The sequence below is a fragment of the Vicia villosa genome, linkage group LG2 (genome assembly GCF_029867415.1).
Source record: "Vicia villosa cultivar HV-30 ecotype Madison, WI linkage group LG2, Vvil1.0, whole genome shotgun sequence".
NCBI classification, from domain to species: Eukaryota; Viridiplantae; Streptophyta; class Magnoliopsida; order Fabales; family Fabaceae; genus Vicia; species Vicia villosa.
Window position 1 is genome coordinate 63,385,961 of NC_081181.1, and position 72,089 is coordinate 63,458,049.

At 35.9% G+C, this 72,089-nt stretch overlaps 1 protein-coding gene, 2 long non-coding RNA genes and 1 pseudogene across 4 annotated transcripts; 2 read left to right on the forward strand and 2 right to left on the reverse strand.

Moving 5' to 3' along the window:
* Nucleotides 1–8,031: 8,031 nt before the first annotated feature.
* Nucleotides 8,032–10,559, reverse strand: LOC131646220 (uncharacterized). Of its 2 annotated transcripts, none has more exons than XR_009297346.1 (3): nt 10,062–10,559; nt 9,052–9,291; nt 8,032–8,873 (listed from the first exon to the last, which is right to left on the reverse strand). It is a non-coding gene; the product is annotated as an uncharacterized LOC131646220 (long non-coding RNA). The 2 variants fall into 2 exon arrangements; XR_009297345.1 differs by having other exon boundaries at nt 8,042–8,873; nt 9,153–9,291; nt 10,062–10,558.
* Nucleotides 10,560–18,418: 7,859 nt separating this feature from the next.
* On the forward strand, nt 18,419–25,356 carry LOC131649238 (xyloglucan O-acetyltransferase 1-like; annotated as a pseudogene).
* An 18,442-nt stretch (nt 25,357–43,798) lies between these two features.
* LOC131646221 (uncharacterized) lies at nt 43,799–44,546 on the forward strand. The gene is made up of 2 exons (XR_009297347.1): nt 43,799–44,015; nt 44,213–44,546. It is a non-coding gene; the product is annotated as an uncharacterized LOC131646221 (long non-coding RNA).
* A 719-nt stretch (nt 44,547–45,265) lies between these two features.
* LOC131649239 (protein FAR1-RELATED SEQUENCE 12-like) lies at nt 45,266–47,147 on the reverse strand. The gene is made up of 3 exons (XM_058919001.1): nt 45,981–47,147; nt 45,747–45,827; nt 45,266–45,304 (listed from the first exon to the last, which is right to left on the reverse strand). Exons 1-3 carry the CDS (start codon nt 47,145–47,147, stop codon nt 45,266–45,268), a joined length of 1,287 nt encoding a protein of 428 aa, XP_058774984.1.
* Nucleotides 47,148–72,089: the final 24,942 nt, after the last annotated feature.

Here is a 72,089-nt window from a genome sequence, read left to right on the forward strand (position 1 = left end):
GTTTGTTCAGTGGTTTTCACACGTATTTTTAACGTTGTTTTTAGTTATCTTTAAGTTATTTTATTTAGTGTTTTATTTCATTATTCGTCATTTTATGCTTTGGTTGTGTGTTATAGTGTTTGTAGGCTCAGGTAAATGAAATGGGAAAAATCGGGGCGGAAAAGTGCAAAATTGAAGAAAAGTGAATAAACTGGAAAAACGCGTTCCCAGACGCGTGTGGAAGAAGAAAAATGCAATCAACTGCCAAATCGCGTCCCCACACGCGTTTCGAAGTGAAAAGTGCCATCTACTGCCCAGACGCGTCCCGGGACGCGTCCTGTTGTCCTAAATGCGTCCCCACACGCGCCCTGTATGCCCAAACGCGTCCCGGGACGTGTCCCGTCTGCCCTAACGCGTTCCGGGACGCGTCCCCACACGCGTGTGCACGTACGGTCTCAGGCCTTTTGGTCTGAAAAGCACATAAACGCTGGAATAAAAGGAGGAAACGCGTTGAGACAAAGGGTGAACAGTTTTGGGTGCGAAAATACATTGGAGAAGCTGGAGAATTCAGATTCTAAGAAAGGATTAAAGATTTCCATGAGCATTCGCGATTGAATATCTGATTCCCCTCCTTTATCTGTAATGTCTACAATTCAAACTATGATTTTTGTTATTGTTATGAGTAGCTAAACCCCTCATTGCTATGGGGGTGACCCTGATTTTGATCTGTAATGAATAAATTTATATTTTTGCAACGATAATTTGGTTTGTTCTACATTGATTTGTTCTGTAACTGCTCTATTTATTTTTCTGTCGGACAAACGGAAATTGGTTTTGTGTGATACAATTAAGCCGGACAAGCTGTTGTTCATGATCTGTCTGAGAACATATTTTAGTAGATAATGCCTAGGACTAGGAATATCTTTCAATAATAAAAATAATGTTGGTATTGGAAAGCTTAATGTCAACCGTAATTTTCTATGGACATAGTGATTAGGTTGAGGGATTAAAGAATTATTACCTGAGGACTTGGGAATAATAAACCTTAAGAACTGATAGTCAATTGGACAAACCATTGTTGCGAGATATAGTTATAATTGTTGCATGATCAAATCATTCTTCATCCCTACCATCCTACTCATATCTGTCTAATTCATCCGTACTTTAATTATTTACTGTAATTTCTTTTTATTCAAAACAAATCAAAACCCAATTTTATCTTTTGTTTAATTGAAATATTGATAAAACTCTTATTCATCAAGCAGTCTTTGAGATTCGACATTCGGGGCATTTTCCCTTATTATTACAAAAGGCAAAATAGTACACTTGCTATTTTACCGATCATTATTTCATAAGGTTCGTCATACTCAAAACGGCACTCAAAACAGGCCAACGGTTCAAAATTTATGTCATTTTCAAGTTTGGACAATTTTCTGCACAGCAAGGTCTGCTCAGCGGACCACTAGCGACTCGTGACACAAGCGAACTTCCTTCAGACCTCCGCTTAGCGGACACTAGCGACCTTGGACATAAGCTAACTAGGTTGGGTCCTCCGCTTAGCGGACCCCCCCTCCGCTTAGAGGACCTACGATTTTACAAATTCTCAAGTCTGCGACAGACCCTACGATCTCACCCATTCTAAGTCCAAAATCGATTCTAAACATCATTTACAGACAGTTAATCATCAATTGCATCATTATTCATCATCACACATCAAAAAACACATTATTAACCAATAACCTATGCAATTTCATCAATTATAACCTCCCTAAACCTAACATATAATCCAATTGATCTAGGGGATATCCCTAATCAATGTTACCATCCAAAACATGATAAGAAATGCTAACCGGAGAGTCCCCCCTTACCTTAGCTAAATTCTTGATTTTGGTCTCTTCCTCTTCCGTTCCTCTTTACGTTCCTCAGTTATTCCCTTCAACTTTTTCTTTTTCACGTTCTGCTCTTTCTTTCCCAATTCCTTAATATTTTATGAAAAATAATATTTTAATTTAGTAAAGGGCTTTACTAGACAACACCCCCTCACTTGCTAACCCCTCACATGGCCCAAATGCCATAAATCATTCTTTTCCAATTATTTTCATAAAATCTATAATAATTCTAATTATTATTTCAATTTCCAAATTAAATTAAAATTAAAAATATACGGGTGTTACAACTCTCCCCCACTAAAAGAGTTTTCGTTATCGTAAATATACCTCGGGTAAAGAGTTCCGGATATGAATCCTTCATCTAACTTTCCAGCTCCCAGGTAACATTCCCATCAGCCGGTCCTCCCCAAGCTACTCTGACCAAAGCTATCTCTTTGTCATGTAATTGCTTTAGCCTTCGATCTTCAATCCTCATAGGTAAAGCCTCAACGGTTAAGTTATCTTTCACCTGTACATCATCTATCTGGATCACATGAGACGCATCCGCGACGTATTTCCTCAACCGAGACACATGAAATACATCATGCAAATTCGCAAGCATCGGCGGTAAAGCAATACGATAGACAACTCTGCCTACTCATTCTGAAATCTGAAACGGTCCAATAAAATGTAAACTCAACTTCTTTGACTTCAAAGCCCGACCAATAACTGTCATAGGAGTAACTCTCATAAACACATGATATCCCTCTTAAAACTCAAGTGTCTTCCTCCTCTTGTCATGGTAACTCTCCTGACGACTCTGAGAAGCTTTCATCTTCTCCTCAATCATCTTAATCTTTTCCGTAGTTTGTTGCACGATTTCTAGCCCGAACACCACACTCTCACCAGATTAGTACCAGCACAACGGTGTTCTACATCTCCTTCCATACAAAGCCTCAAACGGAGCCATACCAATGCTTGAATGAAAACTGTTGTTGTAAGTAAACTCAATCAAAGGCAGATAACTATCCCAAGCACCTCCTTTTTCTAACACACAAGCACGCAACAAATCCTCCAACGACTGAATCGTCCTCTCAGTCTGTCCACCCGTCTGCAGATGATAAGCATAACTCAATCTCAGCTTAGTACCCAAAGCCTTCTGCAAACCTTCCCAGAACTTAGACGTAAATCTCGGATCTTTGTCAGACACGATACTCGAAGGAATACCATGTAGACTAACTATCTTCTCAATATACAACTGAGCCAACTTCTCCATTGGATAATCCATGTTACTGGTATAAAGTGTGCAGACTTCGTCAACCTGTCCACAACAACCCATATAGCTTCACAATTCTTAACAGTTCTCGGCAACCCAGAAACAAAATCCATTGATATGCTATCCCACTTCCACTTAGGAATAAACATCGGTTGCATATACCCAGATGGTTTCTGATGCTCAATTTTTTATTCCTGACACGTCAAACAAGAATACACAAACTCAGCAATTTCTTTCTTCATTCCAGGCCACCAAAACAGCTTTTTCAAATCATGATACATCTTGGTAGCACCAGGATGAATACTTAATCCACTATGGTGTCCTTCTTCTAGAATACTCTTTCGAAGCGCAACAACATCAGGAACACAAACTCGATTGCCAAACCTCAATATACCATTCTTGTCGGTTCTGAATTCACCGCCTTTACCTTGGTTAATCAAAGTCATCTTATCAATCAACTCAACATCAGTTTTCTGACCTTCTCTAATCTCTTCAAGAATACCATTAGTCAACTTTAACATACCCAATTTAACACTATTAGGAGTATCTTCACACACCAAACTCAAGTCTCTGAATTGTTCAATCAAATCCAATTCCTTCACCATTATCATAGACATGTGCAAAGACTTTCTACTTAACGCATCAACAACAACGTTTTCCTTACCAGGATGATAATTCAAACCAAAATCATAATCCTTAAGAAATTCCAAGCACCTCCTCTGTCTCATATTAAGCTCTTTCTGATCAAAGAGATACTTCAGACTCTTATGATCACTGAACACTTCGAACCTAGAACCATACAAGTAATGTCGCCACAATTTCAAAACGAAAACCACAACTGCTAACTCTAAATCATGAGTCGGATAATTCCTTTCATGCACTTTGAGTTGTCTCGACGCATAAGCTACCACTTGCTGATTTTGCATCAATACACCGCCTAAACCCATCAGTGACGCATCACAATAAACCACAAACGATTCTGTCGGATTCAGTAGAATCAAGATAGGAGCACTAGTCAACCTCCTCTTCAGCTCTTGGAATCCTTCTTCACATTTCGAATCCCAAATAAACGCTTGACTCTTTCTTGTCAACATAGTTAACGGAAACACTAACCTTGAAAATCCTTCAATGAACTTCCTGTAGTACCCTGCAAGACCAAGAAAACTACGAATCTCTGACACTAATTTTGGAGCTTCCCATTGAGATACCGCTTCTATCTTTGTAGGATCAGCAGCAATACCATTCTTAGAAATCACATGTCCAAGAAAACTAACTTCTTCCAACCAAAATTCACACTTCGACAATTTAGCAAAAAGTTTCTTCTCTCTTAACAGCTCTAACACAGTTCTGAGATGTCTCGCATGTTCTTCCTTATTCTTAGAATATATCAGAGTATCATCTATAAACACCACCACAAACTTATCGAGATAAGGATGGAAGATCCTATTCATATACTCCATAAAAACACTAGGTGCATTAGTAACTCCAAACAGAAATACCGAATACTCGTAATGTCCATACCTCGTTCTAAAGGAAGTCTTCTGAATATCGTCATCTTTCACACGAATTTGGTGATACCCAGATCTCATATCAATCTTACTAAATACACACGCTCCAGCCAGCATCCATCAAATCATCAATCCTCGGCAGTGGATACCGATTCTTGATAGTAACCTTGTTCAATTGTCTGTAATCCACACACAGCCTCATCGAACCCTCTTTCTTCTTTACTAGCAACACAGACGCACCCCACGGAGAAACACTCGGACGGATGAATTTTTTCTCAAGCAATTCTTCCAATTGTTTCTTCAGTTTAGCCAACTCAGACGGCGACATACGATACGGTGCCATCGACACTGGACTAGTTCCCCAAATCAAATCAATAGCAAATTCCACTTCTCATTCTAGTGGCAATTTGTTCACATCTTCCGGAAAAACTTCTGGAAAATCACATACCACTGGTAGTTCACTACTTGCCGCTTTCTCCTTCAAGTCCATCAGCGCAAATAACATAAACACTGTTGCACCATCTTCGATAGCCTCATTCACCTGTCTAGCAGTCATGTTCAGATCATCAGCACTAACAGCTTCAAGAAATAACACCGTCTTCGAAAAATAGTTGATATGAACACGGTTGAACTCTAACCAGTTCATTCCCATGATTACATCAAGTTGTTTCAACGGAAGGCACACTAAGTCCATTCCGAATTCCCTACCAAAAATATCAACCGGACAATTCAAACAAGCACATGAAGTAGTTATTGAACCCGACGTAGGAGTATCAATAACCATACTTCCATTAATATCAGATATTTCTAATCCCAATCTTTTACTACAATCCAACGAAATAAATGAATGTCTTGCTCCAGTATCAATAATTGAAATTAAAGGTGTGCCATGGATAAAACACGCACCTTTAATCAATCGATCTTTTGGAGTAGTCTCTGATCCAGACAAGGCAAAGACCTTCCCACCAGACGGATTCTTCTTTGGCTTAGGACATTGTGGGCTAATGTGACCTTCTTCACCACAGTTCTAGCAAGTCACAACCTTCTTATTACAACAGCAACAACATGGCCCACTTTATCACACTTGAAACACTTCTTTTGATCAAGCTTGCAGTCATTCTTACGATGTCCAATTTTGCCACAATTGTAGCACCTAAAAAAAGCACTGGAGTCTCCCCCACTAGGCTTCTTCCAATCACCAACTTTAGGATTTCCCCTACCATATGGCTTACCTCTATCCATAGGCTTCTTACTTTTCTTGTCAACCAACTCGCGAGAGTGGGATGACTTCAGCTTAAGGTTATCCTCTTTGAAGATCCTGCTACAGTCCACCAAATCGAAAAATCGTCGAATCCTCTGATACCTGATACCTTGCTTGATCTCATCACGAAGGCCATTCTCAAATTTGATACACTTTGAGAATTCACTAGCTTCATCATTGTTTTAGTGAATGTAGTACTTCGCCAACTCGACAAACTTTGAAGCATACTCTGGTACCATCATATTACCTTGAATCAGCTCCAAAAATTCGATCTCTTTCCTGCCCCAAACATCTTCAGGGAAGTACCTTCTCAAGAATTCTGTCTTGAACACAGCCCAAGTAATTGCTACACCAGCAGCTTCAAGTTCATCTCTACTAGCCATCCACCAGTCATTAGCTTCTTCGGACAACATATGTGTACCATACCTCACCTTCAGATATTCAACACAATCAATGACTCTGAAAATCCTTTCGATCTCCTTTAACCACTTCTGAGCACCTTCGGGATCATGTGTGCCCTTGAACAACGGAGGATTGTTCCTCTGAAAGTCCCCCAATTTCCTGTCAGCACCAATCTCAGCCCCATTTGCGTTCCCTCCAAGCAGACCAGCAATCATTCCCAGAGCCTTAGCGATAGCATCATCGTTTCTTCCACCTCTTCCAGCCATTGCTCTGCTTAAATCACAAACAATTTAGTCAAAAAGCACCGACAGTGTTTATCCCGCACTAGTCGCATACACAAGGAAGACTGGCACAAGACTGTGGTGACAACGACCGACTATGCTCTGATACCACTATTATAACACCCTTCTAAACCCCCGCAGCAATTAATAATTAAATCAGAGTACATGCAACCAAGGGTTCCACAATTGATAATAAAATAAACAATTATCTGTCACTGTCATGCATTTACTAGGGAATAATCCTTCAAAACTCATCAACCTAATGTTTACACAGCAGAATAATTTATCAAAATAGCATTTCATCATCAAATACCACCAATCCTCAATATTAATTCAAAACAAAACAGAGTTATTAAATTAATTTCAAAACATAACGTTCCCCCGTGTTACATCTATCAGAGCATGACACCTGACGCTAACTAAACGAAGACTCATGAGCTAATCCTCACCAAGTCGAAGCCGCTATCCTCAATCTGAAAAATATAGTGTAAGGGTGAGTCTCGTCGCAATTAACAAATATTATTGCATCATAAACAATAACACATCATAGTTATATTAATCACCCAATTGTATTATATTCAGACAATTTCGCAAATACACAACCAACAAATCATCACTTCATAACACTGAAACACATTCAATTATGTTATGAAAATCATGCATATGAATGAACTGACACTATGCATGTGGTACCAAACATCATCAATGGGAATAACCCACCGACCAATCCAACATCATCAAGATACAGCTCTGCCAGCACAAATTCCACACAATGGAAATTATTCCCTTCACTGAATCCACAACATCATTTGGATTCAGCCCTCAACATATGATTATGAATGAATGCAACATATATATAACATCGTCGATCCGATGAAAATCATCGTCTCATCTCTTACCATCATCATCATCATCAAGCATGTTTACATATATATTAGCATCATTCAAATACCATCCAATCATCATTATCATACAACCAATAAATCATCACATGATTATTGCTTCAAACGTAACATGTATTATCACATCTCATCACATATATGCACAATACATCATTCATCAAGCAATAGAATCATGATTAAAAAATAATTTAAAGTCAAGCAATAGAATCATGATTAAAAAATAATTTAAAGTTACACCTGTTACACCCCAAAATTTGCCCACATATTTATTCCTAACTGGCTTAAGCTTCACGTTTCATATGCATCTCTCCATTAAGGCATCAACATAACATCATGCATCATTAATCAATAACTTTGCATTGGATCAAGGATCTTGGAAGCTAGGGTTTTATATGGTCATTCATTGTGTGCTTTTTCTCCTAAAGCTACAAAGTTTTCCTCTATGAAGATTCACCAAGGGCAAGAGGAATATGGGTTTTATATGTGGCGTCTGTGATCGTTAATCCGGCTGAGATTCATTGGATTTCATGTCGATATGTTCTTATGCGCTTCAATTCTTATCTTCTTCAAGAATTCCTCAAGGCATTACTGTTGTGGTGGTTTGAAATACAAGAGCAATGGTAGGAGAGGTTGACTTGTTCATTTATTCTTGATCAACACAACTTTTGGCTCGCATCATGTACTTAGTACTTCAATTGCGGGTTAATTGAGATTTCGAGAAATAATGATTCGAGACTTGTCGTTGAAATTTGAAAGTGAAGATTTATTAAGTGGACTTGAGTTTATTCATTAAAACTTGAAGTGGAGTTGCGTAAATAAATAAAAAAAAGAGAGTAATCGGAAGTGTTTGGTATTCCCGTTACAAGACTAAGGCGTGCATGATTATTCATCAAAAAGATTTGTTAGGTGTTGGTGCAATTCTATTCAAATTCATTCAACCATTCGTTCAAGATCCATACATCTTTCCGCTCATTATCATCCAAATTTCAAGCCTAAGTCATGTGAACACCAATCATCATTCAAGTGTTCGAATCATCCTATCAAATTCCAATTCAAAGTAACTATGTCAAATTTCATTATACAAGTCCAAGTGTTCTACATCGTTCAAATTCAAGAGTCAATATCATTCATTCACCATTCAAATATCCAAAGAAAATATCCAATTCCAAAGTTCATCACAAAGTGTCCATGCCCATTACAAATTCAAAATCTTTACAAAATTACAACACAAAAATCATAAACTAATCCCAAGCCGATGCCTAAAAGCTTCAATATTCGTCTTCGAAGCTTCTTCAACATTTCTTCACGCCAACTTCATGCTCAATCCTTTTGCTTCTATTTTCCTCCAAGTAAACCCCATGCCAAGAGCCTTGCACCAAAAGAACAAAGCCATATCCTGCACATATACAGCCAAACAAAATCATCATAATACTATTCAAAACAGCCTGTTACTCAAATGTCACCTATTTCAAACTATATAACACTTTTCCATTAACCCACTAATTAACCTCCTAATTCACCTAACTGTCAGCTAACATTTCATACATACCAAATTAAAATCAATCCAATCTAACCTGCACCATACGGTTATAGTTCATCAATACATATCTCAAACCCAAACAGAATCCATAAAGATACCATGCGTTTGCTAGTCAAAACCGTAACTAATACCAACCCTTCAAAACTAGTTTCGACAGTTAGCTGCAGCTGCATCAGTTCAAAAAAGAAAGAGAGCGAAGCCTTCTGTCTCCATATTTCTAACTCCCAAGTTGTAAACTTCATGCACTCCTAGCTTTATCAAACTTGTACCGGCCCTGTACGTATATTAGCGACCATCTCAGTTCACAAAAAAAACAACATCGATCCGTAAACATAATAAACTGAACCACAATTAAAAGAAACTTCCTGCATAATAAAAGAAACTTTCAGCCAACAGTTCTACTAACCTTTCATAACCAGCTTCACTAACTACATAACTACCTTCCTAATTGTCCTAACAGCCCACTTAACTACCCAACAGATTCCATAACAGTTTGAAACCAACTTCTCCAACCCTTAACTAATTTCCAACCCCTAACTGATTCCGTAACTAACTAGCTAACAGATTTGTAACTAACAAAACAGAATTAAAACCGAATCCAATTGACTCAATCTCCACCCTCAGTTTCATAACTACCTCACTCAATCTAACAACTCTCAGTTCTTCTCTCTAAATGCCACTCTTCAATCTCCTCAACCCATATAATCATCTTCACTTCTAAGTTTCAAAGGTTCACGCCATTTTCACACAGATTCATCTTCATCACTCTCTCCCAATTCTCAGCAATCCTTGAATCATCTTCACCCTACACTCAAAGCTCTCACCTTCAACCTCCATTAAAGCTTCTCGTTGAAGCTTTAATGGAGTGAGCTTAACCACATTCTCCCACTCAATCTCTCAGCCTCACCCTCGTATTGCTCTTCAATTCGTACAACAATGGCGATTCGCACATAAAGAAAATCACAAAAAGAAGAAGAAGAGGATCGAAGGAATTAGAGGACGGAGAAGAATCGAGAACAAGTAAGAGCTCAGGGTGTACGTTACCTAAGGTTTATCGTCGCCGTCTTCGTATGTGCTCCAAGCTGAGGCTCCTCTTCAAGACTCCGCGTTTATTTCGCGTCGAGCCACTGGTTTTCTGTTACCGTCATCGCCGTTGAAGAGTCACCGGAACTGCTCCGGTAGGTAAGCCTAAACTTTCCTCTGATTACAGAAATCATTGTATGTATCTCGCATTCTTGTGCTTTGATTCACTTCCATTAACGTTTAATTTCGGTTATGGCTAGATCTAGGGTTTCTATTGTGGATCAGATTAGGGAAAATTGAGAGAAAATCTGAGGCTTTAAGTTTGAGGTTGGGATAGAGGGCGAAGAGAGGAGTAGAATGAGGGCGCTATCGCGAGGTTAGGGGAGCTCCGCCGTCTCCGGCGCGGCGGAGCGATTTCCGGCGAAAGAGGATACGATATGAAACGAGAGTGAGAAAGGGATGAGTGTCGTTGGGTTTGGAGTGAAGCTGAACCGTCACAACTTAAAAAAAAAGCTTTAATTCCTTTTTTTCCTTTTAATTTTTGTTATATTCTTTTAATAAAATCTGGAATAAAATGTCATAAAATCTAAAAATGGATCCATCCCATAGTCTTTGGGCCTACGAAATCGTTGCTCACCACACCCCACCTGGCCCATCACACCTCCGTTTTTGACAGAAAAAAACTGAAAGAACAAAAAACAAGATATTGGGCTTCATCCCTTGGGCCTCTGCGCCTTACTGCTTTTCACACCACCATTTCTGATTTCAACCCCCCTGACTCACATGTTAATTGTTAGATTTAGGTTTTTTTTACATAGTTTGTTCCCTTTTTTTTAGTAATAAAAGACGTAGAAAATCGCTTTAAAATGCACGATTAGAATTAGGATTTAGTATAAAGGCATAAAATCAAACATAAAATTTGTTAGTTTTAATTAGGTGATTTTAGGACTATTTTAGTTTAGAGTTCTCCATTAAAAACCCATAAAAATATTAGTTTTAGACTTAATAGATTTTTAACATAGTTAGGCTTGAGTTAGAATCCCCTTTATACATTAAAAAACTCATAAAAATAGTAGTATTTTTAGGTTAATTTTTGAATTGCTTCTTTTTATGCTTTTGTGTCATTTCCATGCTATTTTTTTGTATAATTGTTGTGTGATTTTGTTACTTGTTTTTGCCATATTTTTGGCCTACTTTGTTAATACCATTTTAATGCTCCTTCTAGAATTTAGTATGTTAACATTAGACTTAGATTAGAATAACAATTAGGCTAGAAAATAGGATAGTCTCCCCTTATTCATTTATTTTTCTTTTTCAACATTAAAACACTAATAAATAGAGATGCGAATCACACCTTACTAAAAGTGGGAGAGAAATGAGTGGGATTTATTCCCTAATCTGTTTCTCAAATCACTTGGTGGGAGAGAAATGAGTGGGATTCATTCCCTAATCTGTTTCTCGATCACTACCTAATGAGAGAGAAATGAGTGGGATTCATTCCCTAATCTGTTTCTCTACCATTATACATTTTTATGTGATTCAAATCGCAAGTGAATTCCCTTAAAAAAATACCCAACCAAAAACATTTAAAACACTTAATAAAGGCTCAAATTAAAACAAAGTGACGAAGTGGTGCGAAACCTTGTATTGGGTTTTGTTCATCATGTAGTTACATAAAAAACACAAACCCAAGATTCTTTTCTTTTGCCTTGTTAGGCACTTAAGAACAAGTTAAGTCCTTTCCAAAAGTAGGCGTATAAGTCTCCAAAGTCGAGCATCGTGGATTGTGACCTTAACCGCTGTTCAACTAAAAAACACAAAACAAATGGAAACTATTGAGCCGAACTACGGTCGCTCTGATTCCTGAAAAGGATACGTAGGCATTGGGTCGAAGGGCCTAAGCGAGCACACTTGTAAATAATTCCTTCTTTTCCCCGTATTTCTTTTGCATGCATTCACATTTAGACTTAGACACCCTTTAGATAGAAACAAACATAGGTGGATACCATCGAGTACGATGGGCGTGAGGGGTGCTAGCACCTTCCCCTTGCGTAACTGACTCCCGTACCCTAGATTCTCTGGTCGAAAGACCTTGTTCTTATTCTGAGTTAGGTTATCTGGTATTCCTTTCCCGCGATGGGATAAATATATTAGTGTCGACTCTGATTCCATTTTTCGTGGTAGCGACAACACCTCATTTCATCCTTTAATCACACATGTTATTTCGTAAGGTTCGTCATACTCAATACGACACTAAAAACAGGCCAACGGTTCAAAAGTTGTGTCATTTTCAAGTTTGGACAATTTTCTACATAGCAAGGTCCGCTTAGCGGACCATTAGAGACTCGTGACAGAAGCGAGCTTCCTTCAGACCTCCGCTCAGCGGACCACTGGCGACCTTGGACAGAAGCTAACTAGGTTAGGTCCTCCGCTTAGCGGACCTGCGATTTTACAAATTCTCGGGTCTGTGACAGACCCTGCGATCTTACCCATTCTATGTCCAAAATCTATTCTAAACATCATTTACAGACAGTTAATCATCAATTGCATCATTATTCATCATCACACATCAAAACAACACATTATTAACCAATAACCTATGCAATTTCGTCAATTATAACCTCCCTAAACCTAACATATAATCCAATTGATCTAGACAATATCCCTAATCAATGTTACCATCCAAAACACGATAAGAAATGCTAACCGGAGATTCCCCCCTTAACTTAGCCAAATTCTTGATTTTGGTCTCTTCCTCTTCTGTTCCTCTTTACGTTCCTCAGCGCTTCCCTTCAACCTCTTCTTTTTCAGGTTCTGCTCTTTCTTTCCCAATTACTTATTATTTTATGAAAAATAATATTTTAATTTAGTAACGGGCTTTACTATACAACACCCCCTCACTTGCTAACCCCTCACATGGCCCAAATGCCATAAACCATTATTCTTTCAATTATTTTCATAAAATATATAATAATTCTAATTATTAATTCAATTTCCAAATTAAATTAAAATTAAAAATATACAGGTATTACAGCTTGCGCAATTTATACGATTTTGAGAAAATCCATGAAGTGCATAGTGAAGAATTTTGATCTTTCGAGCCCATGGGCCTAAATCTTGGTTTTGGAACATGATCTTAAGCTTATCTTACGTCCATATGCCCATTCCATTATTTTTATTATTATTATTTCTTTTAATTTTGGATTTTACTCATTTAAAACAAAATTAAATCAAATAAAATAGTGAAATAATGAAATAAATGAAAGGGATTTGTTTTCCAATCATATGGAGTGACTAAAATATCAAATATTTGATTGAAAATTCTTGGAGAGAGAAAGGAGAAAGATTGGTTTCAAAATTAGAAAGTTTCATGTGATTTTTGAATCAAATCTTTTTATTCCCAATCAAGGATCTTCTTGCATTTTTGTTGATCTAATCACTCTCCTATATATACTTAGTAATCCCAAACCTAAAGGGGGACGAAAAAAGAGGTAGAGGACAAGGGTTTCAAAGAAAAATTTCAAAGAGAAGGCACAATTTTATACCCCAAGTTCCAGACTAATTCAACCACGTTAAAGCATCCATCCATACTCCTTAAGATCCCATGAGCCTGTTCATAACATCTTGGGAGCATGCAGCATCGTGAACCATCTCCTCTAACTCATGGTTTGCTTTCAGCTTCTTTAAAACTCAAACTTTTGACTCACGCTATTTTAATTAATTATATGCACTTATACATGTTCATAACGTTCTTGAGAGTCAGTTTGACGTGTTTCTTTTGAGGTTTAACGCAGGAATGGCGAAACGCCATTGTTAGGGCTTTAAGGTGTGAAGCTTTCGTTTTCTATGCTCGAGGCCGTATTAGTCCAAAACGATGGAACCATTAAATTCCTAACTTGTTAATTAATAGATCTGGGTCGCTATGTGTGGGTGTTTGAATTGATTTTGCAGGTTTTGAATTTCGAAGGATTTTTCGCAACAAAATCCACAGCAAAATTCGTGACTAATTCCGCAGGTAAGCTAGATGAAGAAGATGAAGTGCATGGACCATGTGTGGCGCAATGGTGTTGGACGGTCAGAGTGTATTCTCTCTCTCTCCTCATGCGCGGACAATCACTATTGGCCAGTTAGCGTTGCTGGCTTCTCTTTCTGTCTCCTATTGGTTCATACTCCGGCACTGGGCCCCACTTTGACCGTTGGTTTGAAATTCCCATTAATCTCCTTGTTTCATATTTATTTTATTCAAGGTATACTACTAACAACTAACCAACCGCAACGCATCTGGCAGAGAGTGTTGTTTGAATCCTTAATGACCTGGGTTCGAACCCACGCGTTTTCCACTTTTTTCCTTGAATTTACTTGTTTCAGATCCAACGCATCATCCCACGTGCGACTACGATGTACTAGCACACTTCTTTACCCTTGGATCTCCTGTAAGCCTAGATCTGAAGGTCAGGAAGCACAGCTCTACCATGGACCTTCAAGATTCAACCACACAGGATTCCAGCGTCCAGGTTTTTTTATTTATTTATTAGTTTCTTAGTTTAATTTCCTTTTTTAATTGTTTTAGCCACTAACCTTTTATTAACCACCAAATTAATTTAGGATTAGGATAATTAACCATTTATCTCTTATTTTTCCCTTTTAATTAGGATTGGTTTTTGTTAATAAATTAACAAAAAACTTAATTTAGGGTTTTTGTAATAATTTTAATTTAATTTTTTAAATCAATTAACTTTTTTTAGGTTTAACCAATAATTAATTTTTTTAGACTTAGGCTAATTTAATCGAATTAGGATTTTCAGGCTAATTAGATCTATTTAGTCAATTGACTTTCCTTATCATTTCACTTTAGTGCAGTTAGGCTTAGTAATTACTCGTAGGTGTTGCCCATTAGCCATAGGCTAAGGTTTTTACCCTTAGGTTTTTTAGCCATAATGTTTTTTAACCCTGATTTTTCTGGACTCATATTTTATTCGCGATTTCTCTTCTCATCTCCACTCTATGATTGTCACATGTGTGTTTTAATATTTTATTTTAATCTCTGCCATTTAAATTCTGCCTTTATTTAAATATGTCATTTATTTAATTATTTAATTTTCGTCATTTAAAATTCTAGAAACTATGTATAGGTCCCTCAATTGGTTTATTTATGTAATAGTAATTAGGACCTTTTATTTTCCGCATTTATTTTCTGCACAATATAACTGTTATTTAACTGCGTGGTTAGTAAATAGGGAGTGACAAAATTAAAATTAGTTCACTAATTACAAGATAAAATATCCGAATATAATCACTTGATTGTTGCACACACACACCTTTAATGGTAACCTTCCTCTTATGCTGCCTTTTCGATCAAAATAGTCAAGTCTCTCGAATACGAGGATACCTTAGCCAGTTGCCTACAAATGAAATCATCATATGAGATCTAGTCCCTCTATGTTGCCTCGAATAAAATGATGATCGTCCCTTCGAATGCTAAGGTATCCTCATTGGTTGCCTTAATGACTATTATATCTTTCCCTAAAGACTACCTGCCCTCTTTATGGTTGGCACAGTTTTATTGCGAACGATAAGCCTTGATGACCCTTTTCAAATTCAATGAAAGGACTATCTCCCCTCTTTATGGTATGGATAGCCTTTCCCACTAAAGTCTTGAAGAACAGAAAATTTTAACTTAAGGGAAATTGCTTTTAATTGCTTGCTCTATTCAAATTCAAAACAAAGATACTTTTCACACCTCTTTACAATTACTTTCAAAAAGGGTACGCTTATTTTACAAGCTAAAGTCCTTATTCAAATTCTTTTTCTATTCACACTATACTTCAAACATTTTGAAAACAAAAGTGAGCTCAGCAATTAAGAACCCATGAATAACCATGGATACAAAGGGTGCTTACGCCTTCCCTTTGTATAACTTACCCCCCGAACTCAAAACCTTTCAAAGGTCTTTCCTAATCTTTTTGCATTTCCAATTGGATAAAATAAAAGTCGGTGGCAACTCTTGCTATCCGCAACATTATTAAAAGTCAGTTCTCCCACCGTGTTACAATGTGTTATATATCCAAGAAAATATGATCTAAATAAATAACACGTGTCCTATAATTAACTAGTTGGTCCTACAAATTAACCATTACGTTAGAGACCATAGGTTATTTACCAATTTTCACGGTAAACACCTTGTATTATTTGGTTGAAAATCAACCATCATTCCTTGTATAAAGGAGTTCGTGAGACTTTCCTGCTAAAAGCTCTCAACTACTATTGGAAATTTCAAGATCAATTCTTGGGGGAGAGAAGTATGTTCTTTTGATTCGATCGAACCTCTATATTTCTTGGCGTTCTTCCTCTCCCTTAAGTCTTTAAATTCTGCAACTTATTTTTCTACTATTTACAAACTCTGATTTTAATTTGAAAAAGTTTTTAAAACCAAATTTTCCAAACCACCCAATTCATTCCCTCTCTTGTGTGTAAAGTTTCAAGCCCAACAATATATTCGAAGCTTGTTCTAGTATGCAATTGTATAAGTTAGCTTATTTTTTAAGTTAGCTTAGTGTTTAAGTTTGCTCTGAATGTCATGTATGTATATGTGTTATCATCATACATTCATACATATTATACATAGCTAGTAGTCTATAAATATGTTGATTTTTTAGGTGTTGAGATAGGTTGAGATTGAAGTTGATTGTTATTCTATAATACTTGTATTCATAAACCCTAATAAAAAAGTAACGCATAACAATTTTAATCAAACCTGTCTTCTTCTTCTCCCCTCTCCTTTATTAATTGAATTGCTTCCTAATCAATAAAAAAATTCTCTCTTTCTCGTAGAATTACACCATTATTGATATCAATTGTTACTAACACATTCTATATATTTCACTTCTACACTAACATATGATTGTTTAAGATTATTATTTTAATAAATATTTTTTATAAAATTAATTATTAAATTAATTCTAACAATCTTAACTTATAATTTAGAGAGAAATTCATATGCATCCATGTGTTTTTGAGTTGTCTATTCTTGTAGTTTAATCTTACCCATGTGTGAATGATGAATAAAAAAATAAACAACTTTTCAGTTTATATATTTAATTTTTTTGAAATGTGTATTATAAAGATGTGATTTTTTTAAACTTTTAAGTTTATTTAAATAGGGTATCCATCCTATAGAAAAAACTCACACAAAAACTAATTTGATTTTAACATAAATTAGTACATATATACGAGATGATTTTGAATAATTGTATTATTTGTATTCTCCTCAATCAAACTCTAAGATATCAAGATGATTGCCTTTTAATAAATCAAAATTATATTAATTTTAAAATGTTTTTAATAATATTTTCATTTTAAATATTTTATTTAAATTACTAGAAGTTAGGATTTCAACTTAGCTGGATTTTTTTTTGAATGTCATTTATAGATAAGGATCAAGAATATATTGGTTTCTCTGCCAAGTCTTTCATTACTCCTACGTTTGAAAATGAGAGAGCATCAAACCCAAAAAAAAAAAATAAATAAAAAATATAGGTTGTGCTCTGATTGGTGAAGACAAATTGGTAAACCCAATATATACTTTCTTAATATCAGAAAGTAAACCCAATATATACTATTGCTTACGATTGTGTGCAAATTACAAAAGTTGACTAACTTTAGAATTATGAATAAAAATACACACTTGTGTAACAAAGTAAATATATTATTGATTACGATTTGTTTACAAATTGAAAAGAAAACTCAAGAAACGTTTCTTTCGTTTATTAGTATGAGATAGTGTACTATTTCTGTATATATTACGTCTCCTATTTCTTTCCAATTGTATTGTCGAAGAAATATTATTATACAGAAGAAATATTATTATACAGATGGCTGGATTTTTTTAAACCCTTTTAAAAATATATAATTTTATCATGTCATAGTTGAATAGAAATATATGTCTTAAAAGCTTAAGTGATTATATTTATTATATAAAAATATATATTTTAAAAGCTTAAGTGATTAATAGAAGAAAATTTAATTTTGAGGTTTTTAGAAATAAAATCCTAAAAAAAAAGTAGTTAAAGCCACTACTTAAGGCCATCGGTTAAATAAATATGAGGGACCTCTAAAGGCTTTGAATAAGATAGTAAAGATTCAAAGAAGGTTTGTATGGAGATGAGTGAAGGAAGATGCAATTAGTTTTTGGGTCAAGTGGGAGACCGTATGTCAACTTAAGAGTAAATAGGTCAAGTTGTTACCTTATCATTGTTGGCCGAATGGAGATGAAGATTGATCATGAGTGTTTCTCGTCTTTGGTGTGATATACTAGTAGCTTGATATGATGCTTTAGTTATTTCTTCTCTTTGGGGAGGGGGATTACACACTTTTGAAAAATGTCTACTTGGTTGGAAGATGTGTCTCATATTTGGTTTAAAGAGGATGACCCTTCTAATTGGTTCATAAATGTTATCTTAAAGAAAGTGGGATCAGAGGTCCGGACTTTTTTGTCGAAATATCTTAGTGCTGGATCTATTTCATTTGAGACTGAGTTTCCTATGTTGTTTACTATCTCTAATCAACCAGATGGGATGGTGGGAGAGATCAGTCAATGGTGGAGGAGAACTTAATATGGGATCTAAGGTGGAGAAGGCGTTTCTTTCTACGCAGCTGTTGGCTGGAGATTTCGTTTAGAGAAAATATTCTTTGAAGAGTTAGAATTCGAAGAAGGATGGTTAGTGATGACCATTTCTGAGATTAAAAATGGCTATTGATGGCCATGTTTCGAGGATGTTGTTTAAGTTGAAGTGAATATGATTAGAATTGGAGCTAATTCGAAGTGAATTATCTTTAAAACTTAAACGTTTTGCGAAATACGAAGGGTACTGAAGCTTGACGTGTTTTTGTGGCATTCTCGGTTCTGATCACGTTGCCACGTATCGAAAGAGGATTCAGGCGGGAGGATTTGAATTTCGAAATAGTCTGTGTAACCGAACAAGGACAGATGGCATCCCAGGGATTCATGTGAGCAACGTGGCATCAGATTAGTGTAGGACCGTTAGGGTCGAAGTTAGTATAAATAAGGGCCTTAATGTTAGGATTCCGGGTGTTCATTTTGTACAAATCACTCACAAATTACTCAAGTATCAAGTGTTAAGAGAACGAGTTCGCTGAGAAATGTACGTATGACACCAACACCATTTTAAATACATTTGTATCTTTCTTTATTCAAGTATCTTTTCAATTCCTTTATCTTTTCGTTTAAACTTTCATTTCGAAGCATTTTACGTTTCTGCATTTAACATTCTTGCACGTTATATTCTTGCACTTTATATTTCTGCAGTTTACACATTTTTTTTTTATGTTTTCTCTGTCGAAGTTATATTAACATGTATAACAAGTGTTGTTTCACATGAATAGTCATATGATCATATCACAAACGAGTTTTCGAAGCAAGAACAAACAAATATGAACCAAATCATATCAAAAGACAATTGTTTGACTATGTCCTAGGATCAATCTAGTCGATCATGCGAGTAACCAAAGTACATTTTATAGTTTGGAGGACTAGCGGTTGTTTACCGGAAATCACCGTAAACAGCAGCTTACCAATTCTAGATAATCTTCACTCTGTTATTAGAAGCTTTACTCTCTTTATGGATGTATATAAGTGGTCTTGGGTCCATTCAAAAAATGGTATATCTTTGTTATTCGTGCTTATCATGCTTAGTTGGACCTTAACAATTATTTTTCTTTTACCTCTCAGTTGGTTGAGAATCTAACCCTTCTCCACATCTCAATTACATGATCTTCTTCTAAGAATGTGGTCTTTTCCTTGCAGTTTTTACAAGATAGGTCTCCATCTAGAAAAAGTATGTTTAAATAGGGTGATTATAGATCTAAATGGGATCTCTTGTCACCTGTATGGGGGTTCGTTGAGTTAGTGCCTCATCTTTTTGTCACCTGTGAGTTAGCTCTACTAGTGTGGTATAGGATATTTTGGTGGTTAGGTTGGCAGGTGGTTCTCCCTAGAGATATTCAAATTATTTTTTAATTTTTTCCTCTCTTCAGATGGTAGGGCTAAGTCTATGGGTGATCATACTATGATTCGGCATGTAATTGTGTAGTCTATTTGGATGGTCTGTAATGATGAGATTTTTATTGGTGTGTCAACAATAGCGAAAGAGGTTGATTTCGATTTTATAAATGGTGTTCTGGTTTAGTGGAGCTTTTTGGTTCTCTTGGTTGCACCAGTATTTTTTATTTTGATGATCGGCTTAACACATCTTGTGTGATCTAAAAACATTTCTTTTGTACTTTGATGATTTTAAACTTTTATATATTATATATTTTTTATCATTAAAAAATTAATAATTTATTAGAATGAATCATTAGTATTATATATATTTTTTGAAAATACCAGTTATATTTATGACCAAAAAGTTTCACAGTTTATCAATATCAAAAACATAATCTTTAAGATATAAAATTATGATAGACTGCATTTACCTGAAACGAATGCCATAACAAAAATGAAGAATTGAATTGTTAAAAAAAATCATAATAAAAAGCGAGTAAAAAAATCATAATAAAAGAAATTCAATAAATTTTAAAAAAATGGAATAAAATGACATTTTTATGTGAGAATATGAGAATGAATTTGAACGATTAGATTTTAAAATAAATGATGGATATTAAGTATCAATATTTTTTCTCTCTTCCATCATTTATTTTAATAATGGAGGAGAGAAAAAAAATTGATGATTAATCTCCACCATTTATTTTAAAATCTAATGGTTCAGATTCATTCTCACATTCTCATATAAATTACCGATTCTCACTAGATATGTCCTCATATATATATATATATATATATATATATATATATATATATATATATATATATATATATATATATATATATATATATATATATATATATATATATATATATATATATATATATATATATATATATATATATATATATATATATATATATATGATTTTAGAATAAATTTTGAACAAAATTTTGACATAATGAATTATCATTTTTTTTTACGTATATTGTAAACTTATTATTCAACATTTTGATTCGACCATAGATAAAAATAAAAAATGATTGTGTGATTTAGTTATTTATATACTCCTTATGAACAATTTATTTAGTATGATTGAAATTTTAAAGAAGAACTCGTGCATCGCACGGGTCAAGGATCTAGTAAATTTAAAAATTGGGAAAGGACCGGCCATGTTGAGTATTTAACCAAAATGTATAATAGTTTTACATAAAAATATATTTCAATTAAAAGTTTAACCTTAAACACAAGGTTGCTTCTAGGGCCAGGGTGCAAGTAAATTCCTTATATATCCATGTATCACTATTAATCATTCTTGGATCAAATAATTCTATTAGATTTTATGATACTACCTTTGCATCAAATAATTTCTTCGTTTTTTCTCCAACCCTAATTATTGTTGCAGCAGTGCCGCCTTAGAATTTAGTAATATGATGAATTTAGTAACGCCAATAAATTTAACACCTTAGAATTCATCTCAAAACAAAAATAAATTTTACTTAGAAAGATTTACCTAAACAAAAAAAAATTCAATTAAAAACATTTACCTGCAAAAATAAATTTCAATCAAAAAGTTTTGCTTCAAAAATTAATAGTTTCAACTAATGTCTACAAATTAAAGAAATCTTACAAAAATGATTTCAAATATGGTTTTGCTTCAAAACAAAGTTTTCAAAACCGGTTTCCAAAATGATATAAATCATAAGCATTTGGTTTGTAACGAACATAAAAATGAGAAAGGAATAGGCTTTGAAAAAAGATGATGACACTTACAAACACTTTCAAGAAAAAACTCAACAAAATAATTTTTCACTTTGTTGTCTATGGTCTCCCACTCATAGCTCTAATTTACCTATACTTTTTCTTCAATTCCAATGTCTCATTTTTCATTCCTATTATCTCCATCACTCACAACACTTCACTTTCAGCTTCCACTCATCCGACAAAAGGTAAATGCTCTAACTTACTAATATTTTGAGTTGAAATTTTGTTAGCGATCTTTGATATTCCATTGAATTGCAATTAAAAATTACTATTAATTAGAAGTGTCATTGGATTGTCTTGCTGTCTTATAAAACTGTTGGATAAAGAATGAAGCAGTCAACGGATTAAGTATCTAAGATTCAAGATGGTTCAGGAGAATTTAACTTAAAATCTCCAATCAGATCATATATATATATATATATATATATATATATATATATATATATATATATATATATATATATATATAATGACATAAATGTGTCAAATTTAGTATCATGACACCTCTGACAACTCTTTAAGCATAAAAACTAACGTTTTACAAAACTTCAACAAAACTGTTAATTTTGATCATTCTCTTTAATATATTAAATGATTTTCGATTGACGTTAAATTTTATGGACATGATCTATATGATATTAGCTTTCAATCCAACGGTATATTTTGTGATACGGATATATATGCAGCAAACAATTATCGGATATGTCATATTACTAAGTTTGACACGTATAATTATCAGAGGTGTCATATTAGTAAATTGGACACCTTAACATCATTTGATCATGACCATATATATATATATATATATATATATATATATATATATATATATATATATATATATATTTATTTATTTATTTATTTATTTATAGATGTAGAGTCAAAAGATCCCTCGAATCTTAGATTTTTTTAGATCCTAAACATTTAGTATATTGATACTCTAGACTAGAGGTGTCAATTTAAGGGGCCAATTAACTTGGGCCCTAGCCCCTATAATAAGAGGGCCTAGAATAATTTTAAAATAGTAAGCCCTCAAATACATAGGGCCCAATATTATAAGGCCCCAAAATTTTAAAGAGGGCTATAAGGCCCCAAATAAAATAAAAAATTTAATTTTAAAAAATAGAATAAAATCAAAAAAATAAATAACTTTTAAATAAAAAATTTTAAAAACATGTTTAAAATTTTCAAAAAACAAACAACTTGATAAAAAAAATTAAAAAAAAATTTGACAATAAATAAATTAAAAATTCTGTTAAAAAATTCAAAAAAAAAAAGTTTTCCAACAAAAAATTTTAAAAATAAAAAATATATTTGAGTATATAAAAGACAAACAAACAAACAATATATATATATATATATATATATATATATATATATATATATATATATATATATATATATATATATATATATATATATATATATATATATATATATATATATATATATATATATATATATATATAAACATGTTAATTGATCAATACAATTAATAACCAAATTTAACGACTGTAACATTGAAAAAAGCTCTGAAGGTATTTCTATAGTTTATCTTCTTATTAGTATAATAGAACACACAATTTAGATAGAAACAACACATTGTTCATTACATTTCTATAGAAAATACAAACAACATGTGGTTCATTACATTTCTAAAGCACGTACAAATATACACTTCCATTAGTCACTGTCAAAATACAGTTCCAATTCTTAAGCACATACAAATCTACACTTCCATTTCTAAAGCACATAAAAACATACACTTCCATTAACACTTTACAGTACCTTAACACTTCCAACAATATCTTATATAGCAGAAAACATGTTTTTTATAATATATACATATCATTGCCAACAGCCTGAACCTATTCTTCAACGAAAAAAGAGTCTTTGTATCGTGCGTGCTACAGGAAATGAAGCTTTTGTGAGTTTTTGGAATAAAATAAGGCCCCTCCAATAGGGCCAAAAACATATGCATTATACAAAGGGCCTAAAATTTTAGGGCCCAAAATAAATCTCAATATTTGAGGGCTCAATATAATAGGGCTTTAATGGGGCTAAATAACTAGGGCTTTTAATGATAGGGCTTATTTGACAGCTCTACTCTAGACGCTATCGAACTCTCTCAAACAAAAACATCTATAGATAAATATGGTTGATGTAATATCGAATTTTGCGGTCATTATTTTATAAGACTTAATTTATTTGTTTTGGTAGATAAGGAAAAACCTCATGAAAAGACATGTGACTATACAAAAGGAAGATGGATCGGTCCATGACATGAATGGCCCTTTGTATAATGGAACAACATGTAGAATTATCAAGGACACACAAAATTGCATGATCAATGGAAGACCTGATACAAATTTTCTTTATTGGAGATGGAAACCAAATGATTGCCATGTTCCAACTTTCGAACCTAACACATTTCTTAAACTTATTAAAAACATGAACGTAGCTTTTGTTGGAGACTCTTTAGCAAATAACCAGTTTGAGTCACTTGTTTGCTTATTATCCACAATTTCACTACCACAACTTATTCCTAAAAAAGGCTCTTTGACAACATATTACTTTGCTTCTCACAATGCAAGTTTGTCCCTCTATTGGTCACCATTTCTTGTGGAGGGTGATCAAAGAAGAAAGGGTGAGACACCATATAATAAAATATATTTGGACAGGGTAAATGAGATGTGGGCTAAGCATGTAGATCAAATGAACTTGATTGTGTTGTCATTTGGTCATTGGATGGATGTTCCTTCAATTTACTACGAAGATAATTCTGTTATCGGTTGTTTTAAATGTCGTGAATTTAAGTTTAATTATATTGATAATGGATTTTATGATGCAATGAGAAAGGCTTTAAGAATTACACTTAATATGATAATTGAGAGGAAAGTTATTAAAGGGAATGGAATTGATGTGATTGTGAGAACATATTCACCTTCTCATTTTGAAGGTGGTTGGGATAAGGGTGGTACTTGCTCAAAGAAAGAGCCATACGAACCAGAGGAGAAGAAACTTAAAGGAATGGATGCGAAGATAAAAAGCCTTGAGATGGAGGAGTTTGAAAATGTTAAGGAAAAAGCTAAACAATCGGGACTTAATTTGGAAGTGCTTGATATAACAAAATTGGCATTGTCGAGACCAGATGGTCATGCAGGTGCTTATATGAACCCTTTTCCATTTGCCAATGGGATTCCAAACAAATTAAAAAATGATTGTGTTCATTGGTGTTCACCAGGAGTCGTAGATACGTGGAATGAGATTTTTTTAGAGATCATGAAGAAGTGGAAAGAACGTCCAATGGTTAAAAGTGATGTATTTCTCATATGATAATTGCGATCCCTGAATGATTTATTTGCTTATGATGTTTTTAAGCATACATAATGTAAATTGTATTACATAATTTATACATTATGCAGTTAATATTAGTGTTTGATGGATACATTAAAACAGGACAAGATATAACATATAGATTTTCTTTATGATTGACATTCTTTATAGATAACAAATTTCTTCTTAGTTGATACGTGGAATCTTATTCAACTTTATTGGAATCTATCACGGCCTTTAATATTTTAGACTTAAACAAAATAAAGCAGAACTATACAATTGAGCATTATATTTTTTTTAATGAGTCAATACCTTATTGGCCATGTGTAATTTCAAAGTCTTTGTAGTGAGGAACAATTGCCCCTGCCCACAAACTTAGTCCAACGAAACTAAGATGTTGTTTGTGAGTTCCTTCATGGATGATGATGGTACTAGTGGATTTTTCATCGATAATTGACCTGTCTAATCATTTTTCTCTTTGATATTTCACTTCCCTTTGTCAAGAAATAATGGGGTTTCTTGAGATATTTTTCCTTCGCCGTGTGCCACATGTCAATTTATAGAGTTTAGCATGATCGCTTATTAGTAGATATATGATGATTCTATGGGATCTGCCACTCCAATTATTATTTTGACGATGTCATTATTGATGGGTTCATCGTTTACGAGTTCCTACATTTAATATATTTTTTAATTGTAGAAGAACTAATTAGTAAAATTTATGAAAACTAAGACCATGTACAATGGTTTTAACTATTAACATCCACTTTTTCAACTCCAAACACTCCACATTATTTTCTCTTTCTTCCACCTAATAACTCAACACTCATTCAACTTTTACCCTCTCCATTGGTTTTTCACTCAACACCCTACCCCACCACTTTTTATTTTCATATTCTTATTTAAAATTTATTTTTATTTTTATTCAACCATTCATCTGCTGCCACGTGTCCTCTGCGTCAGCCTCAATTGTGTTGAGTTTTCTCAACATCTCTCTCTTCCAGCACACACTCAACACCTCTCTCAACACCCATTGGAGGGGATTTTGCATGTTGAGTTCAAACTCAACAGACCCATTGCACATGGTCTAAGAGATCTCGATAAATTATGTCATGAATGGAATATGGTGGAACCTGAATTAATAGAACCAAAAATTAAGCCAACATTGACAATATCTTTGTATATAAATTAGCGCTAAAAGTAGAAACAACGCTTGGCCAGTGCACGTGCCTCCGTAGCACGAGTTGGATTAGTCGATCTACTATGTAGGTCGGAACCGGTGCGAAAGCAAAAAAAAAAAATAGCGCTAAAAGTGATAAATGATAAAGAGAATCATGAATCAAAGTATATTAAATATTGTATTATATTATAACAATTGATTAACATATTTTTAGGTAACTTTTTTAGCAGTATGTCTTGACTTGCTGTGAGACATTATATCTCTACTTGTCACTGACACGCGCTGCTCAAATTGTTATATGGTGTCTCAAGCATTTATTATATTATTTGTTATAGATTTAGTTCAATAGAAGTTTGAAAAGATTACACTTGGGAAAAAAATTGTTTACTAATCAGTATGAAAAAGATTTTATTAAATTATAAATTTTATTTAAGAAGGTTTAATTGGATAAAATTTTATTAAAATATTTAAATCTCATTATTTTAAGACTCGCCTTTGAAGAAAGAAATCTATTGTGTCATATTAGAATTTCTTTGTGTCTTTGAATTTTTTCTTGTATAATACTCTATTTCAGATAGTCTTTCATATTTTAGAAATATAGGGTATCTGGTGTGTTATTGTGATTTTAATCACATCACAAACGAATAGTTCTTGCAAACACTTGGGAGATTGTTTGAGTGAAAGTGGGGGAATATTAGATTCAGGGGGTGCCTAAGTTGTGTTAGAACAAGAATTGTTCAGATCAATATTCTTAGTTTTGATGATAACAATGTATATGAATTTTTCTTAAGATAATGTGGTACTCTAATCCTATGCAATTTCCATTTCAGGAAATATATAAAGAGTATGCACAATTCAGCGCAAGAAGCACTGACTCAGAAGGTTCAAGTATGCAACATCAGAACATGCTCTCGCAAGACATCAGAAGATTGTCAAGCAGATTCAGAACATGGTCTATTGAAGCATCAGAAGAACTTAAGTTCAGAAGCAGAAGCACTGAAGTTCTTATGGTATCACGCTAGAAGTATTTCAAGTCAGAAGACAAGAAGATGCTCTGCACCAAGCTGTTTGACTCTGATAAATTCAAACGTTGTATCTACAAACATCAGATCAGAAGCAAGTACAAGATGGCAGGCTACGCTGACTGACAAAAGGAAAGTTAGAAGCTAGTAAAGGCAAAGTCAGTAAAAGCAGGCAAAGCAAGGCTCGAGGTAGTTGACAAAAGAGTGAAACATTAAATGCAATGCTGTACGGATCAGGCAACACATTAAATGCTCCCAACGGTAATCTTCTCAAAACGCCTATAAATAGTGAAGTTCTGATCAGAAGCAAGGTTACCAATTTACGAACAACTCTTTCAATCTTGCCGAAACGATGCTGAATTAAAGAGCTATCAAACTTCATCTTCAACCTCACTTCATTGTAATATCTTAGTGAGATTTTAAGTTTAGAACTTAAGAGAAATATCACAGTTGTGATTATAGCTTATTAAGAAGCATTGTAATACTCTTGTAAGAATTTGTTTTACATTCATTTGTAAAAGGTTCCTAGAGTGATCTAGGTGTGATCAGAATACTCTAGAAGACTTAGAGGGTATCTAAGTGAAAACTATTGTAATCAATGTTGATTAGTGGATTAAATCCTCTGGTGAGGTAAATCACTCTAAGGGGGTGGACTGGAGTAGTTTCGTTAACAACGAACCAGGATAAAAATCATTGTGCAATTGTTTTTATCTTAAGTGTTTTTAAAGTCACACTTATTCAAACTCCCCCTTTCTAAGTGTTTTTCTATCCTTCAAGTTGAAATTAATTTGTAGTATTAGGAAAATGACACGGGATTGGGAGAGTTCAAAATAGACCATCGTATAATATTGACTACTTGAATTTGTAAATTTCTTTTCCTTTGGGATGAAAGCTAGTGGTGTGAATCTGACAAGACAAGAAATGAGTGATGATCAAAAGAAGCAATTCAAAAATCATCACAAGTCAAGGACGGTTTTGCTGAATGCTATCTCTCACGCTGAATATGAGAAGATATCTAACAGGGAAACTGCCCATGGTATATATGAATCATTGAAAATGACTCATGAGGTAAATGCCCAAGTCAAGGAGACTAAAGCTCTTGCCTTGATCCAGAAATATGAAGCCTTCAAGATGGAGGATGATGAAAACATTGAGACAATGTTCTCAAGATTTCAAACGCTAACAGCTGGATTAAGAGTGCTTGACAAGGGATACACAAAGGATGATCATGTCAAGAAGATCACCAGAAGCTTGCCCAGAAGATGGGGCCCATTGGTGACTGCATTCAAGATAGCAAAGAATCTGAATGAAGTCTCTCTAGAAGAGATGATCAGTGCCCTGAGGAGTCATGAAATAGAGCTGGATGCTAATTAACCTCAGAAGAAAGGTAAGTCTATTGCATTAAAATCCAATTATAAAAAATGCACTAACGCTTTTCAGGCTGAAGAAGAAGATTCTGAAGAATTAGAATCAGAAGAAGAAGATGAACTGTCCATGATCTCTAGAAGGGTAAACCAACTCTGGAAAAGCAAACATGGGAAGTTCAGGAACTTCAAAAGTTCTAAGAAGCTTGAGAAAGGAGAATCTTCTAGAAGCAGAAGATATGACAAGAAGAAGGTCACTTGCTTTGAGTGCAATGAGCCAGGTCACTACAAGAGTGAGTGTTCGAAGCTTCATAAGGAGAAGCCCAATAAGAAGTTTCATAAGAAGAAAGGTCTTATGGCAACTTGGGATGATTAAGATTCATCAGAACCAGAATCAGACTCTGAAGGCGAGCAGGCAAACATTGCACTGATGGCCACAGTTGATGATGGATCAGAATCTACATCAGAATCAGATTCTGAAGAGGTATTTTCTAAACTATCTAGAGAAGAGTTAGTTTCCAGTTTAACAAAACTTCTGGAACTCAAGGCTCATCTTAGTATCAAATACAAAAAGCTAAAAAAGCTATTTGAATATGAAACTAAGAAGCTGTAAGTGGAAAATTCTGAACTGGAGGAAAAAGTTTTAAAATTATTCAAAGATATTGGATCTCCTTCTGACTCAGAAAAGTCCATTCCTAGTCGGAACCATATTCTGAAAGAATATGACTTGAGCTTTAGAAAGTTCTTATCTAGAAGTATTGTAAGAAGTCAACTTGCTTCTATGATATATGCTGTTAGTGGAAACAAGAGAGTTGGCATTGGCTATGAGGGTGAAACCCCATACAAACTTGAACCTGTAGATGATATGAAAATCACATACAAGCCTTTGTATGATCAGTTCAAGTATGGCCACTCCCATGATATTAGGCTCACATCACATGCCAAAAGCTTTCACATTACACACACTAAGAAGCATGTGACACAACCTAGAAAATATCATGTAACTCAGAATAAAGATTATCATTTTGTACCTCCTATTATTTATAATGCTAAACCCAAGTCCAATCAGAACTTGAGGAGAACTAACAAGAAAGGACCCAAGAAAATGTGGGTACCTAAGGAAAAGATTATTCCCGTTGCAGATATCCTTGCTGCAAAGAAGACAAAGGAAAGCATGTCATGGTATCTGGACTCTGGGTGCTCTCGACACATGACGTGAAAAAGGTCTATGTTCCAAGACCTGGTGCTTAAATCTGCTGGAGAAGTTAAGTTTGGAGGAGATCAGAAGGGCAAGATAATTGGCTCAGGAACCATAAGTACTGGTAACTCTCCTTCTATAACTAATGTTCTTCTGGTAGATGGATTAGCTCATAACTTGTTGTCCATAAGTCAATTAAGTGGCAATGGTTATGATATAATCTTCAATCAAAAGTCTTGCAAGGCTGTAAGTCAGAAGGATGGCTCAATCCTATTTACAGGCAAGAGAAAGAACAACATTTACAAGATTGATCTTCAAAATCTTAAGAATCAGAAGGTAACTTGTCTTATGTCTGTTAGCGAAGAGTAATGGGTCTGGCACAAAAGATTAGACCATGCTAATTTGAGAAAGATTTCTCAGGTTAACAAACTAAATCTGGTTAGAAGACTCCCTAATCTGAAATACAAATCAGATGCTCTTTGCGAAGCATGTCAAAAAGGGAAGTTTTCCAAACCTGCATTCAAATCTAAGAATGCTGTTTCTTCCTCTAGGCCGCTAGAACTTCTGCACATTGATCTGTTTGGCCCAGTCAAAATAGCATTTTTCAGAGGGAAGAAATATGGACTAGTCATCGTAGATGACTATAGTCGCTGGACATGGGTAAAGTTCTTGAAACACAAGGATGAGTCTCATTCAGTGTTCTTTGAATTCTACACTCAGATTCAATCTGAGAAAGAGTGTAAGATCATAAAGGTCAGAAGTGATCATGGTGGCAAATTTGAGAACAGATTCTTTGAGGTTTACTTCAAAGAAAATGGTATTGCCCATGATTTCTCTTGCCCTAGAACTCCACAGCAAAATGGAGTTGTAGATCGAAAGAACAGGACTCTACAAGAAATGGCCAGAACCATGATCAACGAAACCAATATAGCTAAGCATTTCTGGGCAGAAGCAATAAACACTGCATGCTATATTCAGAATAGAATCTCTATAAGACCTATTCTTAATAAGACTCCTTATGAATTCTGGAAGAACAGAAAGCCCAACATTTCATATTTTCATCCTTTTGGATGTGTTTGTTTCCTTCTGAATACTAAAGATCATCTTGGTAAGTTTGATTCTAAGGCACATAAGTGTTTCCTTCTTGGATATTCTGAACGCTCTAAAGGCTACAGAGTATACAATACTGAAACATTGGTTGTAGAAGAATCAATCAATATCTTATTTGATGATAAGGTTGGTCTTGAAAAGCCAAAACAGTTTGAGAATTTTGCAGATATAGATATCTCAATTTCAGAAGGTGAAGAACCAAGAAGCAAAGTATCAAAAGCTGAAGATATCAGAAGCATAGGATCAGAAGATCAAGTTGCTGCTTTTTTAGAGAATCTCATAATTTCTGAAGAGCCAACAGTCAGAAGATCTTCTAGACTCACCTCTGCTCACTCAGAAGATGTCATTCTTGGAAAGAAGGATGATCCTATCAGAACAAGAGCATTCCTTAAGAACAATGCAGAATGTCAATTAGGTCTTGTTTCTTTGATCGAGCCAACTTCTATTGATTAAGCTCTAGAAGATGCAGACTGGATAATTGCCATGCAAGAATAACTAAGTCAGTTTACAAGGAATGATGTATGGGATCTTGTTCCTAGACCAAAAGGATTTAACATCATTGGTACACAGTGGGTCTTCAGAAACAAGCTAAGCAAAAAGGGAGAAGTTGTAAGAAACAAAGCCAGACTGGTTGCTCAGGGTTATAGTCAACAAGAAGGTATTGACTATACTGAAATCTTTGCACCAGTGGCCAGGTTAGAATCTATTCGCTTATTGATTTTTTTGCCACTCAACATAACATCACTCTATATCAGATGGATGTTAAGAGTGCCTTCTTAAATGGTTATATAGATGAAGAAGTTTATGTCCATAAACCTCCTGGGTTTGAAGACTTTAAGTTTCCAAATCATGTTTTTAATCTAAATAAATCATTATACGGATTGAAGCAAGCTCCTAGAGCTTGGTATGAAAGATTAAGTTCTTTCCTTCTGGATAATGGTTTCACTAGAGGAAAAGTGGATACTACTCTCTTTTGTAAAACCTTTAAGAATGATCTTTTAATCTGCCAAATTTATGTTGGTGATATTATTTTTGGAACATATAATGCTACACTTGGAAAGGAGTTTGCTAAGTCTATGCAGGCTGAGTTTGAAATGAGCATGATGGGAGAACTCAAGTACTTCCTTGGGACTCATATCAATCAAACATCAGAAGGAACATATGTTCACCAAACCAAGTATGTGAAAGAACTTATGAAGAAGTTTAATCTTTCTGAAAGCAAAGAAGCAAAGACTCCTATGCATCCAACATGTATCTTCGGTAAGGATGAGGTAAGTAAGAAGGTAGATCAAAAGTTGTACAAAGGTATGATTGGATCTTTTCTATATCTTACTGCTTCTAGACCTGACCTTTTATTCAGTGTTTGTCTGTGTGCAAGATTCCAATCAGATCCTAGAGAATCTCACTTAACAGTTGTTAAGAGAATTTTGAGATATCTGAAAGGTACTACTAATGTTGGTTTAGTCTACAGAAGATCTAAAGAGTACAACTTAGTAGGATATTGTGATGCTGATTACGCTGGAGATAGAATTGAAAGAAAGAGTACTTCTAGAAGTTGTCAATTTCTTGGAAGTCATATGATCTCCTGGTACAGCAAGAAGCAAGCTACCATTGCCCTCTCTACAACAGAAGCAGAATATGTTGCTGCTGCTGGATGTAGTACACAGATGCTCTGGATGAAGAGTCAGTTAGAAGATTATCAGATATATGAAAGTAACATTCCTATCTTCTGCGACAATACTTCTGCTATTTGTTTATCTAAGAATCCAATATTACATTCCAAAGCTAAACATATTGAGATCAAACATCATTTCATTAGGGACTATGTTCAGAAGGGTGTTCTATCTTTGAACTTTGTTGATACAGACCATCAATGGGCTGATATCTTTACAAAACCCCTTGCTGAAGATAGGTTTAAGTTCATTCTGAAGAATATCAGTATGGATTTATGCCCAGAATGAGAAGATGAGAAGTTCTGATGTATGGATTAGTTTTAAAATGATTTTGCTTTATCTTCGTATAAGAAGTTATGATACTGATCAATTAGAAGTTATGATTCTGTTATTACTAACGTTTCATTATCTAAGTTGATTCAGAAGTTCTTTTAAAGTAAAATAGCTGTCACCAACTTTCCAGATGTTTAACACGTGTTCACTCTATTTGGACAAGCATGCGTACAATTGAGGAGACGCCGCCCTAGGTAACTGTGCAAATCATTTCAAATATTACGTTATCTCTCCTAACATCATTTCTCATTAAATGAAATTGAGTCTATGTTTTTCTGTAATCATATTCATTCAAACTCACATTGCATTTCTTTTCAAATCCGTCTCTATATAAACTCATCTTCATAACAATTCATCTCTTTACATTCTCTCTCTTCATTCATTATCTCTTTCGTTCTTCTCTCTCTTTCTCATTGTTGCATAAACCCTAGTTCTAAACCGAATCTCAAAATTTATTCATGCTTTCATCCTCAAGTACTCAACCTAAAATGTCTTCAGCACATCTTGTTCAACGCAAATATCGTTATAGTCCTCTGAAGACCTGTTCCATTCCGTATGGCGAACTGGAAGTCTTGTGTGAAACAATGGTGGATTTTGAAAGTCTGTTGGAACACAGTTTCAAAATCAAAGATGCAATGTTGACTCAGGATTGGTCAAGCTATCTTAAAAGATTGGTTGGACCAATTTATCCTCTCTTAGTGATGGATTTCTGGACGCATGCAACAGTTACTCCAACTGCTATCATCTCCTTCGTTCTACGACATGAAGTTGTCGTGATTGAGAAAATGATTAGGAAGCTTTATAGTCCTGATGATTTAGAAGGAATCACATGTGCTCTCCCTGGTAGATTTGATTGGGAGAAAGTTGATGGAGAATTGTCTTCTTTCAGATCTTCACCAAATTAAACTATTTCGTTGAAGCCTGTCTATAGAGTTTGGGCTGAAATTCTTCTGGGATCTCTTTATCATAGAAAGCAATCTCTTGCCTCTACGTATGTGAATCAAGATCAAAAGTATGCACTTTTCTGCATTGGAAATGGTACTAAGGTTAATCTTTCAAACATTCTTTTTCAACATTTGAAGAAAAATATGGAAGAATCAAGAGATGAAGAACGCAAGAAGTATCCTAATTTCAAGAAGAACACTATTCCTCTTGCTAGAATGATCTCAGATATTCTGGTAGAGAGTGACTTGATGGATGTTCTAAGAGCTGGTAGAGAGTGACTTGATGGATGTTCAAAGAGCTGGTAGAGAGTGACTTGATGGATGTTCTAAGATGCCTTTGATTTACAAAGGACGCTTCTGATTGAGAAGGTAACTTCTACTCCAAGAATATTTCCAGATATTCTGACTAGAAGAACACCTGTTGAGAGCTTCTCAAATTTGTTCAAAGAAGAGCTTGATAAATCTGTGAAACGCTATTTGAAGGCATGTGTCAAAGCTCAATCTTCTGTTGATCATGCGTGGATCAGAGGAAGAACTCTTCCATCTTTGGATGAGTTAAAGAAGAAAGAACAGAAGAAGAAAGAAAAGAGATTAAAAAGAAAAGCTTCAGAAGTAGAATCTAAGCCAGCTAAAAAGCCAAAGCTGCCATATGATCCTCTCAAGGTACAATCTGATGAATACCGTGATAGGCGCATCAAGAAAGCTTTTCGTGCAGATCATGCTGTTTGTTCCTCTCAGAAAAAGCCTCCACCTTCTAAACCCCAAAACTCTTTCCCCTCCTCTAATAGTTTTCAACCACCTCCTTCTACCCATATTATGAACCCTAAACCACTAAATATCATTCCCCCAACACCTTTTGATATTCCAACTTCATCCATTTCACCACAAATTCTACTTCTTCTGATAACTGAAGCATCTGGTTCTTCTGGTTGTCTTTTGGAAGCTGATGATGGTAGGTACTATCATCCTATAAGAAATTGGAGATCTCTTGAGGAGAAGAAGTTTGTAGATGAGCTAGAAGATGAACCTTGTCTCACAATGGTCGTATGGAAGCCTCTGTTTCTTATTCTGACTGGAGATTTCAAGTGGCTATTCAACTGGCTTAGAGAGAATCCTTTTGAGAAGGCACCAAACATGGTTATTCCTGAGGTTAAATATCCATCAGAAGTTGCTGCTCCTGCACCTCCATAGAATATGGCTGCAATTCTTCAGGCTCTTGAAAATGAAGATTTTGATCTTCCTACCCCAGATTATTCTGAAGATGCTTCTATGTCTGAAGCTGATGCTGTGAAGCAAAGTGCTGAGAATCATCCTGCTAGTAAACTTCCTGTTCAAGAAAATCAAGATGATGTTCTTATGTTAGATGCTGCTGTTGGGCATGCTATTCCTCTGAATGATGGCTGTGAAGCTACTTCTGGTGAACCCTCTCTTCTGGTGAAGACTATGGAGGCTCTTCAAAAGAATCAAGCTAATCTAGCTTCTCACTTTGATAAGCATGAAAACACTCACAATGAGTTTCTCTCCTTCATGAAGACACAGTCTGAAAGCACTTCAGAGATTCAAGGCCTTCTAGCCAAGATAGTCTCTAGGCTAGGCTAGTCGAAGTATTTTTTTCTTAGTTGTCTCTTGTTTCTTGCATCTGCTTTCTGCATCTGCTTCTCTCTTTTTGTATCTTCTGATTTTTTTTTATGAATCAATGAAATCTTCTCTTCTCTCATATTGTTTGTTTTTCATCTGAATCTTTTATGCTTTTTGATGTTATGACAAAAAGGGGGAGAAAACGTGATAATTATTTTGATTTATTATATCAGTTGCTAGGAGTAAGTCTCCATATTTCTAACATTATTGGCAAGTTCTATGTCTATGAGATTTTTTGCAGGATTGAAGATATTCTGAAAAAGCTCAACATGAGAAGCAAAGACATGGGGAAACACAATTCTGTAAAGAAATATGCTCATGGAAATTGAAGCAAGCTTAGTGTTGTGGAGCTTCAAGATCAGAAGCAAGAAGGAAGAATGTTCTAATATTCTTGTGACAGAATATGCTCTAACACATTCTTATCCCTTATATGTTCTGATACATATGTCTTTTAAGAACTTATCAAAGTTTGCTCTGATACATGTTCTTTCTTAAAAGAATGTTCTAATTCATTCATGCTCTGACTCTTGTTGTCTAGTTTGTTCTGAAACATTTCAGGATGTAAAGATGCTCTGATGATGCTCTGGTACATTCAAGAATTTTCTGATACAATCAATCATGCAATGATTCAAGAAGAAATTCAAAGCTCTGAAGCTGTCCTATGAAAGCAAGAAGCAGAAGCTCTGAATGTTCTGAAGTTCTAGGCAAATGTGGACGTCTCAACTGAAATGGAAAATACTCAGGGAAGTCTTTTATTTGTAGATTTCTTCCAGTATTTGTTTCAGTGGGAGATTGTTAATCTCAGGGGGAGACATATTCACACACTATGTTTATATGCTTATGCTATAACTGTGTAATTGTCTTTAGTCATCTGATATTCTGATTGAAAATTCATATCAATTATATATGTTTTTGTCATCATCAAAAAGGGGGAGATTGTTAGAACAAGAATTGTTTTGATCAATATTCTTAGTTTTGATGATAACAATGTATATGAATTTTGCTTAAGATAATGTGGTACTCTAATCCTATGCAATTTCCATTTCAGGAAATATATAAAGAGTATGCATAATTCAGCGCAAGAAGCACTGACTCAAAAGGTTCAAGTATGCAACATCAGAACAAGCTCTCCCAAGACATCAGAAGATTTTCAAACAGAATCAGAACATGGTCTATTGAAGCATCAGAAGAACTTGAGTTCAGAAGCAAAAACACTGAAGTTCTCATGGTATCACGCTAGAAGCATTTCAAGTCAGAAGACAAGAAGATGCTCTGCACCAAGCTGTTTGACTCTGATAAATTCAAACGTTGTATCTACAAACATCAGATCAGAAGCAAGTACAAGATGACAGGCTACACTGACTGGCAAAAGGAACGTTAGAAGCTATTAAAGGCAAAGTCAGTAAAAGCAATAAAAGCAAGGCTTGGGGTAGTTGACAAAAGAGTGAAACATTAAATGCAATGCTGTACGGATCATGCAACGCATTAAATGCTCCCAACAATCATCTTCTCAAAACGCCTATAAATAGTGATGTTCTGATCAGAAGCAAGGTTACCAATTTACGAACAACTCTTTCAATCTTGCCGAAACGCTGCTGAATTAAAGAGATATCAAACTTCATCTTCAACCTCACTTCATTGTAATATCTTAGTGAGATTTTAAGCTTAGAAATTAAGAGAAATATCACAGTTGTGATTATAGCTTATTAAGAAGCATTGTAATACTCTTGTAAGAATTTGTTTTACATTCATTTGTAAAAGGTTCCTAGAGTGATCAAGGTGTGATCAGAATAGTCTAGAAGACTTAGAGGGTATCTAAGTGGAAAACCATTGTAATCAAGGTTGATTAGTGGATTAAATCCTCAGGTTAGGTAAATCACTCTAAGGGGGTGGACTGAAGTAGTTTCGTTAACAAAGAACCAGGATAAAACTCATTATGCAATTGTTTTTATCTTAAGAGTTTTTAAAGTCACACTTATTCACCCCCCCCCCCCATTATAAGTGTTTTTCTATCCTTCAAGTTGAAATTAATTTGTAGTATTAGGATGATGACACGGGATTGGGAGAGTTCAGAATAGACCATCATATAATATTGACTACTTAAATTTGTAAATTTCTTTTCCTTTGGGATGAAGCCCTCTAGACATAAGTGACATTGAACCTAACTAAGTTACCAATTATTTGCATTCACTTTTTATTATTTTCTTATATTGCTCATTGATTGATTTAAATAATCTTGTCTCCGACATTGCTTCAACATTGTATGACACATCTTGGTTCTGAGCGAACATAATTCAATTGGCATTAGAGTAGTCAACCTATTTTGGTTGGTTATGTTTTAGATTATATATTCTCAAGATGGACAATTCCATAAACAGATGAAATATTAATCATCCTAAAATTCTTAATGGCACTAATTATGAAAATAAGAAGGCTTGCATGGTTGCTTTCTTAGTCCATGGACAACATGAATTAGAAAGAGGTTATTAATGGTTAGACTCCTTCATTAGTCACTACTGAATATAATTGTGTATCTTTGAAGCCTGAAAAAAGATTAAACATCTTCTAAAGATGAAGGTGCTCTTGGGAATTCGCATGCTATTAATGCTATTTACAATGAAGTCGTCAAAAATATTTTCATAAAAATCAACACCTGCACTAGCACTAAACATGATTGGGAAAATCTTGAAGTTGCTCATCAAGGTACCTCTAAAGTTAGTAGGTACAGGCCTTAATGCCTCACAAAATAATTGAAAACTTAAAGACGTGTGAGGATGAAACTACCTCTGAATTCAATGTTCTCCTTAGTGGCATTCCTAATAATTCTTTTTCTCTTGGTGAAAATAAGTTTGTAAAAAAAATTTAAGATCTCTGCCAAAGAGGTTTGACATGAAAGTTGAATTGATTGGCTATTGATGAAAAATATGAGAAAAAAAGTAAGAGAATCACAATCAAAGAGAACATTATTGATTATGAAAACCAAAAAGATCATGACACTGATGAAAAATTAATTGAATCAATTGCCTTGATTTCTAAGAACTTTAGAAATTTCACTAGAAGACTTGATAGAAGATATGAAAATAATGTCTCTACTAATGTCAAAGAAAATCAAAAACAAAATTAAAAAGGTGGAAAATTTCAACGTCGAGGAAAAGATGGAGGAAATAAAACATGGCCAAGGAATTCAATGTCATAAATGTGATAAATTTGGACACATTCAAGTTGAATGTCCAAATTTTACGAGGAAGCAAAGAAAAAGATATAATTCCACCCTCTTGGATAATGATTCAGAAGAAGAAAGTGAGTATGATCAGGCAAACAGTGTAGTGGCATTTATTACTTGCTTCAAAGAAAGTTCCAATTTTGAGTTACACAGTGGTATTACCTTTCTAAATGTTAATGGGAATGTCAGTGATGATAATCTATATGACGATGCTTTTGCTGAAGCTTATAAGACTTTATATCTTTAATGGACTAAAGAATCTCAAGTCATTGATAAGCATCAGCAAACGATCAAAGTCATACTTCAAAAACTAATTTGTCTCATGCTCACTATCTTTGATTTGAATAAGGTAGTTGATTATCTCAATTCTGAGCTTGATGGAATGACCAATTCTATCTACAAGATGAATTCAGGAGCTAAGAATCTTGTTGCCATTTTAGGTATTGGAAAACTGTCAAAATACATGCAGGTAATTGGATATACTACTGTGTATTGTCCAAAAAATACAGGTGTATGCGTGTTCCCCCTACAAGGGCAAAGAGATTTAGAGGCTCTAATAGGTATATTACATGTTTGGGGGTGAGGTGTAACACCCTGATTTTCGATTATATAATTTTAATTGAATATTTGGTTGCTTTAGTTGGATTATTGATTACTTTTGGGATATTTAGTAGAATTATTCGAATTATTTAATAATTAAAAATAATAGAAAAAAAGATAAAATAGGCGATAATTAGTGTGGTAGGAAGTGAGAGCCCAAGAAATGAGGAGGGCAATAAAAATAATAAAAGATTTTTATTTAAAAGGAAAATAAAGGAGGAAAATAGGTTTTATGCAATATGTGATACTTGGGAAAAAAGGAGTTGTAGAGGCCATGAAAGAACCTAGAGGGGAGAATTACCATTCTTGAAAATTCAACCTTGTTGCGTGAAAATTAAGGTAGGGGGAATTAATCATCTATAGGTGCATTTTTTAAAAAGAATATAGATGAATCCTAACCCTATTTCTTGTTATTCCTCTATTGTTGAGGTTTGGATGTTAAGATGGTTGTGTAAACCTCTCTTAGATTAGTTAGTTGTAATGCAAAGATTATAAGATATTAATTCGTGAATTTCATGTGAATTAATATGTGAAAATTATGAGTTGTATTGTTCATGTTTAAAGCTTTTAGATGATGAATCTAATGTTTATTTGGTGATTATTGGTGAAATAAATGTCTAATTTATGTGCAATTGATGTGTTTATTATTGTGTGAATCATGGGTGATGAGTTACTATGAATTCTGGGGGAATGAGAATTGAAATCAGAGCTTTGGAAGTGCTTTAATGGTGGAAATTGTAGATTCTGCAATCTGCATATTGGTGGCGGGCGTCACCACCGTGACGGGCCGACCATCATGCATCTGAGAGAAATGACGATTGTTAGCATGGTGACAGGGAGAACATCATGGTCTCCTAACGAGCGTAGTGACCCAAGATATCCGACAACGTCACTTTTTGAGAGAGGTGGGTAATGAGTGAGACCGCGATCGTTAGCTTGGTGACAGGTTGACTGTTAGCCCATGCAGTTGACCGGTTTTGAACGATTGACTAATTTTTAGAGTAGTATTTCATTGCATCAGTGTTTCTCTATTGTTCTGATGATTTGTGTAGTTATTAATTTGAGTCATTAAATTTTAGAGTTAAGGCGAGGGTTTTGGAGAAAACCCTTTCCAGTAGTAGTGAGATTATTTTAGACTTAGGGCGATGGCTATGAGAAACCCTTTACAATTAAGGGCTTGAGTTTTGATGACTCTGATGTATTTTTAGAGATACTTGTGAATTAGCTAACATTTTTAGAGTTAGGTGAATTAGCTCAGTTAAATTATCACTTGCCTTGTGATTAGGTCAGATAGAGTAGTGATGATTTGAGGTTCAAATGTGACATAAGCCAATGTTTAGCTATTAAGGGTAGTGATTGATTTGTCAATGAGTTTATTCTTGGGTCAACTGATAGGTTTAGACTTGTGTTTTGAGTCTTCTTGAGCTCAGAACTATCCCTGTTGAGTGGGGGTAGTTGTTAATATGGTCGTTGCCTTACTGGTGAGTATCATTGTGTAATTATGATTATATATTGTTAAGTATATTGATTATAAATCGTGTTAAGAATGCAAGGTTCATAAAAGAACTACTGCGGCGACCTTGTATTTGCGTTGTTTACAGTTCAAAGAGAAATTGCTGGTGATTGTTGCACCTGTATATTATTGTTGCATATCATGCATCATGTGTGTCAGTGATAGATGTACGAACCTTGGTCCAGTGACATGTCTTTGGTTCAGAAGAGAGGACCAGTGGCGAGTTGGGGTTCAAAGGGGAACCATAGGTGAGTGGACGAAATCAATAACATAACTATAATGTCACATATTGGTACCACATGCATTGTAGTCGAGAAGATGATTACATTTAATACATATCTATACATGTGATTATTGATTGTGTGTTTGACTTATATGTTACTAATTGAAGATGTTAAGCTATTCTTTACAATTTATGCACCGTTACTTATATTTGATTGAAGATGTTTCTTATATGTTGTTGATTTTTTATTTCTATATTTTGTGTATCCTTGTTATACATATACACAGTTAGAGGAGCCTTAGCTACTGTGAATTAGAGGAAGACGTAAAAGCATTCTTCGGTGTAATACGGTGAACTGACTTTTTATCGAAATGTGCGGTAAGCAAGAGTCGCCACCGACTTTAATTTATCCAAATAGGAAAGGCAAAAAGAACAGGAAAGACCTTTGAAAGATTTTGAGTTCGGGGGGTAGGTTATACAAAGGGAAGGTATAAGGCACCCTTTGCATCCATGGTTATCCATGGGCTCTTAATTGCTTAGCTCACTTGTTTGAATGTTTGAAAAGTTTGAAGTGTCGTATGTGAATAGTAAAAATATTTGAATAAGGACTTTAGCTTGTAAATAAGCGTAGCCTTTTGGAAATCGTTTTGAAAAGGAGGTGTGAAAAGCATTTGATTTTGATTTGAATGAAGCAAGCAATTAAAGAACTACCTACCCTAAGTTGTCTTTCTTGTTCTTTAAGTCTTTCGGGCGAAAGGGTCTATCCATACCATAAGAGGGCAGGAAGTCTTTCAATTGGATGTTTAAGGGTCATCGAGAGTATCGTTCGCCATAAGACTGTCACATGCCATAAAGAGGGAAGGTAGTCTAAGGGAAGGATATAATAGTCATTTTATCTTTTTAGGCATCATGCGAGGATACCTTAGCAATTTGGGACAATCATTTTATAAGGCAGCATCGAGGGAGTTTCAATAACTTTGAAGGCGACAGGCAACATTGCTTTAGGTTTCCTCGGAGTCGAGAGACTTGACTATTTAGTACACTTAGAGGCAACAGGATACAGTTAAGGAAACAAGAGGAATTACCCTAAAGGTGTGTGTGTGGCACAATCAGGTGGTTCAGTTCAGATATTTTATCTTATAAATAATGTTAGCTACGTTCGATTAATTATCTTGCTCTCCCTAGGATTACTAACACGCAGTTAAAATGGCAGAAATTAAAACCTACGCTATTACAATAAACACCTGCGGGGATAGGGGAAATTAAAACAGAAAATAAGAAATATAGATAATTAATTTTAATTATCTTGATCTCTGCTCTTAATCTTCCTCGAACCTTGATTGACTCTGATCATCTGAGTATTAAACAGAAAAATGATAGTGGTGAGTGTATGAATGTTTCCTTGACTGTTTGTATAAATCCTAATTCGGTCTTTAAGGAAACAAGAAAAATAAAATAATATTTAAATAAAAAGAGGGTTAGAAACTTAGATTCTTGATTGACATGGCGCGTAGTCGAGGATCTTTGATTAACCCTGAAAATTAGGCATGAAGAATAAAAGTGTTAGTGCATTAAAGATCGACAAACCTAATTATCAAAGCAAGGCAAAAGGTTTTAAAGAGAGGGTAAACCCCGATATTTTAGGGAATGGGGTCTTATGAGAAAATACATAAGTTAATGGACGACATCTACCTAAGGTTAATAGGGTTTCTAAATGAATCGACATAAAATTAATTATTGTTTTTTTTACCTAATTAATCTTAAAGTTAGCTAATCATGATTAATTTTTTTTATAAATCCTAATTTATTTGCCTATTAATTAAAACCTAAATTAAGACTAAGCTAATTAAAACTTAAACTAATCTAATAAAAATTAATAAGTTAGTTATTATCTAATTTAGATCAATTATTAAAATAAAATTGTTGATAATAATAAAAAGGGTTTTGACAAAAAAAAGGTTTGGTAGTTGAAAAGAAAAATAATAAAAAAACAATTAGAATAAATGAAAAGAAAAAAAAATAAAATAAAAGGAATTTAGAAGAAAAGAAGAGAAAGCTTAGCTCTGTGATCTGATGTGGTTGGCCCTGAGGAAGAACATCGTACGCTAGCGCATTCTGGTTGGTTGGATCAGCTTGGAAGACAACCTGAAGGTTCTGGTACGAGGGCGTATGGTATACCGTAAGGAGGGAGTCACATAGGAACCTGCAGAAAATGTTTTTGAAAAATAATACGTTGGGGCCAGGGATTGAACCCTCGACCCGTTGGCCAATACTCGCGCCCTCCTCTCCACTGGATCAAGTCTTTCACACTGTCAATATGGTTATTCAAAATCATAATATAAAAAAAATGTGAATGAAAATTTAAAAGAAAAAGCACGCGTTGGTACTGCTCTTCTTCTTCTTCGTCGCTTTTTTTTGGGAAAGGATTCTCTAACGTTCACGCGGGAACGTTAGAGTAACTTTTACAACTTTTCAACCTTACGATCCATAAAAATGTTCAGATGCTGCCACGTGTTTTTTTAAACAATTAAAATTGAAATTAAGAGAGGATGGAATGCAAATCTGCTGAGAACGATAAAACCTAAAATTCCCAAATCATCTCCTTCTATCGCCGTCATCTACCACCACGCCGCGTCCATTGTTCATCTGACTCAAACCGTGACCCCTTGTTGTTGTCGCCTCCTTCGCCACTGCCATCTGCCGCCTCCACCGGTTCTTTTTCCGACTCCTACGATTCTTCTTCGTCTTTTCATCTTCGTCGGTGTTACGGTCTCAATTGTTTTCAAATATCATGTAAGATTTGGAAAATTATTGAATTTCAAACTTGTGAGTTGAATTCAATGGCTGTTTTTTTGGTGAAAAGTTGAATTCAACTGTAATTTAGGGATTCTCTAAAAAAAACAAATTACTCAACTTTGATTCTGTTCATGAAACATAAAACTTTACATGTCAAAATTGGACTGTGATATGTTTGGTTTGTATTATTGCAGGTGTATTAGAAGAAAGGATTCTGATATGTTTGGTTTAGAATTGATATTATGGAGACATTGTATACAATTTGTATTATGCTTGGTTTGACTTATGCAGGCAAAGCATGAAGGAGAAATTTTGGTGCACGACAATTGTGAAGTAGCAAACTTAATTTTCGGCAACGTTTGAATCATAAATAAGACAAGTGAACAAATTTGATTCAAGTACTATACTTATGAAGCATAAAGAAGATGAAGAAACAAAATAGTTTTAGGCCATAATGTACTTTTAGGATATAATGTATAATTTGATAGTTTGTTTTTTCAAGTTCAAAGTAACATGATCCGTTTTTGATCTCTATCCATGTAATGAAATGTTATGAATTTCCAAATCTTTCATTTGGTTTTCACATAATATGCAATGTTAAATTTTACTGTCATATCATTCAAAACCTTTGTTAATGTCACAAGTTTCTAATGTTTCATACTTTGGCAACTTAATGCTAATGCCACATTTGTACTAAACAATATCAAAATTCAAAATAGGTTGAAAACTCAATGTCACAGTGACATGCTAAACTGAATTCTGTTTGGGATATGCTACACTTTTCCACAAGTTCTCAATAGAATTTTGTTTACAGCTCACTGCTGCCCATTTTTGTTACAAAATTGTGCTTGAAATTATACTATCAAAGCTATAAAAATTCTGCATGAATTATACTATCAAAGCTATAAATATTCTGCTTGACTTATACTATCAAACTATAAAAATTCTGGTTGAACTTATAAAAATTCTGCTTGCACTCACAGAATTCTGCTTGAAATTATACTGTCAAAGCTATAAAAATTCTGCTTAAAATTATACTATCAAACCTATACAAATTCTGCTTGAAATTATATTATCAAAGCTATAAAAATTCTGCTTGAACTCACAGAATTCTGCTTGAAATTATACTGTCAAAGCTATAATATCAAAATACTAGAATACACAACAATATCAAAATATTATCAGTACCAAAAAGTATAATATTGTGGTCAAACAACTCGTTTTTCTTGAAATAGTTATTGAATCATTTAATCCAATATTGCAATGTTTGTGTCATTGAAAGGTGCCTGCATAATAATACAAACTAATTAATATCATAAGAAACTTATGGTGTCAAACTAAGTCCAATTTAACAAAGTTATGCACCAGAATTCGATAAAACTATGCAGTCGAATTCAACAAAATTATGCAGCCAAATTCAGTCCAATTTAACAAAGTTATGCATCCGAAATTGACAAAATTGTGCAGCCGAATTCGACAAAATTATGCAGCCAAATTCAGTCTAATTTAACCAAGTTATGCATCCGAATTCGAAAAAATAGTGCAGCTGAATTCGAAAAAGTTATGCAGCAAAATTCAGTCCAATTTAACAAAGTTATGCATCCGAATTTAACAAAATTGTGCAGCCGAATTCGACAAAACTATGCTGTCAAATTCAGCCCAATTTAGCAAAGTTATGCAGCAACAAAATTATCCAGCCAAATTCAGAATCGATACATGGGAAATTACCATCAAAAGTGCTGTAAAACTAAGTTGACCATCTTGTGTTTGAGGCGGCTCGTAAGTTGGAGGTGCCGAACATGATATTGTCTTTGAAAGATGACTTGTTGCCTCTTTATCCTAAAACAATAATGTAAAATTAAATTAAATTACTATACCTGTAAAACTAAAACCAGTTATTTATATGTCAACCCCTGCCCATAGGTTGTAAAATTAAATGACTATATCTGTCAACATATATACCTGAGATATTTGACATTGTGATTGTTTTCTAGGTTGTACATTTTTCTTTCTATTCTGCATAATCTCAACCCAACCCTTGCGTCTCTTTTGTTTTTTTGAGCCAGACCGTATCTTGAATCCACTGGGTTGTGTAACATCATTAGTCACAAATGTCGGATTATTAGCATTATTGTTTCTGGCTTGTAAGTGAAATTCCATTAATTCTTTATTCAGTAAATCAACCGTGTTATCTACAATCTCAAGACACTCTTCAAAAGGAGACGCGCTAGCAGCTACTCGAATGAATTTAGAAACAACGTTTCTAAATTTTTGCGTGATAGATAACTTTGGATCACCTTCCACCTCTTTCCCCCTCAAATCTTGCACAACACCGCAACGAGCTTCTAATGTCCACCTTCTTAAAATATACTCATCAGGAACGACCTTAACATCATTTGCTTCAAACACTTTTAATGCGTGTGAACAAAGTATGCCAAATGTCTCAAATTTTCTACAACTACAAGATATAGAGGATGAAGCACGGTTAAATGATACTTTCCAAGATTTTTCATGATTGTCCATAGTGATGGAATATTTGCATAAAGAGTGAGACTCACTTCTCTCTAGTATGCTCATTGCTAAGAATAACTTAAACTCGTTTTGGAATAAATCAAATACAGCATGGGTATAAATCTTTCCCATTTGTATTAGTATTGGAGATGTCTCATATCTCAACCTTGCAAGCTTATGTTTGGACTCATACTCACAAGTCAATTCGTTTCCTCTCTTCTCCTCAACAACTTGTTCAAAGTGTTTGAAAAACTGTATAATATCCAAATTCGTTTCCTCTGGTGGTTGTAGAGGGTGATTATGGTCTTGTACAAATTCATGAATGACAAATTTTCCATTTTTCAATACAAGAGCTATCCTTGCTTTGCAATCCGTTCTGGTCTCAGCTCTATGGTTGCTAACAAAGACATCTCTCTTGTCAGGTTGTCGTAATCCTTCCTTGCTACAAACAAACCTACATGATGATATAGTACCATCTTTTCTACTTTTGTTCACATAACGTTTTCTAACACCAAAGCCAACATGTGCACCGTATGCGAGCCAAAACTGATAAGCTGTTTCTATTGAGTCAAACTTCATACCAACCAATGGCTTCCAATCAATACTTGAAGATGCCATAATATTCACACTCTATTTGTATCTTATTACCTGATTTTAGAAGAAAAACAACATTAAGTCTTTCAAAAAATTAAAACAACACACACATACACTTCATAAAGAACCACAAAATAATTTAGATGAACTTATTAAGAATGTAACAGAATCAATCAAAAGAAAATATAAACAAATTACCATAAAATACCTAAAAAAAATACAACAAACACACAATGATATAGAACCAGAAAACAAAGAAGAAAATTAAAAATATGAAATGGTGGTGATATTACTACTACAACAAGTAAATATACATATACAGAAGAAACCTGAATAGTGACAATGATCAAAGATTTTGCAACGATAAAGTTCGACGGCGAAGGCGAAACTGAACAACAAAGACAATCGATAATAGCGAAACTCAACGGTGATGATGATGACACAAAGATGTTGCAACGATGAAGTTCGACGGCGACGGCGAAACTGAACAACAAAGATGATCGGTAATAGCGAAGCTCAATGGTGATGATGATGAAAATCAAATACATAGAGATGATAACTAAGCTCCATTGTGATAAGAAGAAGAATTCACACAATGAAGGAGATGAAATATCAACAGGGTCATGGTTTTTTGGTTTTGTATTCAGATACTTTCTTTTGTTTTTTTTTATATAAAAAATACAATACTAAAAACGTGGCATAAAATAGGTTATTAGATTAATTGAACGTCTATGATTTGATGAAAGTTAGAAAGCAGTTGCCGCGCAAAAGTTAGGGGATCCATTCCCCTTTTTTTTCCAGAAAACCCAGATACTTTAGACCACAGTTTTTAAACGTGGCTATAGGTCTTCCCACCTTAAACCTGTAAATCAACATCAATTATAGCCAAAGAGCAATCCAGATCAAGCATATATAATCCCCTAGGCACGAAAATGCTATAATTTGGACTAATCGGCTCCCTAACCGTGTGGCCCCAATTCAAATCCCGTGAACCCTAGCTATGGTGGATTCACCAATCTGCAACAAAAATCCAATTAAATAGTCCAGAATCGCTCTAAACAAACATACAAACCATAATATGCAATCGAAACACATTAATAACGGATGGATGCAAGAGAATGAAATCGAAAAAAAAACATGTAAAGCCGTGAATTGCAGGGGCGTTTTGACGCGTTTTGATTGAAGCTGGAGACGGGGTTTCGTTCAGAAAACCTTGGAGAATTGATTTGAATGCTTAGCTTGGTCTGAATCGTCTTGAAATCCCGACTGCAAATTCAACTTGTTCCAATTTGTTTTGCTTCTGTTAGGGAACTCGGTGCAGTCTATCCTCCCCTTTGCATCTAAACACGTTTATGTACTTATAGAGAGTGTACTAGGTCAACAAAATTGATTCAAATCTTTACATAATGAGTGATTGAGTTTTGATTTTGAAAGAATATTGAAACCTGCCAAACTTGGTTCAAATATTGCTCATATCTCTCCAATTTCCCCTTGCTGCGAAATTAATTCAAAATTATGGTATTTGATGATTGGATATGATTGGGAATCAAAGCTAAACCAAATCTCCCATGTTTCCTATTATTTATTTTATTAAATTTGACTTTTAATGAATAAAAAATCAAAAATAAATAAAATGAATAAGAGAATAATGCATAAATGGGCTTTAGGAGTCTTGGATCATGTTAGCAACAAGTTTCAAACCTAAAAAGATAGGCCCATTTGGAAGAAGTTCAACTTTGCTCAATAATCACTTCATGCATTTTCTCGAAAATGGTCAACTTCAACAAGTTATAACTCTCTCAATTTTTATCGTATGGAGGCGTTCTAGGACTTTTTAGAAAGCGCAAGATGTCCTCTAAAAGCCACTTTGGAACATATTTGTCATTTGGAGATTTTATCTTTATGATATGGCTTTTGAGAAAAAACTGCTTTTTGCGAGCTCCTAGAAGGACCTGTAATGTATTAGCTCATATCTCTCAAATGGTGCATTTCTTGACTTTGGACCCAACATTAAAGTTGTAGAGAATCTAATTTCCTTGAGAATGAGCTTTGGTTGGGGAATTTTTGAGAAAGTATCAGAGAGATATGCTAGTCAAAGTTGAGTTGTCTTTTTCTCCTTAAACCCTAATTTAGAAACTTTAGGTTTTGTTGATTTCTGATCTTTTCTTGAGGAATCGTGATCAACCCTTGATCAAATGATGAATCTAACATTAAAATATTGATGTTGACCAAAAATCAGGAATTTTGACTGTACTTTGGCCCTAGTTGACTTTTAGGTCAAATCAGTCGACTGTTGACTGTTTGGGCCATTGAGTGAGCAATCTTTTGAATCGAGGCTTGAAACTTGGCATGAGGGTACTTTGAATCATATGAGAGAACATGGAATCCACTTGAGGTATCAGAAGTTCAAATTCCTTGATTAAATCAGAAACCCTAATTTAGAGGTTGTTGTTTAGGAGAGAGACTGCAAGCTGCCTTCTTGTGTATCTTTGAGCTTTTGAAAGTCAGGTGGATTGAAACATGAATAAATATGACTGGAAAATTTTGGGGTATGACAGCTGCCCCTGTTCAATCTTCTTATACCTGAGGATGTAGATTGGTTTATATGCCAGTCGGAATCTGAAGGTAGAAGCGGATTGAACACTAGAATACCCAGGCATTTGCCCTTGCCGAAGAAGGGACTTTTCCGGAGATGGGCTTTGAGATGCCATCCGTATGTGGAGAGACTTGTTTAAGATGCCATCTGGTTTTGATCATATGAGAGTCGGAATGAATCGTACGTTAGACTCTATCTGAGCTTGAAGTACTGAGAGGTGATTGTAGGAGATGGGCTTACAGATGCCATATGGATGTTGTAGTGACTCTATTGTCACGATTGTTTCTGAACTAAATACCGGGATTAGATATGTGACTTAATTGTTGTGACTCCATTGTCGTGACTTCCTTGTCGTGACTCTATTGTTGTGATTCCATTATGGTGACTCTATCATCGTGATGCCATTATCGTGACTCAGTTGTCGTGATTCCTTTATCGTGACTCAGTTGTCGTGATTCCATTATCGTGACTCAGTTATCGTGATTCCATTATCGTGACTCAGTTGTCGTGATTCTTTTATCATGACTCAGTTGTCGTGATTCCATTATCGTGACTCAGTTATCGTGATTCCATTATCGTGACTCAGTTGTCGTGATTCCATTATCGTGACTCAGTTGTCGTGATTCTTTTATCATGACTCAGTTGTCGTGATTCCATTATCGTGACTCGGTTGTCGTGATTTTTTTTTGAATTGAATGTTATGATTAAGTATGTCTCTTTCTTTGATTGTGTCTACACCGTTCGTGATGATAGAATTAGATCTCTTGTCGTGTCAGTACCGTTCGTAGCAACTGAATTAGACTGAGGAGGTTAATTGATCGTGTCCACACCGTTCGTGATGATGGAATTAGATCTCTGAGAGCTGACCGTGTCAGTACCGTTCGTAGTAACTGAATTAGATCCTTGAAAATGATCACGTCACCAGCATTCGTGGTAAATGAATTAGATCTTTGAGTATGATCGTGTCTACACCGTTCGTGATGATAGAATTAGATATTTGAAAATTGGAGATTTTGTTCCACTGCTTGTACTTGTATCCTGAAAAAAGGTAAAGTTAGTCTTTATGCAATGTCATGATGCATGTGTTATGCAATGAGTTCCTCAAAATAAATGAGAGACTTTGTATGTTATGCATGAGTTCATTATGAGGTAATGTATGCGATGTATGAATATGTTTATGATTTATGACGTATGACTATGATTTATGCTATTTGAAACATCTTGATTGAGATGGTAGATCTTTTTGTTGTTGTGATTTTGATGTCTGATCTTTGTTTTGCAGATGTTCCGCTGGGGATTTATGATTTCTGTTTGGGGATGAGACCTATTTGAATGATTGATCATGATGTACCCTGACTGGGGATAAGAGAGATGAATAAACCCATTTGGGGAAAGGAGAAGTGTCGGGGAACCGGTAGTGTTGAAGACGTAAACTCTGTTGGGGAGCCATGTCTTCGTCGGGACGAGAGCATTTGAAGATGTCTTTTTAATGATTACTCTGTGGGGATATGATCTTGTGAACCCGTTCCTTCGGGGAGACATGGGTCAAAGTTGCCCCCAGTGGTTATAGTAACTGCCATTCCTGGACTCGTATTGATTTGGACACACCAATGAATATTGATCGAGATGTCAAACTGGACTTGCATAGATTTTCCTCTCCCAGTAGGGAAAGATTCACCTCGCGAGGACCTTATGAGATGTGCATTATGGATGAAATGCCCCTAGTAATCATAAGCTTAGGATGATGCCCCTGACTGATTGAGCGGTGGATTCAGACCCACTTGGGTGCATGCCCCTGATTGTTTTGGAATCCTTGAGAGATTATCGAAATCTTGACTTAATTGCCCCAGATTAATCGGAAATGGTTTGAACCCACTTGGGATGTATGCCTTTGACTGTTTGGCATTTGAGAGATTCTTGGAATCTTGACTTGATTGCCTCAGATTAATTGGGTAAAGTGTGCCATGCCCCTTGTATACGTAGGAGACATTGCTTTCTCGGAGTAATCTTGTCTGTCGAGATAACTTTCAGTCGTTAGTTGTACCCTGTGCAAACTCTTTCTGTTGCTAACATTTTAAATTATGTAGCGGAATATGTTTAATAATGAATTCATGAGATGCAATGCATACGTCTGTCCTGAGTTTTTGAAAAACATTAAAACTGGGGATGTAAAAGAGTGATGTTTATAAAAATGTGACGTTTGCAAAAACGAAATATCAACTCAGCGTTTGTGGTAAACCTTAAGGAGTCGGGATACCCTTTGGATGACAGTATGCTTTCGAACTAACCATGCTTCAGTTAGGACTTTCAAAGGTTGTAACATGGCTTGGTTCACGGTTTAAGAAACAAAGGATAATGGCTCAAAGTATATTTGTACCCATCCCAATCTTCGTGATGTTCTTCGATCCTATGCTCAGTTAACTTTGCGTTTGAGTCTTTAGTAGAGCTTTGAAGTCGTAACATCGACACTTGATGATGGTTTAAGTAATGGAAGTGTATTTGGACAGGCATTCATCTTTTTGTTTTTGTAATTCTTTTCCTTTTGTCGAGGATTTTTTAGTGACCTCTTTTTTGACTTTGTTATCCCTAACTTTTGCCTGAACTGTTTATTTTAAGATTACAGTCAGCGGGATGTTTCGATTTTTTATAAGTCTCCTTCATAGGCGTTGACTTTACAGCTTTTTCTTCTTGATGCATATTGACTGCCGGGACTTAATGGTTACGGGAATCCATCATTATTTGCGTAAACAACAGCTAGTATAATTGGGTTAACTGAGTAACTACCCTGCCCCAGGTTATGAATAAAGGTTTTAAATTATCCAAGAAAGAAAACTCCTACACCTTAGGCTCAAAGGGGTTGACTAGGGATTAACATCCTTATATCTCCACTGTTAAGGAATTGAAACAATGCATGTACATATTCAACATAGTCCGTTCAAAAGCATACTGTATGAGGTTACGGTATCATTTTCGTCATCCTCCCTCAAATGGCTTTTAGCTTAGCAGGAGTTGAATAAACACAAAACATATGCAAAGTAAATACACAATTTTAAACGAGTGATGGTGAAATAATTTATTCAAGAAAACATATGTAATGCACTGATGATGATTATTAAAACAGATAATGTCTATCATAAGTCGAATGTTTAAACAAACAGAAAAGAAATTTGCAAATGAAAGTAAAACTAATGATCTGAAAGTCCCTCCTTCTTGCCATCCACAACATTAGCAGTTACGTTAGGAGTCTCAGGAGGATCAAATTCAATTTTCCCAGCATCGATCATATCTTGAATCTTGTTTCTCAATGTCCCGCAGCTATTCGCATCGAGACCAGGACTATCAGAATGATATGCACACCTCACATTGGGATTATAGCTATGAGCAGAAGTACTAGGATTCTTAGGGGGGTCCTTTAAAGTAATCAACTCTGACTTCAATAGGTGTTGTGATGCTTGAGCCAATAACATATTGATCTTTGTGAACTGACTCCTAGGCATGTCTTGCTTGTTTTGACGACTTTTTTGAGGTGCCGGTGTGGAGATCAGAACTGCCCCAACAGATTGGTCATGGTTACTCCTTTTCTGACCATACACCTCATTGGAATATGATTTCCCATTGAAATTCTTCTTTGTAACAACTGAGGATGTAGCAGCTTGAATCTTACCACTTCGGATGCCATTCTCGACATGTTCCCCAGTCAGTATAAGTTCAGTGAATCCGGATGATGAGCTTCCCAGCAAATGGCTATAGAAAGGACCAGTAAGTGTACTCATAAACATATCTACCAACTCTCTGTCAGCTAAGGGAGGTTGAACTCTGCCATCCAGGTCTCTCCATTTTTGAGCATACTCTTTGAAGCTTTCGTTAGAACCCATAGACATGATTTGTAGTTGCATGCGGGTTGGCGCGAGATCAGCATTGTATTGGTACTGCTTGTAGAAAGCGGTTTCCAGATCTTCCCATGTATGAATGTTGGCACCGTCCAGTTGATAGTACCATTCGAGTTGTGCCCCTGATAGGCTTTCTTGAAATAAATGGATCCAGAGCTTCTTATCAGCGGTATGAGGTTGAATCTTCCTTACATAAGAGCTCAAGTGCAGTTTAGGACAGGAGACTCCATCATACTTAGAAAAGGTCGGAGTCTTGAATTTCGGAGGAATGACGACCCCTGAGATGAGTCCTAGTTCTTCGAAGTCTAGCCCAGGTATTTTCTGAATTTCCATGGCTTTCATACGTTCCTCCAACAACTTGTATTTTTCATCAGGATGTTCGTTCTCATGGTAGTAATCTTCTTCTTCTTCAGAAGGTTTGGCAGCATCATGGTTACTTTTTGCCTCAGTCTTGATACTAGCATCATCATCTTGCTCATCTTCGTCACTATCTTTAGAGGCTTCGGAATCCCTGAGTTGCAAGATCGGTCTAAGCCTTTTCCCCAGAGTCTTCTCACCCTTCTTCTTCTTTTTCTTTGTAAGGATGATCTTCAGCTCTTCTTGCCCCTTGGACAAGTTCAAAATCAAAGCTTGGAACTGGGCATTCTGAGCTTGAAGGTCTTTGACTGATTGCTCGAGATCCATTTGTGCTGAAATAAACAGCGAGGAAGGATGAGAGACCTGTTATAGAAAACATGTTATGCGATGTTATGAATGCAGATGCAATGTTTTCAAGGATCCTTAGGAATTTAGTTAGCAATATTAGAAAACGATCTAGTCACGTCTTCGTTTGAAGAACTCTGATTCTTGGATGTTCTTCTATGGGAATCAAGCTCACCATATCGAGTGGGTCATGGCCTCTGATTCGGGCTACTCTGAATTTGAATGTATATGGATAGAGGAAAATAAATCCTCTTTCCCTTGATAGGTGTAGAGTCTATGAATAGGAAGGTATATGGCCAGAGGAAAATAAATCCTCTTGCCCCTTGATTAGGAATTCGGTCCTTGATAAGAGTACCTGAAATTGTGCGCCCTAAATCCCTAAGATCCTTGAAAGGGTTAGTTAAATCATGTTATGCTTATGATGTCATGATGTCATGAATGTTATGCGAATGCAGTTCATTAGGCACAGCGTGAGATAGTAAGGGCAAACAAGTCCTTTAACAAAACCTGCAAGGAAACAAAGGTTAGTAGCAAACACAAACAAGTCACACAAGTGTCCTTAGGTTTAGGGGCTTGCATGAAGTTCGTAGGTAAGTACCCTCCCTACTGAAGTTTAGTTGGTTCAACTTGTCCTATATAAAGATCGGGTTCTAGGGAGCTCATATCATTGACCTTTCTCGAAGGGGCTTATCTCAGTTCGGCAATTGAATCGCCAACCGAGAAGGTCCTGAAAGTCCAGTCCATATGAGTGTAGCTTCGAGTATCAACCAACTTCAGTCGGAACCAAATCCAGCCATCTCGCTACTTTCTAATAGGCCAAAGTCAAGTTCAACTAGGGTTCTAGAGTAAATTAGTGCTTAATGACACCACGCAGCAGCCAAGTGTTTCCTCGAGTCGGATCCCAAGGAACACCAGGACAAACCAATGTGTCACACTAACGATGGCCACCATATCAACCACATCAGTATACACTGTGCAGTCTCCTTGGTCTCATGCCATTACCTAAGGTTCTCAGATCCGGGTTAGGATCTTTCACACAAGTAAATACCAAAAACAACCTTTGAAATATAAAGCAGACAAATCAAACAATTAAAGTGATCCTAAACTTTAAGGTAACCCCTCTTTTAATTCGAAAGCATCCCCAACAGAGTCGCCAGTTCTGTAATACGGTGAACTGACTTTTTATCGAAATATGCGGTAAGCAAGAGTCGCCATCGACTTTTATTTTATCCAAATAGGAAAGGCAAAAAGAACAGGAAAGACCTTTGAAATATTTTGAGTTCGGGGGGTAGGTTATACAAAGGGAAGGTATAAGGCACCCTTTGCATCCATTGTTATCCATGGGCTCTTAATTGCTTAGCTCACTTGTTTGAATGTTTGAAAAGTTTGAAGTGTCGTGTGTGAATAGTAAAAATATTTGAATAAGGACTTTAGCCTTTTGGATGTGTGAATAGTAAAAATATTTAAATAAGCGTAGCCTTTTGGAAATCGTTTTGAAAAGGAGGTGTGAAAAGCATTTGATTTTGATTTGAATGAAGCAAGCAATTAAAGAACTACCTACCCTAAGTTGTCTTTCTTGTTCTTTAAGTCTTTCGGGCGAAAGGGTCTATCCATACCATAAGAGGGCAGGAAGTCTTTCAATTGGATGTTTAAGGGTCATCGAGAGTATCGTTCGCCATAAGACTGTCCCATCCCATAAAGAGGGCAGGTAGTCTAAGGGAAGGATATAATAGTCATTTTATCTTTTTAGGCGTCATGCGAGGATACCTTAGCTATTTGGGACAATCATTTTATAAGGTAGCATCGAGGGAGTTTCAATAACTTTGAAGGCGACAGGCAACATTGCTTTAGGTATCCTCGGAATCGATGGACTTGACTATTTAGTACACTTAGAGGCAACAGGCAACAGTTAAGGCAACAAGAGGAATTACCCTAAATGTGTGTGTGTGGCACAATCAGGTGGTTCAGTTCAGATATTTTATCTTATAAATAATGTTAGTTACGTTCGATTAATTATCTTGCACTCCCTAGGATTACTAACACGCAGTTAAAATGGCAGAAATTAAAACCTACGCTATTACAATAAACACCTGCGGAATAGGGGAAATTAAAACAGAAAATAAGAAATATAGATAATTAATTTTAATTATCTTGATCTCCGCCCTTAATCTTCCTCGAACCTTGATTGATTCTGATCATCTGAGAATTAAACAGAAAAATGATAGTGGTGAGTGTATGAATGTTTCCTTGACTGTTTGTATAAACCCTAATTTGGTCTTTAAGGCAACAAGAAAAATAAAATAATATTTAAATAAAAAGAGGGTTAGAAACTTAGATTCTTGATTGACATGGCGCGTAGTCGAGGATCTTTAATTAACCCTGAAAATTAGGCATGAAGAAGAAAAGTGTTAGTGCACTAAAGATCGACAAACCTAATTGATAAAAGCAAGGCAAAAAGTTTTAAAGAGAGGGTAAACCCCGATCTTTTAGGGAATGAGGTCTTATGAGAAAAGACACAAGTTAATGGACGACATCTACCTAAGGTTAATAGGGTTTCTAAATGAATCGACATAAAATTAATTATTGTTTTTTTTACCTAATTAATCTTAAAGTTAGCTAATCATGATTAAATTCTTTTATAAATCTTAATTTATTTGCCTATTAATTAAAACCTAAATTAAGACTAAGCTAATTAAAACATAAACTAATCTAATAAAAATTAATAAGTTAGTTATTATCTAATTTAGATCAGTTATTAAAATAAAATTGTTGATAATAATAAAAAGGGCTTTGACAAAAAAAGGTTTGGTAGTTGAAAAGAAAAATAATAAAAAAAAACAATTAGAATGAAAGAAAAGAAAAAAAATAAAATAAAAGGAATTTAGAAAAAAAGAAGAGGAAACTTAGCTCTGTGATCTGATGTGGCTGGCCCTGAGGAAGAACATGGTACGCCAGCGCATTCTGGATGGTTGGATCAGCTTGGAAGACAATCTGAAGGTTCTGGTACGAGGGCGTATGGTAGACTGTAAGGAGGGAGTCACATAGGAACCTGTGGTGTCGTTTTTTTACCTCCCCATTTCACTTGGGAGGACGACCCGCTAGACCCTTCACGCGAAATTTGGAAGGAGAATGCGCCCGGGATGGGATGAATTTTGTTTCAGTTCTTCCTACGATATCACATGAACTTTCTTATTTGTCCTACGAGTAGGAAAAGGGAAAAAAGATCTCAACTAAACCCTAGGAGTTTGCTAAGTGTGGGGATTTACCTAGACTAGAAATTCTGGAGTTCGGGGGGTCGATTATACATAGGGAAGAGTTTAAGCACCCTACATATCCGTAGTACTCTACGGGAACCTTCTCTGTGTCATTGTGATTGTGTTTATTGCTAATGATTGGGAAAGTTTCTCCTTTGTGTTAGGAGAAGGAATTAAATTGATTTAAAAAGACAGACAGACAGACAAACTGATTATTTTTGGTATTTTATTAGCTCGTTGAGATTCCTTGTGAACCTCGTGCATACATATCCCTAGTGGAAGTCAGAGCTTAATGTAGTTCGGGGAACTAACTAGGGAAATTAATTATTTTTGGTGCCTTGCTTGAAGCTCAAGGTTGAAGCTTTGAATAAAATCTCTGTTTACAGTAAAGAGACATGAAGTCATCTTTATAGAGAAGTACTTCTACTATTCTACCACAAACATTAAAAGAGTGACAGAATAACTGAATTCGTTTCATTCAAGAGGGGGACCTTACTTGTTTATGTGCAAGTATACCGGTCAATTGAGTCTTGAATGAAAGAAAGATGCTCATCCAAATTAGGGAAAGTTAATCACATGTCTGGTTTCACTGCCAGCCCATGCCTTTCAAAATCCTAAATGGGAGACTTGATTAAAATTAAAATGAAATGTGTTGTTTGTTTGTATGAATGTGGTAGAGTAGTAAAAATATCTCTCTATAGAGATAAGCTATGTCTATCTACTGTATAAAAGATTTGACTTTAGCTGGCTTGCATGAGGCCCAAGCTTGAGGCTTTTTGATTGATTTATTGACTTATTGAAAGATAACTCTACTGGGGAGAATTTAAACTAAGGAGTTTTTGTGTTCTGTACAAAGCCCAGAATTGAGGCTGACTCTAATCGGAGAGTGTTTATTTGATGGATTTTATTTGGTGTTTTGTACGAAGCCCAGAATTGTGGCTGACTCTACTCAGGGAGACTCTATTTGTGCCTTGTATGAAGCCCAAGGTTGTGGCTAACTGCTGAGGATAATTGAGTTTTTTAAGACTATGAATGACTCTATTTGTGTGCCTTGTACAAAACCCAAGGTTGTGGCTGACTCTTAACTGTGAAAGTTATTTAATTTGTGCCTTGTATGAAGCCCAAGGTTGTGGCTACTCTAGCTAGGGAAAATATTATTTTCTGCCTTGTACAAAGCCCAAGGTTGTGGCGGACTCTTAAAGAAACTGATTATGGAAGACTCTATGGGGAAAATATCCTAGAGATTAGAAATCTTTGACGTAGGAAATATGGTTTATCTGCCTTGTACAAAGCCCAAGGTTGTGGCTAAAAAAATGAAGGACTCACTGGGGGAGTTTTATTCTGCTAGAGGTTTTAACAAACTAATTTATTTTTTTTATGTTTTTTGGAAGCTAACCCTTTCCAGGGATTTTGACTCAGCTGGAGAAGTTGACTATTTAAAAGACTGATTTTTTGGAGGCTAACCCTTTCCAGGGGTTTTGACTCTTTTGGGGAATCTATCTCTTAAAGAAATGAATCTTTGTTAAAATGATAGAATGATTTGGAGGCTGACTCTTCCCAGGGGTTTTGTTAAAAATGAAGGAATGTGTTTTTTTTTGGAAGCTAACCCTTTCCAGGGAATTTGTTAAAAATGAAGGAATGTGTGGAGGCTAACCCTTTCCAGGGGTTTTTTGTTAAAATGAATGGAATGTGTGGAGGCTAACCCTTTCCAGGGGTTTTTGTTAAAATGAATGGCAGAAAGATTAACTAATGGAGACTTCTTGTTTTAAAGCCCAAGATTAAGGCTGACTCTGACTGAGGATAAGCAAATATGGATCCTAGACTCTGCTAAGGAAGATTGATGAAGATAAGGGTGACAGAGACTGTCCATGTCTCTCATTCCAAAAAGTGTACTCAATGTGCGATTGAGACAATCTTAGCTTGTTTAAAGTCTGGTTTAAAGAATGGAAGAAACTCACCAAGATAGGCTAAAAGGTAACTAAAGACCTGTTCCTATGTTTATAAGAAACCCGATGGGTCCTTGTATACAAGCTCAAGAGGAAGCTGGGAATGCTTTTAAGAAGCCTGTGGGTCCTTGTACAAAGCCCAAGAGGAGGCTAATCGAGGGCCATCGAGGGTCCTTGTTATAGTACAAGAGAAAGCTATGTGGTTTTGAACTTATTTTGGCTTTAAGCAAATGGGTAAGAGGTTTCACCGGGAATAATTCCTCTTTGGGTGGTTGTGTCCTATTTTTTTTCTAAGGCTTTTGCCAAGATGTTTCACTGGGAATAATTCATCTTGGGGTTTTGAACTACAGATCTCTAATTAGGAAAGAGCCTTCACCGGGAAGACATTCTCAATCCTAGGCCATATTCCTATAATATATATATATATAGTTTAACTGTCCTAGGGTTTACACTCAAACGTAGTTCTAATATATATAAACAGTTCTATATTTAACAGTAATTTAAACAAAAGACTGTAAATTGAAAGCTATAAAGCCTAACCTGGATGGAGTGGAGGCCTTTGAAGAAGTATGTACAAATCCTCAACAACAATTTTGTTGTTTTATTGATAACAGTTGAATATTTATTATAAACAGTTAAAGGTTTTGGAAAACAGAAGAAGTGAAGATGGACAAAGGTCACATAGGCATCTGAAGAGTTTCACCGGGAATAATTCCCTTCAAATACCAGAGGAATGTTTTGAAAACAGAAAGGAGATTTTGTAAATACAGTTTTTGAAAACAAACTATGAAAAGAAAGAAGGTGTTGGGTCTTACACTCTAATAGAGGCCCAATGAAAATGAATTATTGTTTATGAGAAACAGTTGAAAAGATATGAGGTTCTGTTGTTTGAAAACCTCGATCGTCTGTTTACTTTGAAATTTGAAAATAGTTTGAATTTTGACAAAAGTCAACCTAATTAAGGTAAAGACAAAATCTATACCTAATTAAGACCTAAATGATTAGGGTTTTATCATAAAAAATTATTTACAAAATTAATTAGATTTAAAAACAAATGAAAATGTATTAAAAGTATTTTAGAAAATACATCATTTTAAACCTAATAAAAATATATGAGATAAATAATATTTTTGTGATTTTTTTGATTATTCATAAAATAGATATATTAAATGATAAGTGTGTAAAAAATGAAGTCAAAATGAATTAATTTGATAGGTTAAATAATTGGTTAAAGTTGTGAAGAAATTAAGTGGAAAAAGTGATAAAAAATAAGGTTTTGTCACCTAGAGGGATTGAACTCACGCCCTCCAAGTCACTAACTCAAAATAACACCACTGGGCCAACGCGCGCTTGGTGTTTATAACACACATCCAGTTCACTATGTTTCCAAACAAGTGGTAAATCATTGAAAAATAAAAGAAACAAAAAGTCTGGGGCGAGGGGGATTCGAACCCCAGACTTGAGGCATGAGGAGACTAAGAGCGCATGGGAGGCCACTAGGGCAAACGATGAATTCGTTTATAAAACGCATACCATTCAAAATAAAATAAACCTAGCCCATAGATTTGAATTTCGCGCGCCACCATAGTCATCTTCTTCCTCGAGCTCAAAGATTTTCAAATTTCTAACTCTCTGATTTCTCAGCTAAATGGCATGATGTAAACATCAATCTTGCTCTAAATTTCCTCACGAATCCAGATATGTAACTAACATTTATTTATATTAACTATAGCTACCTAATTTCTCAGAAAATACGAAGAATATATGAACCCTAAATTTAAAATTAAATGACAAACAAGATGAATAAATGAATGGTGATAGAGGGTTTTCAATCCTCTGATGATGCTGAACAAGATAGTATCGAGCTTTATCACAAAGAGTACTTAAATTAAAGAGGTGGAGTTAAAAAACTTACCTCTGAAAATGGAGGTCGTGAGGATGATGAGGAACACCTGGGCTTGTGTGAGTGATCCTAAAAGCTTCCTTGGGACTCAGGGATGCTAACTGAATGTTTATTGTGACTTCAATCCTTCTGAATTGCTCTACCCGACACCTTCGATTTGAGCTTCAAGTAGACATGGAGGAGGATGAATCTTCAGTTACAGATGAGCTGCAGCCATCTGAACAGCTTCACTATGCCCTAAGGAACGTGTCTGGATGCTTGGCTTTGCTTGAAACCTTCTGAATTGCTCTATGGACCTCCAACTGCAACAGCTCCAAAGTGAATGCAACAATGGTGTTCCTCCACCTACAGAAGTGATCAAGGTGCTTGGATCACCTCAAATGAGTCCCCTTGAGATGTTAGAATGCTTACTTTCCAAAGATAAGCTCTGGTTTGAAGAAAACGATTCTTCTTGCAAAAGAACTTTGAAAAACCATAAGCATGAGAAGAGAAAGAGAAAGCAAGGAATAAGGTTGCTTTGGTGTGAATTGTATGAAGGATAGCACTTGTATTTATAGGCAAATGGTTCAGTATAGTTGCAGAGGAGTGAGCTTGCTTAGTGAGGTTGATTTGGTTTCATGGCTATGAAGGAATTCAAAAATATCCAAAATGCAATGATGGAAATTTTGATTCCATTTGATCAATCCCCTAGCCCTCGATTTTGCTTGATCTTAGGGGACAATTCTGAGACAGAAATGAGCTCCAATTGGTTGGGAAGATATTCCTTTGGTGATTCATCATCTTGCCATAAATTCTCAAATGTAATCATTACATAATCACATGCCTTTGTTTTTGGGAATATTCTCTAATCCTTATGCAATGATGAAAATGGATGTATGGTGTGCTTGCAGATTTATTAGAGGTCGGGTAGCATCACTTAGTGAAGTCATTTGCACAAAATTGCAAAGTTCCAAATTGCACATGACCTATAATTTTCACTTCAAGTGCCTAACTTTGATCAATCATATCTCTTAGCTCAAAATGAATTTGGAGAAGGTTGAGCACAATTTGGAAAGCCCTTAATATGTGCTTCAATTCATTAGTTTGGTGTTTGCCCAAATTCTTTAGGGAAATTAGTGAAAAAGTCCCATAAAGTTTGAAGAAAACTAGAGTTTTCTTGCATGTTTTGTGAAGGCAGCCACTTTGAAGCTCCATATCTCTTCAATGGTTGATTTTTAGCCAAAAAATTATATGTGTCAAAGTTGTTTATTGGATCAAAATCTACAACTTTCATGTTGGAAGCTTTTTACAGTTTGTAGGTGAAATTTTGAGAAAATCCCTTCCAAAGCTTGGCAAAAACCACTTGAAAACACTTAGAAAATTTTCTAAGTATGAAAAGTCAATCTTTTGACTTTTGATTCTTGATTGATTTTCTTGATTTTTCTTGATCAAATGACTTCAAATATCATATATTGATGATTTAAAACTTCAAAAGTCATGGTTGACCAAAATTTCCAAAAAGTCAAAGGTGATCCTGTACATTTGACTTTTTCCTGATAAAGTGAGATTTTGGACTTTTGTGTGGAATCAAGATATTCTCCTCAAATGAGTGATGTAAATGGATTATATTGAGGTAGTAGAAGTCCTTGAACCATGTCTTGAGTTTTGGATCCATGTCCTGATTAACAGTCAACTTTCTTGGTGAATTAGTTCAAAAAAACCCTAATTGTCGACCAGATGAAATTGATGACTCCGGATCTTGGATTGGATTGTAATGCCCAATGGATATTGTCATATGAGCTATTTGAAGATTATTGATGCCTTTGAGTGATCCCCTGGAGTTTTCTAGGGTTTCCCAAATGTGATCCCTGATTTTAGTCCTTGATGGGGCTCAAAACCCTAGACTGGGTGTTAGATGAACAAGTGACTGCTCTGAGTATCTATTTTGTCTTTGATGAAAAGTTTAAAAGATATGACATCTCAGGGGGTCAAAATTAGGGTATGACAAATGCCCCTATTTAAGTTTCTTTCATCTGGAGGGAGAGAGATTAATATCTCGATTGCTTCAGAGTGAAAGAGACTTAAATACCAAAGAATGCCCAAATTTTGGGCGCTTCTGAGATGTAATAGTGATAAAATCTTTGCATGACTTGATCCCGTTGTCGCACTTGGCGGGGGATAGGGAGACAATCTCCTGTAGAAACACGTGATGTGGACTCTGGTGAATGGATGGCAATGTGGGACGCGCAATCCATCTTCTTTAACTAAGTGTCGATACTTAGAAAAAGGTAAGCAACCTCCCCTCGTTTCGGATGTCCGTATCTCGAAACTGGTCTAAGTTGTGATTTTGGACAATATCTCAGATAAAGAGAAATTCTCCAAAGATTTGTTTCCTCATCAAACTTCTCATCAACACTTGGAGATGAGATGCCATTTGATGGTAATAAAGAAACTTAAAAGGTTTGTTTCCTCATCAAACTTCTCATCAGCACTTGGAGATGAGATGCCATTTGATGGTAATAAAGAAACTTCAAAGGTTTGTTTCCTTATCAAACTTCTCATCAACACTTGGAGATGAGACACCATTTGATGGTAATAAAGAAACTTCAAAGGTTTGTTTCATCATCAAACTTCTCATCAGCACTTGGAGATGAGATGCCATTTGATGGTAATAAAGAAACTTCAAAGGTTTGTTTCCTCATCAAACTTCTCATCAGCACTTGGAGATGAGACGCCATTTGATGGTAATAAAGAAACTTCAAAGGTTTGTTTCCTCATCAAACTTCTCATCAGCACTTGGAGATGAGATGCCATTTGATGGTAATAAAGAAACTTCACCACTTTTTCTTCCGACTTGACGTCTTTAAAAGAATGTCATATGGCCTCATGATCTTTTGAGGGGCTAATGACTTTGCTTGAAAGCGGGCGAACTGTTTTCGGGATGAAAACCACCATTCGTCGACTTATGCTGGGGAATTAACAAACTGTTTTCCTAGGAGGAAAACTTCCATTTGTCGACTGCTAGGGGAATCAAACTATCTTCTACTGAAAGAGACTGCCATTTGTTGACCCTGTCGTGAAAAGAAAGTGAGCAAACTGTCTTCTGCTGAAAGAGACTGCCATTTACGGACTTTGTTGAGGAATCTTTAAGTGTAACGAACTGTCTTCATGAGGAAGGCTGCCATTCGTTATTTTTGCCTAAAAAAATGAGTGAACTGTCTTCTGCTGAAATAGACTGCCATTCACTGACTCCACTGGAGATCATTTGTCGATCCGCTGGGGTGGAAACAAATCGTTTTTTGAGGTAAAAACTGTCGTTCATCGACTCGTGCTGAGGAATCTGAACTATCTTCTTGAAGAAGATTATCATTTATTGACTCCGCTGGGGATTTGTTGAAGCATCCTCCTGGGAGAAAACTTGTCGCTTGTCAACTTTGCCGGGGAATCAGAGTTATTTTCCTGATGCAAATTGTCATCCATTGACCTTGCTGGGTATATGCAACGACTCTGTGAGGAATGGCGAATGCGAAACAAACTATCTTATCTGAAGAAAGATGTCGAGTGTCGCTCTACGGGAGAACCTTAGCTGGGGAACTCCAAAAGTGAACAAACTATCTCTTTAAAGGAGATTGCCATTTGTTGACCTGCTCGGGGATTTCCTTGTGTACGAACTGTCGTCTTGAAGAAGAAAGTTCCTCCACAACTTGCAGGGGAAACTCGAGTACATGCCTCAGTGACTTGGGCATTAACATGATCAAAGCCCAACTAGACTATGCTGACTATGCAATTATGATGTATGCATGAATATTATAAAATGTAAAGCGAATGCGAATAGAATTGTCGCGGATGTGAAATCCTATGATACGACTTGAATTTTGGTGATGATCAGAAGATGTCTTCTTCTTGAAATGCACTCCATTGGGGATATCTGGTTATCAGTTGCCCGCTGTTTGGAAGTGAGTGATACGATTTAAAGTGAAGATCCGTCATCAGGAGATGTTCGCAAAGCAACCTCATGGGGAAATCTGGGTTCCCGGAGTCTCAACCGTTCTTGGAGCAACTGTTTGCATTCTTCCTATTGTTTGTAAACCTTAGAAAGAAATTTCACCTTTAATTTTGCAAGTAAATTCATTTTTTTTTATGAAAACATTTGTTTCAAGAAAATGACTGTTTAAACTTAAAATGCATTTTAAGAAACTGAATAAGACTCGATTGCAAAGAAAGGCACAAGGCTCAAATTATTATTTATGGAATGGTAATCAGCCAAATGCTTGATTCCATGGAGTATTTACAAAGTTGGAAATTGGTAATTTTCGGGAAAAGGGCTACGATGAAACGTGAAGACCATTATCTTTCCCTTCCACTCTGAATGGCGCTGTATTCGTGCTTCGTAGAAGATGACCTACTGATGGTGAATACTCCACTATGGATTTCGAATGATCAAGTTTGTCCTGAACACAGTTACTTGCCATTTATCCCTAATTTTTGCGTAAACTACCCCTTTCGGGTTTTAAATCTACCGGGATTGATTATTTTTTATATGTCTCTAATTTTTGCCTGAATTGCCCTTTCGGGTTTTCGATTCACCGAGACGCTCTTTTTTGCCTAAGCCGCTCTTTGCGAGTTTTCAACTTAGCGAGCTCTTTTTTTATTTAGGCGAAGTATTTCTTGACTGCGTCGACGTTCACAGGACGGGTAAATTCTTCTCCATCCATAGTCGCGAGTATTAAGGCTCCTCCTGAGAAAGCTCTCTTGACCACGTATGGGCCGTCATAATTGGGAGTCCATTTCCCTCTCGAATCTGTGAGAAAAGATTGAATCTTTTTGAGTACAAGGTCGCCTTCTTTGATTGTGCGAGGTCGAACCCTTTTGTCGAAATCTTTCTTCATTCTTTGTTGATATAGCTGTCTGTGGCATAAAGCTGTCATGCGCTTTTCTTCGATTAAGTTCAATTCATCGAATCTGCTTTGACACCACTCGGCTTCTGTTAATTTTGCCTCCATCAAGACTCTCATTGATGGGATTTCAACCTCTATGGGTAGGACTGCCTCCATGCCATATACAAGGGAGAAAGGAGTTGCTCCAGTCGAAGTACGTACAGAGGTACGGTAACCATGAAGAGCAAATGAGAGCATTTCATGCGAATCTTTGTAAGTAATGACCATCTTCTGAATGATTTTCTTGATATTTTTGTTAGCTGCTTCCACAGCCCCATTCATCTTTGGTCTGTAAGGAGATGAGTTGTGATGTTCAATCTTGAATTCTTCACAAAGCTCCTTCATCATTTTGTTATTCAAATTTGACCCATTGTCAGTGATTATCCTGCTAGGAATGCCGTAGTGACATATGATGTGATTCTTTATAAACCTGATGACAACTTGTCTTGTGACGTTTGCATATGAAGCTGCTTCAACCGACTTGGTGAAATAGTCTATGGCTACCAAGATGAAACGATGTCCGTTGGACGCTTTCGGCTCGATCATTCCAATCATGTCGATTCCCCACATGGAGAAAGGCCAAGGGGAAGAGAGTATGTTGAAAAGAGATGGTGGCACGTGAATTCTATCGGCGTAGATCTGGCATTTGTGACATGTCTTCGCATGCTGGTAGCAATCTGACTCCATCGTCAGCCAATAATATCCTGCTCTCAGTATTTTCCTTGTCATGGTGTGTCCATTGGTGTGAGTACCAAAGGAACCTTCATGTATTTCTGTCATGAGTGCTTCTGCTTCTTTCTTGTCAACGTATCTTAGCAGAACCATGTCGAAATTTCTCTTGTACAGAACATCTTCATTCAGGAAGAATCTGTCAGCTAACCTTCTCAAAGTGTTTCTATCTTTCTTTGATGCCCCAAGAGGGTACTCTTGTCTTTGAAGAAAGTTTTTTATGCCGTGATACCACGGTTTGTTGTCGATGATTGCTTCTATAGTGAAAACATGAGCGGGCCTAACTAGGCGCATAACATCGATTTGAGGAATGTCATTCCAATGATTTATCCTAATCATGGAAGAGAGTGTGGCTAATGCATCAGCCAAGTTATTTTCTTCACGAGGAATGTGATGAAAATCTACCCTGTCGAAGAATGGTAACAATCTTCTCGCGTAGTCTTTGTAAGGGATTAGCCCAGGCTGGCGTGTTTCCCATTCTCCTTTGATTTGATTGATGACCAAAGCAGAATCTCCGTATACATCCAAGTGTTTGATTCTTATATCCACGGCTTCTTCGAGACCCATGATGCAAGCTTCATACTCGGCCTCATTATTTGTGCATTTGAAAGTTAATCTGGCGGTAAATGGAATATGGGTACCCTGAGGTGTAACAATGATTGCCCCAATTCCTCGTCCATAAGCATTGACAGCTCCGTCAAAAATTAAGCCCCACTGGGATCCTATCTCAGGTCCTTCGTATGGTAGTGGCTCGTCGTAGTCTTTCGTCTTGAGGTACATGACGTCCTCGTCCGGAAAGTCAAAACTGGTTGATTCATGACCATTGAGTGGATGGTGAGCCAGGTGCTCAGCTAGAATGCTTCCTTTCACGGCTTTTTGTGCGTGATACTCAATGTCATATTCTGATAATAACATCTGCCAACGGGCAATTCTCCCGGTTATAGCAGGCTTCTCAAAGATGTACTTGATTGGATCCATATGGGAGATCAAACAAGTAGTATGTCGAATCATGTACTGGCGGAGACGCTTGGCAGCCTAGGCCAAAGCACAACAGGTTTTCTTGAGCATGGAGTAGCGGGATTCACAATCAGTGAATTTCTTGCTCAGGTAGTAGAAGGCATGCTTTTTTCTTTTCGTCCCGTCTTGCTGTTCAAGGACACAACCCATGGAATCTTCTAAGACAGTTAAGTACATTATCAAAGGTCTTCCTTCCACTGGAGGAGACAAAATGGGTGGTTTGAGAAGATATTCCTTAATACTGTCGAACGCTTGCTGACAATCGTCTGTCCAGACACAACTTTGGTTTTTCCGTAGGAGTTTAAAAATTGGAGCACAAGTTGTTGTCATGAGATATATGAATCTCGAGATGTAATTCAGACGTCCAAGAAATCCTCTAACTTGTTTCTCGGTTCTGGGTGAAGGCCTTTAATGAATTTCCTTGACTTTGTCTGGATCTACTTCAATTCCTCGTTTGCTGACGATGAAACCAAGGAGTTTTCCTGAGTAGACACCAAAGGTACACTTGTTGGGATTCAGGCGAAGCTGAAACTTCTGTAAACGTTGAAATAACTTTGTCAGATTCTGTATGTGATCTTCCTCATTCTCTGATTTGGCAATCATGTCGTCCACATAAACTTCCACTTCCTTATGCATCATGTCGTGGAAAAGTGTAGTCATGGCTCTTTGATAAGTTGCCCCTGCGTTCTTTAGTCCAAAAGGCATAACGCGATAGCAGAACGTGCCCCAGGGGGTGATGAAAGCTGTTTTCTCCATGTCTTCAGGTGCCATCTTAATTTGGTTGTATCCTGAAAATCCGTCCATAAATGAGAAAACTTTGGATTTTCCTGTACTGTCAACCAACATGTCAATATGTGGTAAAGGAAAGTCATCCTTAGGGCTAGCTTTGTTCAAATCTCTATAGTCGACGCACATGCGGACTTTTCCGTCTTTCTTAGGAACGGGAACAATGTTAGCTAACCACTGAGGGTATTCTGAAGTGACGAGGAAACCAGCGTTGATCTGCTTTTGAACTTCCTCTTCGATTTTCATAGCCATCTCCGGATGAGTTCTTCTCAATTTTTGCTTGACCGGAGGGCATTCTGCTTTTAACGGTAAGTGATGCTCCACTATACTGGTATCCAATCCTGGCATATCCTAATAAGACCAAGCGAAGACATCTGAGAAATCTCTGAGCAGCTGTATCAAACTCTCTCTAATCTCTGAACTGAGCGAAGCTCCAATCTTAACCTCTTTTCTGTTTTCATCGGAACCAAGGTTAATGATCTCTAGAGGCTCATTGTATGGCTGAATGGCCTCTTCCTTTTGTTGAAGTAACCGTGAAATTTCCTTTGATATTTCTTCGTCTTCTTCTTCCTCTGCCTCGAATACAGGAAACCCAAAGCTTGGAGAAGTCATACGGTCGCACGTTTCAACGGGGTATTTTTTGATTAATCTGCATATGTGTAATAAGTTTTATTTAGACAACGAGGAAATTTCCGAAAAAATAAAAGGAAAAACTAACGAAAGAACAAAATGACATTTTTATTTATTAACAGTCATTTCTTGAAACAAAGACCCTATAAAACAAAACTCTATTGCTTTGGGCGAAGCAAAGAGGGACATTTTCCTAAGAAATAGTAAAATGCAAAGCCCTATGAAACATCTCTTCACCTTGGGCTATGGTGAGAGGAAAAATAACGGTGAAAGTTCCTACTTAGGAGTGCGAATAATAGTTGAAACCTCAACAGCTGTCCAATAGTGGCGAACCCCATTGTGCACTAAGTAATCTGGCACCTTAGGCTTAAGCTGGCCTGTGGTAGGTCTTGATTTACCAACCACTGCCTTTGCAACACTCAGACGATCTTCTTCTACTTCAGCAGACTGAGCAGTGTGAGCATACCCATTTCTAAGTGGAGTATGTCGGTTTTTCTTTTGAGGAAACTTCCAATCTTCTGAATGGAGAGACTCGTTGTCGGAGACACTTTCGAGATCATCCTCTTCTGTATTTTGGTCTTGCTCTTCTCCCAAGATGGCATTGACTAGATATGTGAACTCTAAATCCGTAGCTTCGGAGGGTGACTTGGGGATATAATCCTCAATGATGACTTCACCAGATGCTGATAATGAATAGCAAGGGTTATACATCTCTTTTGGCTGAGAGAGGTACTCATAATCAATGTTCCATCCAATTGGAACAATGTCTTCAAGAGAGATTTTTGAACTTTCAGGAGCGGATTATTTCACCATGTAGTCGAACTTTCCGCTTGGTTCTCCTAATGTGTCCCAAGTTTCTCCGGGGATAGGAGGAACTTCTTCTGATGAACCATGACTTATGGTGGTGAAGCTGTTTGTAACTTCTTCACTGCTTGGTTGAGTCTTACTTTCAGATCCTTTAGTCGGATAACAGCAAGGTGAATCAGACTCTGATAGGGCTATGTATCCTGCCTCGAGAAGATAGGACATACATTCCACTTCAAGATTCTCATCGGTGTCTTCCGTACCGATGGTATTGACCGTTTGTTGAACAGGTTGAAGAAAACCTCCACTGCGGAAAGTTTCTTGAATTGGGAGAACTACCTCAATCCCTGGAAGAGCTTTTGATGATGTTGGAAAGAATCCAACTCCTGTTCTGTTCTTGTTGTTGGTAGGAATATCAATGTGCCCCCAACCACTGGTAGTGCCATCCTTTACAACTTGGATTGCATCTTTGTAGGAAGAAATAGACGTTGCTTTCTCTTTTCCCTTTTCCTTGTCCAAGGAAAGTGCTTGGAATTTAGTTCCAATAACTTCTTTTGGTTCTATGTCGGAGAATGATGACAGGTTGCTGAAAATCAAAGCTCATTCTCCACATACAGTTACCAATTTGTCATCTCTTATGAACTTCAGTTTCTGATGAAGTGTTGAAGTGATTGCCCCATCCTCATGAATCCATGGGCGACCTAGCAAACAACTGTATTGTGCCGGGATATCGATAACCTGGAAAGTGATTTTGAACGTCTGAGGTCCAATAGTTATGGGAAGATCCACTTCTCCAAAATATGACTTCCTTGATCCATCAAATGCTTTGACGATGACATGACTGTCCCTCAATGGGTAATCTTTGAAGGATAATCTTGACAATGTTGATTTAGGCATGACGTTGAGAGAGGATCCATTGTCTATTAGGACTCCTGTGAGTACATCACCCATGCAGCTAACTGAGATGTGAAGTGGAAGATTATGGTCCTGTCATACCCCAATTTTTGACCCTAAGATCCTGTATCATTCATATCCCAATCATTAATCAAGAGCTTCACTTGGAAGTTTTGTTTGTGGTGTTGCACTCACCTCATCAATAAGAGGGACCATCAAGCACCAATGATTGTTTACCTTGTATGCATACTGTACTAACCCAAATACCAAAAATATTGCTTTGTTTCTTTGTAGGCTTTTGTTTTGTAGGTACCAAGCCAAGACATGCAATAAACAAGGCATTTTTCACACTTTTGACTGATGAAATCGATTTCCCTACTGGGTAAATCGATTTCCCTGCAGCAATCTTCAACAAAATCACATTCTGGACAGCATGAAATCGATTTCCCTCCTGGGTAAATCGATTTCCCTAGTGTATTTTGCGCCAATTTCTCTTCTGGAACAGAGTGAAATCGATTTCACTCCTGGGGAAATCGATTTCCTTAAGGCGAAATTCAAAAAATATAAGGAAGCTTGACATCATTTTGGCACCTTTTTATTTGATCATTTTACCAATTTTCCACCTCATCAAAATAATTCTCTTCATTAAACCCACTTAAACCCCATTTTACCACTTTTTACCATTTAATTGCCACTTTAATCACCAATTAAACACAAGTTAATTACCAAATGCAAAAAGACCAAACTACCACTACTCTTGCTCTCATCCTATAAATAGAGCCCACTACTCTCTCATTTCTCAAGCTTTTGATAGCCAAAAAAGTTCTTGCAAATTCATTCCTCAAGCTTTGAGAGCCAAAAAACCCCTTGCAATTTCTCTCCTCATCCCTACCAAATTC

Coding starts and splice junctions, on each gene's coding strand:
- LOC131649239 (XM_058919001.1), bottom strand. CDS start 47,147: ATGGCATCTTCAAGTATTGATTGGAAGCCATTGGTTGGTATGAAGTTT. Junction 45,828..45,980: donor CACAATGTCAAATATCTCAG/GTATATATGTTG, acceptor CATCTTTCAAAG/ACAATATCATGTTCGGCACC. Junction 45,305..45,746: donor GTTTTACAGCACTTTTGATG/GTAATTTCCCAT, acceptor ATTATTATGCAG/GCACCTTTCAATGACACAAA.